Genomic DNA, 72,089 nt, shown 5'->3' with positions numbered 1-72,089 from the left:
TCCTGGATGATATTCCACATGGCAATTGTAGCCCTGCAGCTGCAGCATCCACTTTTCTATGCGTGGGGGCAGCTTGGAGGCGGTTCCAGCAAATAGTGATAGAAGCCGCTTATGGTCAGTAGCCACAATAAAAGGGTGTCCATATACATACAAATGGAAGTGGCAACTTCCCCAGTGAATGGCAATAGCTTCTTTTTCTATTTGGGAATATCGCTGCTTGGTGTCCATCAATGACCGACTGGCGAAAGCTACTGCGGTCCAGTCTTCCTCTGCCTTACCCCGCTGTAGTAAGACCCCTCCCAGACCCTTTGGTCCTGCATCGACTGCACCATGGTCAGCTTCCTAGGGTCAAAGAAAGCCAGGGATGTGTTGGCAGACAGGGCATCCTTCACCGCTTGGAATGTATTTCTTGCTTGTGGTCCCAGATCCAGGGGACAGAGTCTTTGGTAAGTTCACGGAGCGGCTGGGTGAGGGTGGTCAGGTCTCAGATAAGTCATCCACAATAGTTGACCATGCCCATAACCTTCATACTTCGGTGATGCTGGTGGGGGCAGGGGCCAACTTGATGTAACGAACCTTGTCCGGATCAGGATTCACATCTGAGGCTGAGAACACGTAGCTAAAGAATTGGATTTGTTAGCCAGGACTCTTACTTCCTGTTCCAGACCTTTTTGGACCAGAATTGAAACTCCTTTGATGGATGGTTCAGCCAGCGAGAAAAATGTATTGTGCTTGCATCAACTGCCGTATTTCCTTAAGGCGAATTATATCCATTTGGCAGATTTCTTCTATTGCGTTGTTGTCATTCAGGAGAGAATTTAAGCCATGTATCTTCCATAAGCACATTTGCAGATTGCGATTAAACGTTTGTTTAGTGACACCATGGGCATTAGTATTCCTTGGCGTGTCTCTTGGCTTAGATAGACTTCAGTGACAACTCTTAGTCAGCCAACAGACTTTTTTTTTTTTTAATATATTTTTTTTTATTTAACAGAAAGACAAGAGTAGGCAATACAAACATCAGGTGTTTCGCGATGAAAGACAGAATAAGGGCCAGGCGGGGGAAATAAACAAACAATAATCACTGTAGGAAGTAAAGGGCCCAGCACGGGTACAGAGAACGGAAGCAGGAAATGAGCAATCTGTGAATCAAGCAAAGCGATCCCACCCACACGACCCATCCATAATGACACAGGATAAATATTCAGCAAAAACACCCGGACAATAGAGGATCCGTGAAAGATATACAGCCCATCTCTCGTAAAAGGAAAAGGGAAAAGAAAAGGGGCCATAGAACATAAAAAAGGCAAAATAAAAAACCCCACCCCGAACCCCCCACCCTGCACCCCTGCAATGGCTACGGCCTAACCCCACTAGCAGCGTGCCTGTCGCCCCAGAACTGCCCCAAAGGAAGGGGAAAGAAAAGCGGAGGAGGAGAAAGCAAACATACTCCCGGTCTCCCGCACCCCCCGCCAACAGCGACCACCCGGATACATGTTAAAATCAATATTCTGCAAGTATACAAACCGGTAAAGGAAGGATAAACAACAGCCACCCAATTCCCATCACGTTACAGATACAACCCCAGAATCACGAAAAGCTCTTATATCGGAACCCAGCAATAAAGTTCAGCCCTGGCCAGTACGGTCCGTCAGAAGAGTCTTTGCCATTCGAGCCGCCATTTTGTTGGAAAAAGCAAAGCGTCCACAAAAGTTCTGTTCAGCACAAGCGGATCGAAGACAGGATAAAAGTTCACGGCTTGAGCTAGGAAAGGTGTCCAAAGACAGCGAATATCCAAAACCATCAACAAGGAACTCGTAGCCACATGGAAGACCGTCTGTAGATGTGTTAGGTGGCAGCAGGGTCAGGCCTAAGACGCTAGCGATAAGCACGGGCTGGCTAGCCGGTAATAGGGCACCGTCAGGAGTCATAAATTCCGGGGTACGCACAGGGACCTCGACCTCTGAGACACAATGCACCGCTGGTACCATCTTCAGCTGGAAACCAAATGAGGCGTCGTCCTCAGCTTCCAGGATACCGTCCACTTTCACCATCAGTGTCCGGAACACAGCGACTGTGTGCGAGCGGAGCGCCCCAATGGCGGCCACAACGGCCCGTAGAGATGGCGCGCCCTCCGTCCGCTCCATCCCCTCTCAGTAGGAGACAGAGCCGGACTCGAACCCCGGAGGCCGGCTGCTCCGGAGTCACGGGCTACGCAAATCCGATCACAAGTAACGGGCGCTCCTCGTCGTGCAGAACACACCAGTGCCGCCAGAGAGGACCCCAGCCCGTCGACCCCAAGGGGGCAACAAGGTCTCCGGGCACTGGGCCCCCACCACGGCAGTCGGCGTGACACGATGGCGTGTCCCGGGCGTGGGTCGTTCAAAGGTTCGACAGGAAAATCAACAATTCAGGCACTCTTCGGGAGACCGGGCTCAGTCCAGGTCTCACGGCCGATGTTGTTCAACTCTGACTCGGGTAGTCCAAAAATCGAGGCCCCGGCTTCCACACGGTGGTAGGTCGAGAAATGGAACACGGCGTATCTTCGTCAGCCGATAAGATAGAAATCTCGGGATTGTATCCTTGGAAGCTGTAGACCTTCATAAACAAGAAAATCAGGGGTAAGGTCAGGATGAAAGGCAGGATAAGCGAGCTGCTGGCGGAGGTCGGTGGAGCCGGGAGCTTATGCAGCCATCTTGGTTCGTAGCGTAGCTCCTCCCCCCCAACAGACTCTTTTGTTAGCTGCCTGTTCCACTGAAATTCTGACTGGCTCTACAACAGAGCGAGGATATTGGGATCCCTTGGAGCCGCAGAGTACAGAGTCACGCTGGTCATGAAACTGATTTCTTGCAAGCAACCAAGGATATTTTGGTATCAAAGATCTACTTATAGTTATTCCCCATTCTGCCAACATCTTGAATTGGGACTCCACTTGGCTGGCTATATCCTTGTTTATGAATCGTACTTTAAAGGTACTAACTGTAGCCCCGTTTGAAGAACACATTGTGCAGGTTCCTGAAACTGTATGTTATTATTGCTGAATGCCAATAAAAACAAAGTTAAACCTAAACTGTTCTTGTTGCCAGGAATCAATATAATATAAGTCAGATCTTTAGATTCTAGAGGCCCTAACTCAGGTTGGGCCAACAGTAGTATATGTAGATTGCTTCTGTTCAGAATGTCTTCCTGGCCAAGCGAGATATATTCTGGATGAAATATGAGCATCTCCTCCAGACTCTTTACTTCTGGATGGTCCAATACTGACTCAGGCAAAGCTTTTAGAAGGTCTGCCAAAGGGGTTCCTGACCTGGGGTTCAATCCCACGAAATATGTAGAAGTGGCAGCAACTGTGGCATACAAAGGTACATACGTGTGAGCAGTGGGATTCCATGGGAATATGTCTGACCTATCCAACCCTGCTAGCGTTGGGCGGGTTTTCAACTTGTTGGAAATTAGCGCCAAGTATGTAATCGATGTGTGCGGTCGGATAGTCGTTGCTAGTGAGGTGTTTACCAAGAGGCCTTGATTTCGAACATTTTGAGCCCCACAGCGTGAGTACGATGAAAGGCTGTTGCGAATGCCCTGAGGCATATTGTCCCCTCTCCGTAGTACTTAATTTTGAAGAAAACCCCTCATCATGTGTATAGGCAGCTCGGAATATAGGGGCAGATTTACAAGCCCCCTGAGCCACCACTACATCACTTTTCGTGACGTACTGGTGGCGCAGGGGACTCCTCCATATTTACAAGGAGAGGAAAAGCCACCCTGCGTGACTTTTCCTCTCCTTGTAAATATGGCCCCTTCACACGCATCACTGTGCGTGGAAGGGGCATTCCATGGGTGTTGCTGTGGGTGTTCCCACGCAACACCCAATGGAACAAGACACATCTCCAGATTTACAAGAAATCGTAAATCTGGAGATGCGTGTGAATGCTACGCCACCCTAGAGGTGGCGTAGCGAGGCGCAACGAGGAGAAATGTTTTAATTTCTCCTCGTTTTTTCCTCTTTCAATGCGTGCTGCATTCTACAGCACGCATTGAAAGTGGAAAAAGACTCTTGTGAGTGTTTTTGTGCAGGAAGGTGTCCCTTCCTGTACAAAAACAATCTCCCCACGACGCAGGCATCCTTGCACCATGGTGCAAGGGTGCCTGCACTGGCACATGGCAGCAGTTTGTTCGCCAGCGCAGGGGAGGCACAGAGATGCAACATATTCTTGTAAATATGTTGCATCTCTGTGCTTTCCAAACTAACACAGCACGGCGCAGCAAAATGACTTGCAGCACGAGGCTGCGTTACTTTGTTGTAAATCTGTCCGATAGTGTTTATATTGCCTTCTGCTTTTGTAACTAGATCAGTTGGATAAGCTATGGTAACCTCCATCTGGGCCGCCGTGTTCTTTGTTCCTTTTTAGACACTAGTGGAATAGGAGGCAACCAACGAGGAGATGTTATCTCTCTCATGAGCACTTTGTCGGGTATGGGTGACTGAAGGAACACACCAGTGGACTAGAAGTATTCCCCTGAATGAGAATGATTAGAAGAAGCCAAAAAGGGGTCAAGGAAAAACAATACCACAATACAAATATATATGAAGAATTCTTACAATTTATTGAAACATACAAATGTTAAAAGAGGATTGGTCCCAAAGATTGGAGTCCACTCAATAAAAATAAAACAATAAAAAGGAGTTTCAATTTCGGCCAGCAAGATTGAATCACAAAGACAGAAAAAACAGTAAGACATAAAATTTGTGCAATACTTATCGTATATTCGGACTCTATTGTATACACCTAAGCTATATGTACTATGATACAATATATCAGCGAAGATGTCGAGATCCTGAATTATACTGTGTGTAGCGTCGACGCGTTCCGGTGGTTTTCCAAATTACTGTCCACCTTTATCAAGACACCTTTTGGTTTCTGTCGTGGTGTAGGGGTCTATATAATTGCCCTAAAGGAGTGAACATACAATAAGGTTTGGTGAGTGCATAATCATAAACATTTATCATGCATAATACAATTAAATGCTTGGCTTTTAACAACTGTTGCAAAGCTATACATATAGATGATAGACTGTTATAGTAGCTTCTATGTAACCAGGTTTGCTGCTCTCGGTGGAACATTCTGAACTGAAACATTTTAAGCTGAAAGAACAAGGTGCATACAATTTGAAGAGCTTTTGCAAATGCTCTTGCCGTGTTTTGATCCGTAGATCTACCATCCTAATACATGCATGCATACGTTTGCAAAAATCAACTTAGTTCACAATTCCTTACAGGGTGGCTATTCACACTTTTTGACCGTCTGCTTTATTCTCAGATCCCTCTAGGGGATGGCCTGGTGTTTGATTGTTTGTAGTTTCTTTAGCCAGTTGTCTATAAGGGGGGGGGCTGTTTTACCTGGCCACTGAGCTAAAGAAATCTCTACCTCGATCTAGTTTGTTAGAGAGGTGGGAAGGAAGGTTTGTCACGATTTTTGACAGATGAAGGTATATACCAGATTGACGAGTCTGAAACACTCAGGTCTATTATCTCAATTATATATAACCAAAAGGGGGCAATTACCTTGAAGTCTGTATGTTTAAGTTGTATTTCTATATCATAAAATTTTTGAAAGCCAATTCTGTTGAGTTGTTTCTCTGGATAATATATCCAATATCATACTCCTGTAAATCACAAATATGTGACAAGCTTTACACTGATATAAGTAGTGGTTTTCAATCTCGTTTTTATAAAAGATTATATAGGTATTGTAGACAGAGGCTGGACATACCTGTAAGTAAGGTACCTAGGCATATGATGAGTTCAGAGTTGTTGTGCCTAAAATCTGTATTACTGGTCGTCTTTACATAGTTAAAATCCAGAGGCGCCTAAGTCTTGTCCTTGCAGAAATACAACTTAAACATACAGACTTCAAGGTAATTGCCCACTTTTGGATATATATAAGGAATTGTGAACTAAGTTGATTTTTGCAAACGTATGCATGCATGTATTAGGATGGTAGATCTACGGATCAAAACACGGCAAGAGCATTTGCAAAAGCTCTTCAAATTGTATGCACCTTGTTCTTTCAGCTTAAAATGTTTCAGTTCAGAATGTTCCACCGAGAGCAGCAAACCTGGTTACATAGAAGCTACTATAACAGTCTATCATCTATATGTATAGCTTAGCAACAGTTGTTAAAAGCCAAGCATTTAATTGTATTATGCATGATAAATGTTTATGATTATGCATTCACCAAACCTTATTGTATGTTCACTCCTTTAGGGCAATTATATAGACCCCTACACCACGACAGAAACCAAAAGGTGTCTTGATAAAGGTGGACAGTAATTTGGAAAACCATCGAAACGCGTCGACGCTACACACAGTATAATTCAGGATCTCGACATCTTCGCTGATATATTGTATCATAGTACATATAGCTTAGGTGTATACAATAGAGTCCGAATATACAATAAGTATTGCACACATTTTATGTCTTACTGTTTTTTCTGTCTTTGTGATTCAATCTTAATGGCCGAAATTGAAACTCCTTTTTATTGTTTTATTTTTGCTGAGTGGACTCCAATCTTTGGGACCACTCTCCTTTTAACATTTGTATGTTTCAATAATTTGTAAGAATTCTTCATATATATTTGTATTGTGGTATTGTTTTTCCTTGACCCCTTTTTGGCTTCTTCTAATCATTCTCATTCAGGGGAATACTTCTAGTTCACTGGTTAGACAACCCTATTTCCCTTGATGTTCAGTTAAGGGGTACCTCTCATATTTACCCTGACTGAAGGAACAGTCTTGATGTTAGGTTCTGCTTTTGTAGCTGGTTCTGCTGGTTGACTTAAGGTATCCACAGCCGGAACCCTCATAGACACCCTTTCTTTAGTGGCACTAGGGGCACATAAGCCAACCATAGTGGTCTTTCCACTGGTTTCTGAAGCACTTGTTGGACTAATGTGTAAAGGGGCTTGACAGGCTTCCAAAGGCAGCTGAGGATTGGTGTGTGGACTGCTGTCCTGTTCCCACGCGAGGCTCCTCGTGGGGGTTACTGTTTCTCCCTTTCGAAATATGGGATAGAGTTCTGCCTTTACTTTATGTTTTTGTTTCTTATTTAATGTTTCAAACATTTTCTGTTCTTTTTTGAAAGCTTATTTGGAGAGGCATCCACTCATGTGGGGTTGCACTATTTTAGACTAGCCGTGTCCACTGATCTAACTTCATGTGTGCTAATTGGAAAAATGTAATCTACTGCAGCGTTGACTGACTCTTCCTCTGTAACCAATTCTGGCATTGAATCTCAATGTATAGTGAGCAGTGCTGCATCAGAATGGGAAGGATTTCCTGAGGTAGCTCCTGGTTTATTGTTCTTGTGGCTTGCTTTGAACTCTGTAAGTAAATCTGACATGATTCACAGAAGAGCTGAGATTTTTTTGGTGGGAGTAAAGAGCAATAGCAAAGATCCGGTGGCTTGTCCACCTACTGCTGAGATTTCATTATGAGAGAATTTAGACTGTCTAATGGAGACTCGATTATCTGCCAACAATTGTAGTATCGATAGCTATGAGTCCAATTTGTCAGCATGCATCATGACCACCTGATTCACGCTTGTCAATGTGCTGTCTATGATTGCCTACCAGTTCGCTAGATGAACATCTGTAGTAGTCACATCCTTGGGTGACTTTAGACAATCCGTGTCCTGGTGGGGATCTTCCATATTGCATTTCTTAGACAGTAGGTGCCATATGTATCAAGCAAATTCGGATTCGCAAAGGCCGAAATTCGCAGAATTTCGGCCTTTGCAAATGCGAATTTGCTACATGGTATGTATTAAGCAAAATCTGGTGCAAAATAAGGAATCGCAAAATTTACGATTCCTTATTGTGCAATTGCATTTAAGGAATCGCAAATTACCACCAACTTCTAATTGGTGGTAAGTTGCGAATTCTTTGCAAAATGCACATTTTTGCATTTTTCAAAGTGCCATGTGACGCACATAGATGCCCTTGGAGCATCTATGTGCGCCACAAGTGCACCCATGCATATTGCGGGGGTGCAACAGGGTGTCCTTTGGGCACCCCTGCACCCTTGAAATTATTCTCAATTTGCGATTAGCAAATTGCGAATAATTTCCCATTCATTCCTATGGGCCTCCTGGCCCATAGAAATGAATGGGAAAGTATTCCTTAATTGCGATTCGCAATTTGCTAATCGTAATTAAGGAATTTTAAGAAATCACTAAAAAAATGTGATTTGGTACATACATACCCATTTACGATTCTCAAATAGCGATTTCTTAAAAATCGCTATTTGAGAATCGCAAATGGGTATCTTGATACATATGGCCCAAGGTCTTTCTTAAATTTGGATGCTTCACTATAAATAGAAGAGCTGAGGACCATCTGCCCCCTTCTGCTGGCTGGGTCACTAGGGTTTCATATCATGATCAATTTCAGTTCATTAAGTTCATTATTGGGTGGAAAGTCAAATGAATGTGTTGCCTTGAGAAGTTATTCATCCCTTATATAGAGTTCCTCTAACATTTCCGACTTCATGGGATGGACTCTATGTGAGCTAAGCGTGGAGAAAGGATTGCTTGGGACAGGCTTTATAATTTTATCTAGGGGCCCCATTGGGCATAATTGCTAGACTTGACTCTGAGTGGCAATGACGGTAACGGTTGACGTGATTGTGGTTTGTATTACCAGACATATTAGGCTCTGTCATAAGCGCAGTAGGATCCACAATACAGACGCACCCTGTTGAGGTACAGCCTTGGGCGGCTGTCCTAAGAACGCTGCAACTATTATGAATTCTGGGAACAGGGGTCAGGGCGGAATTGGAGACAAACCCTCCATCAACTGTCTTGTTGCCTGCGGGGTATGGGTGTTGCCAGTGCCTGATAAAACGGCACTTTGCTGCATTTCAATTCCACTGACCCATTGGCGTCCACCTCGACCATTACATGGTGTACAATTTTTTGGTTTCCGTCATGGGATTGAGATGAGTGGTACTCATCACCTTTCGGGTGGTACTCATCACCTTTCGGATGGGAATGTTCCACTGAAAGTTCCCGTCCCTTGCGTACACCGGATTTCACTCGACTAGGACTGTCAGGTGTTATGATCTGGATTTAAAAGTTTTGGAAGAGGGCAATTATTATCCCGATCTGACAATGTAGTCAATCTTGCTTTAATGTGTGTCCTGATTGCCACTGGTGGGGTCACCAGGGTCTCCAAAGTTTGAATTTTTTTAGGAATACTGGTTCTGGTCCCTGTTTTTGGGTAGGAAGTTCCCCTGGTTTTCTTTTGCTGGGGTTTGCCCTCACACCTGTTGGCCTTATTATTCTGGATGCAGGGAATTTGAGTAATAATGAGCTCCTTGTACGCATTGTATACGTCCACTTATGGCTCCAATATTCACTTAGGGGGAGTCGTTTCAGGATGCACAACGTGTTTGATGAAGTTTGTTGAGAACATTTCCTAATTCTTTGCACCTTGGTCAAAGTCCTTTCGTACTTGGCATTATGGGCCGTTGAGCAAGGAGTGGTGCGCTTCCCACACTGCACCAAACCGGGCTCCCAATACGGCAAGGAGAAAATGCTGTTGCCTGCTCTTTTACTATTTTCTTTATTGCCACTGAGCAGGAACAGCAAAGATCAGCTACATATGGCAGTACAGCTGATAGCACAGCAGTTGTGAAGTTGCTGTAAAGTGGTAGTAAGATGTCTATATGGCCGTGAGCAGACTGGGGGAAAAACACAGCGCAGCAGTGCTGAGGAAACGTACAATCCAGGGGTGAGCTTCTTGCCTCTCTTTGCCCCCAACTTGTACTTTGGATGGAAGATGGATTTATTTTCCCTTTTCCCTTGTGGAGTGTGCAGTATAAATGAAAATGTAATCTCCCGGTAGGAGACGTGCCACAAGCAAGCAAGGGAGCCAGGAGCGGGCTACAGGGAGCTCGGGTTGTGGTCCATCTGCCAAAATAAGCCGCGAAAGCCTTCTGCCTCAAAGTGGAGAATACCGCAGGCCTAGCCTTATCCGCTTCATCGTTGCTGCTCCTCCATCAGCCTTGCATGAAGGGTTTGGACTCCGTGCATATCCTTAGGTATTTTTAACCTAGGATCAGGACCTCAGGATTCGTCCTGTGCAAGAAATACATAAGAACTCCCAGTTTTGGTTGAGTCCACTGGAGTGGTACCAACTTACTCAAGTGTGGGAGGTTACCTATGATGAAGCATGCTATGATAAATTATGGGTGAGGAGATCTCTCAAATATCTCTATGTGAGCCTTTAGGTCAGGACAGTCTCCACCCCTCAGAGTAGTATTTTTTGATATGTATCTTTTCCAGTGCTCAACCTTGTGTGTTAGTATGTTGTAATCAGGAGGACGTACTAAGGTTTTCTACTCTTCACTTTCCTTGGGTGATTATATGGTGCACACCACTCCTCATGTGGGTGCATATCACTTCTCACGTCAGTCCATATCACTTCTGATGTGGTGTACATCACCTCTGGTGATGGTGCACGTCACTTTGAAGTAGGTGTACGTGACCTCTAATATGAACTTCATTGAATAAGACTGCCTTGCTCGCCCAAAATTCTGATTTCCTTTAATAGAATAGCATGATGGAGAGTCAGTCAAGACTGAGAAGAGAGGAGTAAAATGTTACCTGATTTCTCTCTGGTCTTCCCCAGACAGGGAGTGTAATATAAAATACATTTTCAGCAGAACCAGCTCAAGCTTTGCCAATGGGGAAGGACTTGTCTACCCAAACTTCAGCAGGATGAGCACTGATACCTTTAATAGTTACATTTGCAGCCTAGTGTCACCATATACAGGACAAGGAGTGAGAAGAGGGTTATCTTTCCCAAGTATGGCTTTTCTTTTCCTTTTCTGACAATTCTTTGCTTAGTCGGTGAATCTCTTCTCTGTGTCTGATGCACCTTAGCTGAATCTGACATCTTTTGCCTGTGCCTGGTATCTCTTTGCTGAATCTGACATTTCTTTTATGTGTCCAACTCATAGTTTGGAGTCATTTCACAGAGTATGTGAAAACCTTTGAATTCTACATTGTTTCATTGTGTCTGGTATCTCTTTGCAAATTCTGAAATATTTTCCATATCTCTCTTTGCTTGCTTCTGACATTGAACCCCTGATTTCGGTGTCCCTTTTCTTAGTCTGTGTTACTTTGGTTGGTCTCAATTGTCTTTGAAAAACATTGCATTTCTGTGATGATTTTGGTATCCGCTCCACGTCGGGCATGTGTGTGCTGATACTTACAACTCTTTCCTGTGTCTCACATCTCTTAATTGGGATTTTTTTCTTGTGTCTGACATCATTCTAGAGACTGACATGTCTTTCGTGTGTCTGAATGTGTGTTGAATCTGACAGCTCTTTCGTGTGCCTGTCATCTCCTTGCTGAATTTGGCATCTCTTTGCTGAATTTGGCATATCTTCCTTGAGTTTGACTTGTCATTCTTGTGTCTGACATCCCTTCCCCTTGTCCGAATGTATATGTTGAACCTGACACGCCGATCCTGTGTGTGACATCTCTTTCCTGTTTATGGCATCTCTTAATTGGGTCTAGGTTCTCTTTGAAGAATCCATCATCTCTTTCCTGTGTCTGGCATCTCTTTGCTGAATTTGATATCACTTTCTTGTGTCTGATATGTAATTCTTGTGAAAGCTTCTCTTTTATGTGTCTGAAAGTCTGTGTTTAATCTGATACCACTTTCCTATGTGTGATATTTCTTTCCTGTGTCTGGCATCTCTAAATTGGGTCTACGTTCTCTTTGTAGAAATTGGCATAACTTCCCTCTGTCACAAATCTCTTTGCTGAAATTGGCATTTCTTTTCTGTGCCTAACTTCTCATTCTTGTGAGCGATATCTCTTTCCCTTCTCTGAATGTCTATGGTAAGTCTGACATCTCTTTGCTGTGTCTGACATCTCTTAATTGGGGCTGGGTTCTCTTTGAAGAATCTGGCATCTCTTTCCTGTCTCTGACTTTTCTTTGATGAATTTGCCAACTCTTTACCATATTTGGCTTCTCATTCTTGTGACTGGCATTTGTTTCCTGTGTCTGAATATAAGTGTAGAATCTGGTATCTCTTTGCTGTGTGTGAGATCCCTTTCTTATGTCCGTCATCTTTTAATTCATTTTAAGAACTCTTTGCAGGATCCGACTTCTCTACACTGTGCCTGGTATCCCCTTAATGAGCAATGCGTCTCTTTCTTGTGACTGACATCCTTCTTTAGACTGCCATCTCTTTCCTCTTAATGTCTGTGTTGAATGTGGCATCTCTTTCCTGTGCCTGCCATCTCCTTGCTGAATTTGGTATCTCTTTCATGTGTCTGACTTCTCATTCTTGTGATTGGCATCTCTTTCCTGTGTCTGAATGTCTTTGTTGAATCTGACATATCCTTCCTATACCTGTCATCTACTTGCTGAATTTGGCATCTCTTTGCTGAATTTGACATCTCTTTCTTGTGTCTGACTTCTCATTCTTGTGATTGGCATCTCTTTCCTGTGTCTGAATGGCTGTGTTGAATCTGACATATCCTTCCTATACCTGTCATCTACTTGCTGAATTTGGCATCTCTTTGCTGAATTTGACATCTCTTTCTTGTGTCTGACTTCTCATTCTTGTGATTGGCATCTCTTTCCTGTGTCTAAATGGCTGTGTTGAATCTGACATATCCTTCCTATACCTGTCATCTACTTGCTGAATTTGGCATCTCTTTGCTGAATTTGACATCTCTTTCTTGTGTCTGACTTCTCCTTCTTGTGATTGGCATCTCTTTCCTGTGTCTGAATGGCTGTGTTGAATCTGACATATCCTTCCTATACCTGTCATCTACTTGCTGAATTTGGCATCTCTTTGCTGAATTTGCCATCTCTTTCTTGTGTCTGACTTCACATTCTTGTGATTGGCATCTCTTTCCTGTGTCTGAATGGCTGTGTTGAATCTGACATATCCTTCCTATACCTGTCATCTACTTGCTGAATTTGGCATCTCTTTGCTGAATTTGCCATCTCTTTCTTGTGTCTGACTTCTCATTCTTGTGATTGGCACCTCTTTCCTGTCTCTTAATGTCTGTGTTGAATGTGACATCTCATTCATGTGCTTGCATCTCCTTGCTGAATTTGGCATCTCTTTCTTGTGTCTGACTTCTCCTTCTTGTGACTGGCATCCCTTTCTTGTGTCTGGCATGTGTAAATTGGTTCTGGCTTTTCTTTGCTGAATCTGACATCTATTGTCTCTGCCTGGCATCCCTTTAATGAGCACTGCACTTTTTTACACAGCCTGGAAGTTCTTTGCTCTGTAAGGCTTCTCTTTGTGCATGCAGCACAGTGTTTGAGCTTTCTTAGCAGATGCTCACCTCCTGCTGTCAACAATAAAACACACTAACAATGCAGGGAAGGAGACAGGAGTGAAGTAATTGCCAGGTGTCTTTGATTTGAATAACTAACCGTGTATTATAGTGTGCTGAATTTTAATGAGAGAGTAGGACTGGCATTGCTCTTTTCTTGGGGGGAGGGAGGGATAGGTTTAGTAAGTAAGAAAAAGATTTCTCCTGGGATGGTTTACACCATACTAAATAAATCAGAGTTCTAGGTCTCAGTTCCTACAGCCTTACTTTAAGTTGTTTCACATCACCATATCATTCATCATACACTGGGACCCCAATAGACAAATATGTAAAACAATAGAAAAACATAACTCGTATGTAAAAAACACGTTCTGCTTTTAATAAAAATTGTACATTCAATGTAAATAAACACTAATTTAAAAATTCTCGTTAGAGATGAGTTATACAGTACATGAAATTTAAAAAACACAAAAATGTGTCAACATAGACGATCCTAAAGACTAGAGAGCAAACAAACAAAAAAGAGGTGCAAAATCATAAAAACATCCTAAATTGCGTTACTCCACATGGAACTCAATGTCATTTTCAAATTGTTACATCCAAGGAACCACACGGGTGCCACATTAATGAGATTATTAATGGACACTTGCAGAAAATGACATTGAGTTCCATGTGGAGTAACGCACTTTAGGATGTTTTTATGATTTTGCACCTCTTTTTTGTTTGTTTGCTCTACAGTCTTTAGGATCGTCTATGTTGACACATTTTTGTAACCCAATGACGATTTAGCCCTTGTTCGATTAATTCAAGCAATCCATCCATCACTTTTTTTTATTCTTTAGCATGCCACCCTAAGCAGGAATGGTATGCCCAGTCATGGCTCCCGTGCACATCGTGTCACTGGAATGAAGCCAGACCTGGCTGGTGAGCCCTACTTAGGGCAAAACTGGCTCTGGATGGCTTGTGTTTCGGTTCGGGGAGAACCTGGCCTGGCTGTTCAGGCTGGACTGTTCCAATTATTCCTAAATATGAGAAAGGTGGGAAGGTGTGAAAATTCGGTAAGCCTATTTTTGATTCCCAGACCAGTTTTTTAGGAGCTTTTCAGCCATTTAGGCAGAGGTGCCACAGATGGCTTTGAAGATGGTGTCACTGATTTTGTTAGAGGTTCAGGCCTGTAAGGGCAGCATACATAAATACAGTCCTCCAAGTCTGAAGAGCAAACTTTATAAAGTACTGAAAATAGTAAGAACTTCACCACCAACAACAACACTCACAGAGGTAGGGCTCTGTTTAGAGTTTAGTTTCAATACCTATTGTGAATATTGAAGGGTACCGCCAACCCACTGCAGGGTCAACAGGTCATCTTTTGCTATCTAAAGGATTGCAAGTTGATTATAGTTCAAGAAACAAAATCAGTTATAATGATGAAAAATGACCAGGAAATCAAGGTCAAATGACAAGGAAGTTGTTTATATTTCTTCTGAATATTGCACAGAAAAGCCAGAACAACTATGTAAATTAATAGAAATGTAGGACTTTGTAAAACGTTCTACAAACACGAATATAAATGTATTACATTAACAATCCTTCCTTTTTCTTGCTGTACAAACAAGAAATAAGTACTGTGTCAATGTCACAAATCATAGACACTGGCCCCTATTCACAAACTTCATTTTGTATCATAATAGTATTGCTAACATACTACAAAATGGAATTCACATATCTACCTGTGCAAGTCTCCATCCCACTGATCTTTCATGTACAGAGGACCCTGCCCCAACTGCAGGGATCTCCACACACATAAATAAGTGTTTTAATAGTAAATGTGGGAGGGACAGAGAAGAGTGGCTGGAAAATGTGGAAAATGTACGATGAAACAAGAGTGGCTAAGAGGGACTAAGGATGGGCTTACTAAGGGCTAAAGAGGGGTTTAGGGACAGACATGCCCCCAAACATAAAAGAGCATGCCCATTGCTATTCAGAAACTGCCCTTCCAAAGTTACTACAACCAAAAAAAAGAACCAAAATAACTGTAAAGGTACTCTAGCTCGATTAGGTCCAGCACCACACATGGCCAACCACTGGCATTGCAATACCTTCCAGAAGGAATAATGTCAGATGGGACTTAACCTAAAACCCCATAGGAACTAATTTTAAATTAAATTACATTATTTAAACTATTTAAAAACATAAATACAATTAATTTAATGTCCTCTTTATAAATAAAACATATTTATTGTTTTCTTTTAAAATATTTTACTAAGCTTTTTTAATTTAAAAAATAATGTAACTACTTTTTGTTATAAAAAATAATGAAATTATATACATCACTTTCAATAGTTTTATTACATAATAATAAATATATTTTTACTTTAGGTGGGAATTTCTTTCTAATTTAATCTCCAGAACATGATATTATTTTAATGTAATACTCATTCATTCATTTCTTTTATTTCTGTTCATAGAAAACAATGAAAGGTAACAATATAAAATACCAAATACATATATGTACATATGAAAATATTGTAGGTTAAGAAGTGATAAGAGCATATTGCAGCCCTTTTGGCAAAAGTATAAACAATTAAAGTATTTAAACTGTCCATAAAGACCTTTCTCCCACTATATGGCTGTGAGAAATGTACCAATTGAAAATGACAACTGGTCCACTCGTGTCTGTAATACATATTCTCATTGCTATAATGCGGTCATTGAAGCCCATCATTCAGCATAGCAGTATGATCCAGCGTTTCTGCTGCTTTGTGTATGTTATACAAAAGAATAAAATATATTCAATGGACTCAATGGCCTTACATCCCATTGGACATATATTTAATGTGCCTGGCCCCTTCTTCCAACGACAGGTGAAGGAAGCTATTGCTAGTGTGCCCACTCTAAACTTAATAAAAAGTTTGAAACCATATCTAAATACGGTTCAAACTCAAAACTACATTTGAATAAGAGAAAGCCATCGGTCAGGCTGCCCAAGTTGGCCACGGTAGATTTTTGAGGACAGCGTATAGGCAAAGCATGCAGGGTGCATTCATTATTTATATTATTTATTTTAGCCATTATCAAGTGCATCTGGATGAAACTATGTTAAACAACAAGGGTAACATCAGGATAGGATGAGAGTTCATAGTTAAAAGAAAAGCTTAAATGGAAAAGGTCTAGCATTGGTGTTGAGGCTTGTAAAGTCCACATTTGTAAAGCGCACAATCACCCATAAGGGTCTCTAGGCGCTGGGGGGCCGTCTGGAAGATTAAGCGAGCTATTGCCCAGAGTCACATGGTGCTGGGGCTGACCTGCCACCGGAGCCGGGGATCGAACCGTGGTCCCCAGATTCCAGCGTCAGTCGCCCTGGCCGCGGCGCCACACCTCTGTAGATCATATCCAATTGCTATCTCTACTTTAGGAATTATCTTAAGAGACTGACCTTGAGATGGTTCATGAAAGTGGTGATTACTGTATGTTTGGTGGAGAAGTGTGGCTCAATGGTTAGAGCGGCAGACCCTGATGCAGAAGTCTGGCCCGCAACCAGGGTTCAATTCCCGCCTCGGTGGGTCTTGGGCTCAATTTCCTCGGACCTGATAATTCTCGCCTCCAGCCTATTCTAAACATGAGTCCCACTCTGCAACTCTGGGCAATAGCTTGCTTAATCTCCACAATGGCCCCAACAACGCTAGGATGCCTGGCTTCACCTTGGGGGTGCCCAGGAGTGGGCACTTCACAGGGAAAGGCCAGGAAGGGTTCCTCAGCAGTATTCGTACAAGCGCAGAGAGGCCTCCAGGTAGTCGTGCGCTATACAAGTACCTCTACATTTACATTTTGTTTAGGTCCAACTGAAGGGAATGCTGACGAGCAGCCCCAGAGAAAGACTGCTTTCTCGCACTTAAGGTTTTTAATGTGGAGTCATGAATCTCAGGTTCTCAGGCCTCTCAAACTGCCAGAGACGGTACATACATTAGCAAGAAGGCAAAAACGACTTTGTTTTTGTAAATGGTCTTATGGACAAGCAAGCGGATCTTGAATTGCATGCCAGCCATTATCGAGAGTCAGTGTAGGGCACAGGGTATGTGGATGATGTATCTATTAGTGGAGTGTACCAAGCTGGTCATCATATGAAGGACTGTGTTGTATTGGGTGATGGAGGTTTTGGGCATGCATGCCAGTATGGTCTTTCTAAAGTCCATTGTGGGTATGACTAGTGAGTTTAAAACGATTAGGTGAGATGAGATGCCAAGTTTTTATTTTTTTGGGGGGAGGTGTTATGAAAATAAAAGTTTCAATCTTGGTCTCCTTATTGATGTATGTATTAAGTATGAGAGATGAGCCCAGTTTGAACCCCAATGATTTAATAGAGGGGGTGTATGGGAGACAGAAAGAATTGCCCTAAATTCAACAAGTTAGGTCATGCGTTCTGTGGAAGAAGGTTGAAAGAAGAAGGGTTTTAGTTTCGTGTGTGTTTAAAAGAAGGAAATTCTCAATCATCCAAGTGTGGATTTAGGTAGGGCAACCTCTTCAAATAGCAATCGCTTCCATTGTTGAGGTGTTTTGGTGGAATTGGGTGTCAGAAACTTATTGGTGCACTGTGACACCTAAGGTTTCCAGAATCAGCAGCAGGCTCTCCATGTAAAGACCGAATAATATAGTGGCCATGGCTAGGCTGTGAGGGTTCCAAAGATCATTGTAAGTGTGGCCAAGACTTAGAGCTCGGTTCACAAAGGTAAACTTACACTTTTGCGTACATTTACTCTTTTTCAGTCACTATTAAATTGTTTGTTCGTGAATACCAAAAAAGACTAAACTTACACAAAAGTGTTTGTCTTTGTGAATTGGGCCCCTAGTCTCCGATCTTAATCATTAGAAGACTGTGCGGGGATCTGCAAAAATTCTGTCTCTCATTCTGCTGCCCATGCAGGGTTCCAGTGTCATGAGTAGCCTGCTCAGTCGATCATGTGAAAAGTGGCGATCAGTTCTAACAGTGCAATAGAGCAGGCTTTGCCTTTATTAACAACATAGGGCTAGATGTAGGTAAATCTTATTTACCGATTCATAAATACCGAATTTTACCGATTCGGTATTTATGAATCGGTAAATAAGATGTAGGTAAAAATTCGGTAATTTTTACCGAATCGGTAGGATTCGGTATTTACCGATTCGGTAATTACCGAATCGGTATTTGCCATTGATTCCTATGGGCCTTGAAGCCCATAGGAATCAATAGCAAATACTGATTCGGTAATTACCGAATCTGTAAAAATACCGAATTGCCAAGGGGGACAGGGTGTCACTTTGACACCCTGTTACACCCCTGTTTCTGGCTTGTGTGCCATGTGGCACACATACATGCCCTAAGGGCATGTATGTGTGCCACATGGCACAGGTGTGCATGCACAGATGTGCATGTACACAGGAATTCGTTATTTACCACCCAATGGTATTAGGTGGTAAATAACGAATTCTAAAGGCCCTGTAGCACTGTTTAAAGTGCTACCTACATAAGAAATTACATATTCGGTAATTTTACCGATCAGTAATTTTACCGAATCTGTAAAATTACCGGTTCTGTAAAATTACCGAATCTCTATGATTTTGCAACCCCTACATGCCAATGTCCAAATACCGGTCGGAAACGGCCGAAAATCGGTATTTTCGGCCGTTTCCGACCGCTTTTTGGACACCTACATCTAGCCCATGGTGTTTATAGTTGTGTAATTTCAGTGGAACGGCTTCTTTTCTAATCCATCTTGAATGCCAACGTATAGTTTACCAGCAAGCCCTCCTTGGAGAGGACAGCGCTTAGTGAGTTGGGAAAAGTTTTTCAATATTTTTTCCAAGCTGGGGGGAGGTTGTAAATTGGGTGATAGTTTTCTGGTTGTGAGTGATCAAGATTTACTTCCCATAGTATGGGGTGATCAGACTAGTTGTAAGAGGACTTGTGAATGTGCTATGGTTGAAACAAGCCTAGCTAGTTACATTTGTTGTTTCACTAAATCAATTAGTTAAGACATGATTATAATCAAAGGCATGTAAAAGGCCTATAAATAGCTAATGGTAGTAGAGCCTAATGTTATTTCAAGAATGTACAACTAAGGGCCTGAATGACATGAAGCAAGGAAAATGTGGTTTGTTTGCACACCATAAACGTTTATGATGATATTACACATTAAGTAAAATAGTCAAAGCATTTAATTACAGTCATGGTAAGCTTCCAGGCAGAGGGCTTTTAGCAATTTAGGCTGCAATCAGGAGTAAAATATTTGGCATGTCAGATCTATAGCACAGCATCAATTCTTCTTAGATCAGTGTTAGATCAGTGTTAGTCTGAAGTTCATGTACAGAGGGAACAAAATACATTTAAGAGGGTTGACAGACTGGTTACAAGAGAGAGAAAAAGCATTAACCATGGTGACTGGTCTCCCAATTTACAATGACATGCATCAATCATAGTATTTCTGAAAGACAATTTTGCAAAAAAAGATAAGAGAGGGAAGGCCCCAAGTCAGAATTTTAAAATTCCAGGACTACTGAGATTCTGCCACAATTGCATCGAGGTAGGGTTAAAAGTCTCTTATGGTTTTTAGACCTAGTTGATCTCTCAACAAGGAACCTTCACTGGTGTTAGAAGCAGATTCATAGAGTATCATCTCATAGCAGTTTGCCTTCATCACTGTAATACTTGTTGTACTTAATGGTTGTAGATTGTCCCACACATCACTGATGCCTATTTCTTGTACAGTGTTTTTTACATGATAAATTCATGGACTCTTCCCCAAGTAATCCATGTTGATGAGTTCTTGGAGCACTTTTAAGTAAATCTCAGCATTGGGAGGTTTCAAAAAACAATAAGAGCCTCAACTCCATCACTTCTTCTAAAGGTTTGAGCCCGAGCTCCAGCCTTAAGGATGTCAATGGTCTTCCCTGTTACAAAATCATTATGTTTTTCAGAAACTAGTTCTCAATTTTCTGTAACTCTGGCATATTTTTAAGACCCCCAATTTCTGCACCATAGATCTTTTCTGTGAGCACCTTAAATGTTGTACTTCTAAGTTGTTTTTAATTGAATCATTACCTATGACCCTCTTGCAGGGTAGGACTGCTTCCATCATCTCCTTCATCAGATATGCTGTCTTCTCTTTATGGTGAGTTCAGGAAAGTCTAATATCAAATCTAGTTCCTAGGTAGTTCTCCTAAATCAAAAGTGGACTTTAACTCAATTAAGGAGAGGAATAAGGTAGCTTTCTTGATTTCATAATATTTTCTGCAAATTAGTTATATCTCATGGCTTCCTTTATAGTACTTAGGCCACCTCCAAACCGATTTGTGCTCTAGAAAGTATATTTTTATTTACAATCCAATCTTGAAGTTGGTTTAGCAATAGCTTGCTGTAGATTTTCCTGACTAAGTCTAGGAATGAGATCGGAGGATGATTTGACAGATCCGAATTATTACCTTTCTTGTGTATCGGAACAGTGATATCCAGTCATCTTGAATTAGGGACTTGCCAACATTTGTAGACAGAGTTAGGTCAGTTAATGAAAGGGTATGAAAGTTCCACGTTTTTGTGAAATGCATTTCATACATTTTGCTTAATCGTAAAAAGAAAATATAGTCAAAATGAAAATTTATACATATACATTGTATGCATGCAGACAAATAAAACAAACGTGTCAGAAAAAAGGAATCAAAAGCATATGCAATGATCAAAGGGGTTTGGGTAAAGCCCTAGACATGTTTGATATACAATAAAGTCTGATGTGTAGAATTTGGCATTAACCAAATAGGAGAAGTGAACATAAACATTAGATTTGTGGGCTAAGACAAGGTAAAGAAAAAGGTCAGGGGGAGGAGTGGGGTCTTGGGTAAGTAACAAAGTGCCCTGCCGCATTAATGTAATTAGGTCTATGTGCAGTGGTGACCATCTCAGGGTATGTATTTCCTCGGGATGGCAATGGGCTTCCAAATCATGCAGATAGAGGAGGCCTCGATCACTGGGTTCATCCACACCCAGTGGTACAATCCTGTAGTCTTGGTGTGCAGGTTGACATTGAGCTGTTCTTCAAACTTCAAATAATGATGTTTCCAAATCAGTTTTCCACCAGTCACTTCTGTCAGATGTGCTCTCCCATTCATGCAATGCTTTCATAAACAACATCACTTAGTTCACCTCCTCCTTGAATATTGGAGCCCTCTTTCCCCAACAAATCAATATACAAACTCCAGAAAGCCCCTAACAATGCTGCTCTTCCTTCTTTTGGCTTGAAATGGATGACCATATCACGCCTGCTTTGAAATCTCTCCCCTTACTCCTAGTACAGAAACAGCAAGTTGCAAATCTATCTTTAATCCACAGTCTTACAGGTCCTTCTACTGGGTAGACCTTCCCACTAAGCCAAGGCAAGGACGTATTCATAAAGGAATCGTAATAAAATTGCTAATGCCTGTAGTTTGCAATATCATATCAATAGTGATAATTCTGGGTGGTAGAAGAAAGTACAGAGCTGACGCCCTCTGAATTGCGTTTACCTTTGGTATACTGATTTCCTGATGATCCACAGGAGATGAAAGGTTGCATGAGGTTCCATACACTGTTATGCCAGTTCAAGGAGCTCTTTCAAAGCACCTCTATTCTAACTTTTGATATGAACTGCTCTTCAAGTAATTAAACATTCCTCGAGCTCTCATAATGCACCTCAGGCTGACTGATATATAATGTAACAAAAGCGTCCGACAGTGGATCCCTACAATCGACAGCACCTGAATCGCTATCACTCCATTATTCTAACCTCATCTATCCTCATAAGGACATGTGTGCACACCGTATCACACCCACTGTCACAATGTTATTCCTAACGGAACTCTATGATTTTTTAACAAAAGCACAGGTACACCACTTCTCAATATACAAGAAAAAACAATTATACAATCTATTCCCGAACAACAATGTTATTCCAAAGTTTCCTTTATTCCAATATTACAAAAATGGTTTTCTAAAAGCAAAGTCATAAGTATCAGTTGTTGAAAGTGGCACAGCCAACGCGTTTCGTCCTTGAAGCGGATTTCTTCAGGGCTGTAGATGCCAAAACACATAAATATACATATAAATACACATAACTTGACATAATTACAAAACACATTAATTCATTATATACAAACAAATAAAACAAATATTAAAAAACCATTACAGACTCTCTTTATGAACCAAGACAAACATTCAAAGCACATATGATATGTACTGAAGCAAAGGACTGTTAAAGACAGACTTCTTATAGAATAATAAAGTATGAATACAATTTCCAAACCTAAGATCAATATCACAATTGAACTAGTCATGGGGTCTATAGGGCCTATATACAAGTGAATCAATATTATGACATGAAGGAGACTAAGAAAGCGAGTGGAAGTGACTGATATCTCACTCGGGATACACCCATAGCTCCCACTATGCCAGTGTCACTAGTTCAAAAATATTGAGGGGTAAGAGGAGGTGGTGAGGGTGAAGGGGCTTCACAAGAAGAAAACCAAACTAAATGAGGACACAGGTGCTACCTAAAAAGTGTTTAAGCACACTTTTCTTTGGAGCTTATGCCGAAGGAAGAATATGGCAGTCAGCTCCTGTGCCCCTCTGAAGTGCAGCGCCCTGGGCGTGGGCCCAGCTCACCCGTGCTAAAGGCCGGCCCTGCTTGCACCCTGCACTGATATCAAGTAGGGAGTCATTCGCACATGGTGCATCTTTATACTGGCCTGGCCCGATGCACTGATATCCATAAAATGAAACAAGTGGAGGGTTTTTATATATTCTGACTTTAGAAATCTACAGGTATCGCACCAGAGAGACATAAAGAGCTCATACAATGCATCTCTAGACTGCTCTGCACCATGCACTGACATCCCGGTAAATATAAATGTAGTAAGAAAGATCTGGGCTTACAATCATGTATGCTATGTGTCCAGCACCAACAGCTCCATAACATTTCCAAAGTTAAACAAGCATTGGCAAGGCCAATAGCTCCTGCCATTGGGTCCTTATAGGTATTTCGGCCAAGACCTTTGGCTTTGCTAATGTCTTTAAGCTATGTTGTAGAGCATTGTGGTTGCTGTGCAGCATATTGAAAAGTTATAATAAAAAACTTTTGTAAGCAATTTTGTTACCTTATATATAACCAAGAAGACATTATGTACAACTGAAGGACCCTATTAAAAAAATTATTAACATAGAAAATGTCTTCTAGTTTTTAGGTCTCGCCTGAGCCAGGGCATGCGCTGCTCTGGGTGAGGCATTTAGTAGGTGCTCTGAGAAATGCTACTTTGCCGGCGATCAGCTCGCTAGAACACGCACAAGAGCCCGCACGTCATGCACAGCTGTGGCAGCTTCTTTGATGAAGCGCTCGTGAATGCTTTCCCTATCCCCAGCTGGCATGCAGCTTCTTTGATCTGTTTGGATTTCAGCTCTCAGCTAACTCGCCGACGCGAGTAAGTAGCAGAAGACGTGTCCGCGAGTCAGCTGAGAGCTGAAACCCAAACTGATCAAAGAAGCTGCATGTCTGGTCTTTTGCTTTTGTCTTGCGGCCACGTTTGAAGCATATTTGCGGCCGCGTCTTTGTTTATTAATTTGCTGCCGCGTCTAGGGTATACTCGCGGCAGCGTTTGAAGAATACTCGTGGCCGCGTCTAATGTACACCCGCGGCCGCGTTTGATGTTTAATTTGTTTAACTTGTGCTCTAGAAAGTATATTTTTATTTACAATCCAATCTTGAAGTTGGTTTAGCAATAGCTTGCTGTAGATTTTCCTGACCCAGTCTAGGAATGAGGTTGGAGGATGATTTGACAGATCCGAAAAATTACATTTCTTGTGTATCGGAACAGTGATATCCAGTCATCTTGAATTAGGGACTTACCTACATTTGTAGACAGAGTTAGGTCAGTTAATGAAAGGGTATGAAAGTTCCAGGTTTTTGTGGAATGCATTTCATACATTTTGCCTAATCGTAAAAAGAAAATATAGTCAAAATGAAAATGTATACATATACATTGTATGCATGCAGACAAATAAAACAAACGTGTCAGAAAAAAGGAATCAAAAGCATATGCAATGATCGAAGGGGTTTGGGTAAAGCCCTAGACATGTTTGATATACAATAAAGTCTGACGTGTAGAATTTGGCATTAACCAAATAGAAGTAGTGAACATAAACATTAAATATATGGGCTAAGACAAGGTAAAGAAAAAGGTCAGGGGGAGGAGTGGGGTCTTGGGTAAGTAACAAAGTGCCCTGCCGCATTATTGTAATTAGGTCTATGTGCAGTGGTGACCATCTCAGGGTATGTATTTCCTCAGGAGGGCAATGGGCTTCCAAATCATGCAGAGAGAAGAGGCCTCAATCACTGGGTTCATCCACACCCAGTGGTACAATCCTGTAGTCTTGGTGTGCAGTTTGACATTGAGCTGTTCTTCAAACTTCAAATAATGATGTTTCCAAATCATGGACTTTAACAGGTAAGTAAACATATAAATAAATAAAACGAATTTCGTTGCGCGCACTGCATCACATTTGGTGATGCAGTGCACACAACGAAATTCGTTTTATTTATTTATATGTTTACTTACCTGTTAAAGTCCGTAATCCATACATTACAACCCGCCACCCTGTGCGTCCCCCGCCCTACGTCTCCGCCCTGCCGTTACACCTACCACCGGCCGTGGCTGGACCTTCCCACTAAGCCAAGGCAAGGACGTATTCATAAAGGAATCGTAATAAAATTGCTAATGCCTGTAGTTTGCAATATCATATCAATAGTGATAATTCTGGGTGTTAGAAGAAACTACAGAGCTGACGCCCTCTGAATTGCGTTTACCTTTGGTATACTGATTTCCTGATCATCCACAGGAGATGAAAGGTTGCATGAGGTTCCATACACTGTTATGCCAGTTCAAGGAGCTCTTTCAAAGCACCTCTATTCTACCTTTTGATATTAACGGATCTTCAAGTAATTAAACATTCCTCGAGCTCTCATAATGCACCTCAGGCTGACTGATATATCATGTAACAAAAGCGCCCGACAGTGGATCCCTACAATCGACAGCACCTGAATCGCTATCACTCCATTATTCTGACCTCATCTATCCTCATAAGGACATGTGTGCACACCGTATCACACCCACTGTCACAATGTTATTCCTAACGAAACTCTACGATTTTTTAACAAAAGCACAGGTACACCACTTCTCAGTATACAAGAAAAAACAATTATACAATCTATTCCCGAACAACAATGTTATTCCAAAGTTTCCTTTATTCCAATATTACAAAAAGGGTTTTATAAAAGCAAAGTCATAAGTATCACTTGTTGAAAGTGGCACAGCCGACGCGTTTCGTCCTTGAAGCGGATTTCTTCAGGGCTGTAGATGCCAAAACACATAAATATACATATAAATACACATAACTGGACATAATTACAAAACACATTATTCATTATGTACAAACAAATAAAACAAATATTAAAAAACAATTACAGACTCTCTTTATGAACCAAGACAAACCTTCAAAGCACATATGATATGTACTGAAGCAAAGGACTGTTAAAGACAGACAGACTTCTTATAGAATAATAAAGTATGAATACAATTCCCAAACCTAAGATCAATATCACATTTGAACTAGTCATGGGGTTTATAGGGCCTATATACAAGTGAATCAATATTATGACATGAAGGAGACAAAGAAAGCGAGTGGAAGTGACTGATATCTCACTCGAGATACACCCATAGCTCCCACTATGCCAGTGTCACTAGTTCAAAACTTTGAGGGGTAAGAGGAGGTGGTGAGGGTGAAGGGGCTTCACAAGAAGAAAACCAAACTAAATGAGGACACAGGTGCTACCTAAAAAGTGTTCAAGCACACTTTTCTTTGGAGCTTATGCCGAAGGAAGAATATGGCAGTCAGCTCCTGTGCCCCTCTGAAGTGCAGCTCCCTGGGCGTGGGCCCAGCTCACCCGTGCTAAAGGCCGGCCCTGCTTGCACCCTGCACTGATATCAAGTAGGGAGTCATTCGCACATGGTGCATCTTTTTTTTTTTTTTTTCCTCATCTCCACCATGGCTTAATCTGTCAAACCCATGGACAGGGAAGAAGGGACTGTGGGCAGTTGACATGCTGTCTCAGTCCAAGACTGGTTGGGGTGTAATTGATGTACGGATCCGTCAAAACCCTACAGCAAAATCGTTTTCCCATCCATTCCTTACCCCTTGTATACTGTTTGACAGAAATTACCATTAACCACTTTCCATCATTGCTGTTACCACCAATTCGCCTAAAAGAAAAGACGATGATGTTATAGCAAAAAGAGTGAATCATGGCTTCGTAATCATTGGAACTGGGGGAAAAAAAAAACAACAACAAAAAACCCAGCTTAAGTTATTGGGACCAATCGAGTTTCCGCCAAAAAGCTCTTTTGTCTGGTTTTCCAGCCCTGAGAGATCCATTTTTGATATTTGTAACATGGAAGAGCACCAGTCGTGTAACGACGGAGGAGAAGCCTCTTTCCATCGCTTACAGATTTCTCGTCGGGCCATAGAGTAGAACAGAAGGTTGTTAGTTAGGCTTCGCTTTTTGTCAACTACTCCAAATATTACTAGCCGGAGATCTATAATCACGGTGGAGCCTATTGAAGATGTTAGTTTATTGCCTATTGATTGCCAATAAGATGTTAAATGTGGGCAATCGTAAAACATGTGTGCGTCCGAGGCCGCCACTAGGCCGCAACGGGCACATGCCACTGGTTCACCTGTTGAAAATTTAGACAATCTCTGAGGGGAGTAATAAGCCCTGTGAAGGGTATACAGATGGTTTCTACGAAGCCAAGCAGGTTTGACAATATCCCAGAGAACATTACAGGAGGCTAGCCATAATTCATGCAAATTTATAGAAGGCAACTGGGAACCCCACAGCTGGTCTGGAAGATGGAATTCCCCATCGATCTCCTCTAAAATTAGGTTGTAGAAAAAGGAAACCTCCTTGGGTGCAGGTGTCTTGTCAAGTAAAGAAGATTCCAGTTGACTACTTCCTCCAAGGGGCGATTGGGGGCGACGAGAAGCCCCAGTTGTTTGTGCTTGTGCCCAACTTGAAATCTGTAAAAAAATTTAATCTAGAAAAATTAGGGCCCACCTTACTCACTAAATGTTCCCAGGAGAGCATATCTCCTTCCAAAAACAGATCACCCCATGTAGAGATTCCAGCGTCTTTTAATGGACTTATCAGTACGTCATTGGCCCAACCTGGAGGAGCAGGGAGATCCCATATAGGAGATCTATTTGAATAATAACCTATTTTAGTGATGACTCTGAGATTGTACCAAGTTCTTGCTAGGCCCTGCAGCACCTTCAGTTTGATCTTCTTGAAAAATTTGGGGTCTCCAAACTTAAAAAGAAACCCCAACTGCCCTAGACCTTCATACAGTAGTAATGTTGTAAATATCAACCCGATGCCTCGTTCTAGTGGAGTTTTAAGTAGCATTTGGGCGTGTGTCATCTGAAAGGCCCAAGCATAGATCTGGAGGTCTGGACCAGCCAAACCACCCTTCTCCCTGCGGCGCCTCAATTTCCTCCAAGCTATTCTTGCACTCTTGTTCTTCCAGACAAATGAGGTGATGTCACTCTGCATCTTTGCAATTAATGAGAGGGAGAGGAGTTGGCCTAACGGCTAGGGCGCTCGACCTCGGACCTGGGGATCTGGGTTCGAGTCTCGGTAACGACGCCAAAAACCTCCTGTGATTCTGGGCAAATCACTTAATCTCCCCGTGCCTAAAAATGAAAGTGTGTCCTCATGTAACGTAACGTAACTAGAAAAATATGTAAAGCGCTCTGATACCTGATTCGGTTCGAGTCTAGTTCGCACTATATAAAACTCTGCAAAAAAAAAAAAATGATGTATCAAAATATAGTGGTACACTATTAAAAATAAAAGTCAACTTAGGTAAAATGGACATCTTAACTAAATTTGACCGACCCAGGAGCGTTATTGGAAGATGTCCCCAAGAACCCATTAATTTCCTACATTCTTTAGCAACTAAGTTAAAGTTAGTAGAGGCAATCAAGTTGATATCCTTGACAATTCTTATACCTAGATATTTCATGTTACCACTGGGTTGGACCGGAAGCCCCGTTACTACGCTGTTCCACACCATAACCTCGGTCTTGGTGGCATTTACTTCATAGCCAGAGATGGTACCAAATTGTCGTGCTAAATTTATGACTGTCGGAAACGCAGTGCTGATATCTGAAGTTATAATCATGATATCGTCAGCGTACAGGGACACTTTTTTTCCCAATCTCTATATCTGAAAGGTATGATGTTATTATCCTTCAGAATTTTTTGAGCAAATGGCTCAATATAGAGATCGAAAAGCAGGGGCGATAGCGGGCAACCCTGTCGTGTGCCCCTTGTGATGGTAAATGATTCCGACAATCCTCCATTAACCAAGACCGAAGCAGATGGATTATGGTATAACAGTTCCACCGCTCTGCGAAAAGCCCGACCTACACCGAATTTTTCCAAGGCCCCCGACAGGTACAACCAGTTGACCCTCTCGAAGGCCTAGGTAGCATCCAGCGTGAGAATAGCTAGGGGTAACGAGGAGCTAGTTGCCATGTCGATCGCTCCTATTAGGTCGTACGTTACTTCAAAGAGCTGGCGACCTTTAACAAAGCCCTTTTGGTTGGAATGTAGTACTGAGGGAGCAACCTGCCCCAACCTCTTAGCTAAGAGTGACGTGAAGATCTTATAATCGGCGTTAAGTATTGAAATAGGGCGGTACGAGCCGCAGTCGGTGGAAGCCTTGCCTGGTTTCAGAATGAGTGTGATCGATGCTTTACTCCACGATGTGGGCGGTAAATCACCCTCCATCAAAACTTGATTAAATAACGCAGCAGGAAAAGGAGCAATGTCAGCCGCAAGATGTTTATATATCTCGGCGGGCAAGCCATCTGGCCCCGCCGCCTTTCCGCATTTGCTGTTAAGTATAGCAGATGATACCTCTTCTACCGTTATTGCCTGATCTAAAAAGGCACTTTGTTCTGAGGAAAGTGTTGGCAGTGAAATGTCCCTAAGCCAATTCTTTACATTTTCAGAGGAGATGTTGTTGTCCTCCTGGTAAATAGTCTGGAAAAAGTCTTTAAAGGCTGATCTAATTTCTAAGTCCGAGGATACTGTACCAGAACTAGTAATTATAGACCCTATATTGTTACGGGTCTGATCAGTTCTAGACTTTGTATGTATATATGTATCTATGTATGTATTTCGACTTATATAGCGCACGAATCACCCAGAGGTCTCAAGGCGCTTGCTTAGGGAACCCGTCCTGGTATTCCCCTGTGAGATACCCCGGCAGGGTATCCACAAGGTGAAAGCCAGGCATCCCGCCGCGAGGGGCCGTAGTGGAGATTAAGCAAGCTATTGCCCAGAGTCGCAGAGTGTGACCCCGTGAGTCGAGTAGGCACCGGAGCGAGAATTGTCGAGTCCGTGGAATTTTGAGCCCGAGACCCGCCGAGGCGGGGAACCGAACCCTGGTCCACGGCCGATCTCAGCTTCCGGGTCTGCCGCCTCTAACCACTGAGCCACGCTTCTCCGCGTTCAGGCTAGTAATTTACCCGCCCCTTCTCCAAATTCAAAATGGGCTAATTTACTAGCTTCCCACCTTTGCAAGTTGCGCTGGTTAAGTACTGAAGCTAGTTGCCCTTTGAGCTTCAACAACTCCTCCTGTTTACTCAGTATAACGGACTCGAAAGCATTATTGAGATTTTCTAACTCAGTTTGGGCTGTCAATAGGTTAGCCTCTATCGATGTGACCTCTTGGGTGTACTGTCTCTTTCGAAACGTGGTTTTGTTCTTAATAACCCCTCTCAGAGAACATTTAAAAGTGTCCCATACTGTACTAGAGCTCGCAGAACCGATGTTAACTTAAAAAAATTCTTGCGTTTCTGCTCTAATATACTCCAAATCATCTGGAGATGTGAGGAGAGACCTATCGATAGACCATGACCTGATCGGGGGTTGAATCATTACTTCAAGATCTAAAAGTACCGCCGAGTGGTCCGACAGATGAGATGGAAAGTAGGTAATGCTCTTAGCTGAATTAATCAGAACTCTGCTTACTAAGAAGAAATCGATCCTGGATCTATGGCGATATTTGTAATTTCGGAAGGAAAAACCAATTTTCGGTCCCGACCTTACTCTCCAAATGTCAATAATTCCATATTGATACATGGCTTTAGGTAAAAAATCTCTGGATTTAGACAGAGTAAGTTGTCGTCTAGAAGTAGTCTTGTCCAACAAGGGGTCGAGCACGATATTAAAATCTCCCGCTATTATCATTGGTTCTGGAAAGTGCAAGAGCTCAGAGAATAGCGAGGCCAGGGCAGAGGGGTCATCTCGGTTAGGCCCATAGTACCCAACTATCGTGAGGCGTGAACCGCCTATCACGACAGTCGCGATAGCCCACCTACCCGAGGAATCAACTTTCTGCTCTAAGAGTCTGGTAGTAATTGTTTTTTTTAAAAGGATGGTAACCCCTCTAGTATTAACTGTTTGAGAAGTGGTAACGGACAGATCGATCCACCTGTTTTTATTTACCAAATCAAGTACTTCAGCTTCAACTAAATGTGTCTCCTGAAGTATAATGACCTGCGCATCAAAATCACGTATATATTGTAAAATCGTTTTTGATTTAGGTTTGGTGCGCAGGCCATTAACATTCCAGGAGAGAATCTTAATGGTACTCATAATTAATATACCTAGTGAGGCTAGACCCTACTAACTTGCACCCCTTGGCATATCTCCAAGATGCAAAATCTGTCTATTTTTTACAAATAAAATGATCAACAGCCAATTTAGAGATGGGAAACTTTTTATACTTATTTACCCTAACCCTCACCCCCGTGAAACCCATCCCCCCTTCCCTGAGGAACCCTTGTTTGACCAACCAGATCAGGTCCAGTTTATGGTACCCCTAAGCCATTCTAAGCTCACACGAAGCTTTATTAACTGTGGTGTTGAGGACTGGGTAAATCTGTCTAAAGTTTACCCTATTATGGCCACACTCAAAATCACAAGCATGTTTTCTCAGGGTAGGAAATGCTCATATTTTTTTTTTCCTTCCCTTTTTTATCTTTATATGTGACCATATTCTTTTTTCCATTTTCTCCTCTTTCTTCTTTCTTATTTATCCTATTTTTCTTAACTTTTTGTTTTTGTTCCGAAAAAAAAAAGCTGGGAAGGTCAAAATCAACTTGAGGTTATAATGTATATATATATATATACATAAACTCTATGAAACTCTATAAACAGCAATAGTGGGGAACCCCCAATCTCTCTAAACCTAACCTACCCTCAACTCTTAGTAGTGGCTATATTCAACAATAGCTCATCAGCTGCCTGGACTGTACGAACATTGAATATTTTGTTATTGAACATGATCTTCAATGCTGCAGGAAAACTCAGCTGTACGGATGCTCCCAGGTTCCTAAAGGCCTCCATTCTCCTACCCAGTTCCCACTGCCTATCCAGTGTTGCCCTTGAAAGATCAGATCGTATTTGAAAAGTGAAATCCCCTCCAGTCAGGGATTTTTGTTTGAGGGCTAAGTTGAGAATGTGATCCTTCAATAGGAAAGTGTGAAAGTTGACCAATATCTTCCGGGGCTTCGTCCGCTGCAGGTTTCGCCTGAAGGGATCCCTATGGATCCGCTGAATATCTACATTCAGTTCCTCCTCTGTGTGCATTAGATTGAGAGATTTTTTAAGGAGTTGGATGGTGTACGACTTAATGTCAGCTCCTTCACTTCCTTCAGGTACATTGAGAATGCGGATGTTGCAACGCCTCGCATTATTTTCCAGGACCTCCATTCTATCAGCTAGTGCGGTGTCCTCTCTTTTGAGTTTCGCTATATCCTCTTTAGCCCTTTCCAATTCTAGAGACATTGCGGCTGTTGTTTCTTCCAACACCCCAGTTCTTGAAAAAAGCCCGTCTATTTTGCTATCTAACGATTCGCAGTATGTCCTGATCTCTCTCTGGATTTTAGATGACTCCTCAAATCCCCGTTTGATGTCAGCCGATAAATTAGAAAACATAGTCAATACTGAGGAGAGTGAGGGATCTGGGGGTATATTAGTAGCAGTAGCACTGGCTGGTAGTCCAATAAATATATCAGAACTAGGGGGAGGGCTGTGGGCAGGTTGTAACTGAATATTCTGGTTCGCGTTTAAGAGGGACTCGAGTTGTTGTTGTTTACCTAACTCAACTGGCTTGAGACATATGTCCACCTCCGAGCCCGTATGCTTACCAGGGAAACTACTGACTTCTGCTTCAGTGATACTAGTTGATACTGCCGGTATTGTGACAGGCTTGTTAAGAGTTAAAGAACTGCTAAGATTGTTGCTATTCTTAGCGCGCTGCTCCATTGATGCTTCTGAAGAAAGGATAGCTGAACCAACATCTGTCAGTATAGTATCAGTAGATAGACACCCCTTCTCGCCAGGTTGACTCTCATTGCGTACCTCCTCTTCCCTATTTTGTAAACAAGAGTCTGAAGAAGGCACACAACCAGATGTAACTATGCCAGGAGTTGTATCTGAGGATATACAGACTACAGGGGGACTGCTCTGCGCCAGATTCAAAACCTGAGGAATGGCCTTGAAGTAAGATCGCAATGAAGGCGTTATCTTAGAGCCTGAATCTAGAACTGGTTTAACTGCCTTGGGTTTGGATTTCTTTGCTCGTTTGGGTTTGACCTCTGAGGAAAGGTAGTAAGAGGTTTTAGATGGCGTTTTACTGGTGCTACTGGTACTATTGCTGTCGTTGGCAATATTAGACCTAATTAGCCTAATTGATTCGGGTCCCACGGCAATAGTATCCTGGTCCTCCTGTCTAGTTTCCAGGGCTGAGGGACCACACGATTCCCCTTTCCCCCAATTGGTCTTTCCTCCCGCTTTATGACGTGAGTTTTGACTTTTAGTGGCCCTTTTCCCCCTACAACCCTTATTAATAGTTGCCAGACTCAATTTTTGGGGAAACTCAGGTTGGTTTATATTGTAGCTTCTATGGGAATATGAGTTTTTAACCAAGCTACCCCTCTGCTTTACACTGGAGCCTGCACCCAGTTTCAACCCTTCATCCTGACCCTCTTCGAGTATCTCTTCTGGTACCTTCAGAGATTTAATGCCAACTGTCCTTCCCCCTCCTTGTCTCCCCTTCACTTGTTAGTTGCTGATTCAGGTATGTCGATTTCCACCGCTGCTATTGTTGCCGTTGCTGTAGTGGACGTCAAAGCAAATGCAGTTGTACCGGCAATATCTTCTGATGCCGCCTCGCCCCCCTTCCTGGCTGCAGCCTCAGGGCGAAGGTCTCTGCAAAGGGAGCGCAACTGCCTCCCACGCCAAAGCTCCAGGGCGGCTCGGTGCCACTTCCACAGTACCGCCGGCGTCCGTATCCGTATCCGTATCTGCAACGACAGCTGAGCCACCAGCGAAGTATACGGGAGAACTCGAGCGGACGCCGAATCTGCCTGGAACACGCCCCTCCGAACGCTCATGGAGAGCGAGAGGAGACCGGGTCAGACGGTCGGAGCCAAACTCTTCGTTTCGGAAGAAAACAAGGTTTTTTCCTTATCGAAAGCTTATTGAAAGCTACTAGAGCTATTAGAGTTGCTGATATCTAGAAAGAGCCCTCATATCGCGAAAACTTTAAGTGCTTCGCTTCGCTAGAGCCTAGAGCGGAGTACCGCGGCAGCTAGCCTACTGTCGCCATGTTCCAGACATGGTGCATCTTTATACTGGCCTGGCCCGATGCACTGATATTCATAAAATGAAGCAAGTGGAGGGTTTCTATATATTCTGACTTTAGAAATCTACAGGTATCGCACCAGAGAGACATAAAGAGCTCATACAATGCATCTCTAGACTGCTCTGCACCATGCACTGACATCCCGGTAAATATACATGTAGTAAGAAAGATCTGGGCTTACAATCATGTATGCTATGTGTCCAGCAACAACAGCTCCATAACATTTCCAAAGTTAAACAAGCATTGGCAAGACCAATAGCTCTCGCCATTGGGTCCATATAGGCATTTCGGCCAAGACCTTTCGCTTTGCTAATGTCTTTAAGCTATGTTGTAGAGCACTGTGGTTGCTGTGCAGCATATTGAAAAGTTATAATAAAAAACTTTTATAAGCATTTTTGTTACCTTATATACAACCAAGAAGACATTATGTACAACTGAAGGACCCTATTAAAAAAATTATTAACATAAATAATGTCTTCTAGTTTTTAGGTCTCGCCTGAGCCAGTGCATGCGCTGCTCTGGGTGAGGCATTTAGTAGGTGCTCTGAGAAATGCTACTTTGTCGGCGATCAGCTCGCTAGAACGCGCACAAGAACCCGCACGTCATGCACAGCTGTCGCAGCTTCTTTGATGAAGCGCTCGTGAATGCTTTCCCCTACCCCCAGCTGGCATGCAGCTTCTTTGATCTGTTTGGATTTCAGCTCTCAGCTGACTCGCCGACGCGAGTAAGTAGCAAAAGACGTGGCCGCGAGTCAGCTGAGAGCTGAAACCCAAACAGATCAAAGAAGCTGCATGTCTGGTCTTTTGCTTTTGTCTCGCGGCCGCGAGTCAGCTGAGAGCTAAAACCCAAACAGATCAAAGAAGCTGCAAGTCTGGTCTTTTGCTTTTGTCTCGCGGCCGCGTTTGAAGCATATTTGCGGCCAGGTCTTTGTTTATTAATTCGCTGTCGCGTCTGGGGTATACTCGCGGCAGCGTTTGAAGAATACTCGTGGCCGCGTCTAATGTACACCCGCAGCCGCGTTTGATGTTTAATTGCGGCCACGTTTAATGTTCAGTCTCGCGGCCGCATCTATTGTTTATTTACTCGCGTTTGCATTTATTCCGCACGTCGGCATCATCTGATATATTTTCTCGCTCCCACTGTACATTGAAATCTTTATTCTCGAACTTTGCTGCTGCTCATTTCTTGCACTCTGTGTCTTTCGAAAGTACAGCGTGTGTTGACTTCTCTTTAGTTAAGAGAATTTGTTTGTTTGGACTTGATATTTACAATTGCTTCCTTTTTGTGCCAAGAATTTACAAAGACAGAGGATTACTAGATGGCCCCTTGAACATGCCAAGTGTTTTGGAAAAGAAGAACCACTCTATGAAATAGGGAACAATTTCAGATAGCTCGAAATCGAAAAACGTGCCTGGTTTGACTTTTGTACCCATCGCATCTTTCTGGACAACAAGAAATGCCGTACATGATTGAGTTTGCGATAGGAACATTGATGTCAATGAGCACCTGTTACAAGACTTTGAAGAGAAACTGCCACGTCGGTTGAGACTGAAAGTTTGACATAAGATGCATGCGGCACAGCTAGCTTTCAGCTGATCCCATGTGCCTCTCTGTCCTGTTCTCCTTCTTTGCGCCCCTCTCTCTCCCCACCCACAACCCGCCCCTAGCATTCAGTTGATCCCATGTACCTCTCTGACCTGTTCTACGTCTTTGCGCCCCTCCCTCTACCCACCCACAACCCACCCTTTACCTTCTTTAGTCCTCCAGCCTGTCTCTTTTCCTTCCCCTTTCTCTTCTTCGCTTCTGTCCATCTGTCTCCTCGTTCCCCTTCCACAGTTCCTGTGACACTCGCGCTCTCCTTTCTCCTGCACCTTGGCTCCTCCCTTCTATGCCTCCCCTTCGGCTTCTCCCGTCTTTCCCTCCTATGCCCTCCTTGTTCCCAGTTCCAGCACAGCCAGACCTTGCCCTTGCGCCCCCGTGTTTCACTCGCAACATTCCCTGTTAGTTCTTCTCGCGCTCCCTGTCTGCCGCCGTCCAGCTTTCTTACTTTCAGTCGCTCATGCCTCACAGCATAATTCGTGGACGTGCACGTCGCCACTGTGCTGCATCTGTCCCGGATGTGCGAGGGTAGCACAAGGTATATTATCGAGGACTGCTTCCGGGCCACCCTCCTTGCCACCCCCTTCAATAGAGCTGACAGGAGCTGTCCTAAACTCTAATTGTGCATAATGTTTATATTAAGGAGCAGATTCACCACAAAAGTAATAATTATTTAAGCGATGGAACACATATACACAATCTTTCAAAGTACTTTATTCGGTTTACAATTTTAGAAACCATAAAAGTTATATATTCCAAAATACAATACAAACACATAATAAAACACATAAAGAATTGTTGCCCAACAGCGAGTCGTAAACAGGGAATTAACTTCTTCCTTATGGTGATGTGGATGGCATCTTTAAAAACGTTATCATATTAAAAAGAACAATAAAACACGATATGCAGTTAAAAATCTAGGCTTTTTCTACATTTCATTGCACATTTTAGAAAACCGGCCACAAAGGGGATACAATTGAGGTTCAACAGCTGCAAATAAAAAAGAGCTGGACGTACTTGCTTAAAATTTAACTTTTTTAAAATAGGTTTTAAATAACGGGATCTGGGCATTTCATAATATTTACAGAGGAATATAAAGTGGAGCAAATCCTGAGGAGACTTATTGTCGCAGCCACAGGATGCTAGCACTTTACCTTTGTGACTTCCCCTTGGTACTGCTAGTAACAGATGAAAAAGGTTCAATCTAAACCTGGTAAGTAAGAATCGCTCAGAAGCAGATATTGGCAGGGACAAATACGGTTCCATATTTGGGGAGGTTTTAAGCACCAGGTGTAACCGGACACTGGGCTTCAACAGTTCTTTCTCCTCCCTGAACATAGTTTTGTTGAGAATAAAAGAATATTTAATGAGCGTTATATCCTTTCTAGTTATACCTTCAGGTTTTGTGAATAATTCCAGACGTCCCAGGTTGCTAAAACAAGTCATTAAGTACTTAATCCAGGGAATTTTGGTTCTATGATCTAGATTTAAAATGTCCCTCATGACGTTATGTGTAAGACCTAGGTGCTTGTTGAGCCAACATTGAAGCCAAAAAGTCAGCGGGTGTAAAGCCAGGGTATCACTTATGTAGGGCAAACCAGTTTCTTCGTGGACTGACAAATTCGCTGTCCCCTTTGGGACGCTCAGTAATTGTTTTAAAAAGTTATTTTCAGTCACCTGGAGGCCTACAAGACCGGAGTATCCCCAAACATCGCTGCCGTAGTTGGCTATAGATAAACTTTTGGCTCGATATATTTTTAACAACGCTGCCACTGGTCGATTGCCCATTTTAGAGGCAAATCCAAAAAGTGCAGCATTTGCCCTGGTAAATTCGCCCCTTTTTTTTATTTAAAAGTGCTGCCCAGTTAAGCCGGTGATCTAGGAGAACACCCAAATAGGAGAAAGTTGAACAGTTAGGCACTCTCGTTCCATTCACCATAAAGGTGTACTTCTTGTTGGAACTAGGCCCCACCTGCATCACATAGGATTTGGTGTTATTTATGGTCAGATCTTGCTTGGTCATAAATCCATTGAAGGCGTCAAGTAGGGTTTGTAAACCATTAGGGGTGCGGGCGAGGAGGAATGGGTCGTCCACATAAAGCAGAATGGGCAGACCTCTCCGTCCCACATGAGGGTAATCAGCCCCTGTGTCCAGCAATACTCCTTCTAGATTGTTGATATACAGATTAAAAAGAAAGGGCGCTAAAATGCACCCTTGTCGTACCCCCCTTTCTGTATTAAAATTCCTGGATACCTTCAGGTCTATTGTGTATCTGATATTGGCTTTGGTATCTCTGTGGAGGTCCCTTAGGAAGTCCACCAGGGATCGCTCCACCCCCAAGGCCTCCATGGACTGCCACAGCTTTCCTCGGTTGACGAAGTCAAAAGCCGAGGAAAGGTCCATGAAGGCCATGTAGATCGTCCCAGGGCGGGTGATGGTGTATTTACCTAAGATCAGATATAGGTTAAGACACTGGGCCATTGTCGAGTGGCCTGGGCATAACCCATACTGAATGTCTGAGATTATCTTATGCTCCTCAGCCCAGGTACTCAGTCTCTTTAAAATGGCTCCCCCTATAACCTTTACTACTGAATCAATGAGGGAAATTGGCCTGTAATTCATCACACAATTGCGATCCCCTTTCTTGTAAACTAGTGCTATTGTGGAAACTCCCCAGGATATAGGGCATCCTTCCTTGGCCGCTGCGTTTCCCACTGCGGTCAAGATCAGGTCCCAGGAGGGATTAGATTTAAAAAGGTCCGGAGGAATACCATCCGGGCCAGGGGCCTTTTTATTTGTGAGTTGATTTATAGCCACCTCTATTTCTTTCAAAGAAAACATCACAACTTCATTCCCTGGATTCTTGACGGGTGTCACTGGCAGGATAGACGTGTTCTTAAATATGGAAGCAAAATGGGACACCCATTCTTCCTCTGATATGTTGGAGCCCACCACTTTAACCCCTTCCGCATAAAAATGTGATTGATTGATGGTACTCCAAAATCTACAGCTACTAGATAGGGTCTGAGGGTCTAAAAGCTCCCTCCATAATGCTTCTTTTATTTCGATTTTACGTTTAACCAGTGCGTTTTTATACGTTTTCCGCAAGATTCTAATCCGGGAGTTATCCCTGGGCATGATTTTTAAACCTGCCTTTAATTCTCTTGCTGCTTTTGAGCATAAGTGGCAAAACCATCTTGGATCTTTAGGTTGGCCAGGTCTACCTGGGGCTGATAGCAGACCTTCTACTTTAATGGCAATGCCCTCAAAGGATTTTAATATTCCTGGAGCCATGGAATCTACGTTGAGGCAGCAGGAGAATTCTGCCGCACAGGTAGCCTTTAATGTGTCATGGAAAAGGGACGGGATTGTTTGGCTCCATTTAATCCGTCGCCCTCCGTTGATTGGTTTTAAGGTGTCGCCTCTTAGTGTTTTTCCCTTTTTTTCCAAATACTTCCTCCCATTGTCACACATACAGGGTTATGATCGCTCTGTGCGGTAGGAATTATAGAAAAACACTGTAGGAGGGGTACTATGGACCTAGACAAGAGAATGTGGTTGATAAACGAACCACAGCCTCTACCTTTAAACGTTGGGTAACTTTGTTTGCTAAGCGGTGGAACAAAACTTAGCGCAGAAAATAAGTCCCACTCGTTGAGCATCTCATTAAGGGCGTCACCTTGTCTTGTGTGCTCAAAATGAAGTCCCGTTATCATTGGGCAACCCAAAGACCCCATAGTGTTCAGCTTGGGGTCACCACAGGGGTGTACATTAAAATCTCCTACAATAAGCAGGTTATTAATTTGGGAGCCGCAGTCCTGTTTTATAAAAGTATTCAACTTAGTGATCCCACAGCTCTCACATTTATGGGTAGCATTGTAAAAATGTATCACGAGGAGGGTACTGTCTTTTTGTCCCAGGGAAATGACCTGAATATTTCTATTATCGGAAGGGATAGCCCTGATGCTACATCTAAGTGCCAGTGATACAAAAATTGCCAAGCCACCCCTAGCCCTTCCGCTGGTGGCATTGATCGCTGGGACAAAGAAGGCTTTAAAACCCTCCAGTGCAAAGTTACTGTTGGTAAGCCAGGTCTCTTGTAAACATATTACCGATGCCCATCAGATGTAGGGGGGGCTTGGTGATCTGATTTGTCTCCCACTGGTATGGGCTCCAACCCTGAGCTCTTGACCTGAAGAAAATTAATTTTCGGTGAAGTGTTTCTTGCACCGGGAGTGGGGATTACATTTGTGCAGCACAGTCAATCACAATCATTAAGGTCAGAGAGTGCTGCAAATCTGTTTGACCCCTCGAGGGGTGGGAGAAACCCATATCCAGCCCTAAATGGTACGCTTGATTGTCTCGCCCATAATCGACCCGATCCCTGTTGTATTCTGTGGTGAGGTATCCTATCATGTTGCCACCCGTTCCGTGTGTCAAGTCGTGCTCGGTTCGGTGCCCCATAGAAAAAACCTAGGGGTAAAATCTCGATGTCCGAGCCCATGTGCCCCCCACCACACACTACTTCGCTCAATATCCTTTCTACTGGAGCTGGGCTGTTGAAGTTAATCACAATACAATCTCCGTTTATAGATTTTCTTGACCTTCCCAACCAGGACACCAGTCGGGCCATTATAACGCTATGCCCTACCATATTACCTTCTGTGGTGTTGCAGGACAGCCAGTGAACAACCTTGTTTTTTTATTGGCTATAGTCCTCTTTTACTCTCTCGTTGAGGGGGGGTACATTGCCTAACAGTAGCACCAGCGGGGTAGATTGGGGGGGTAGTTCAATAACTGGGAGAATGGGTGTGAAATTAGTGGATTTGTCCCGATTACTTACCCTCTCTATCTGTACGGGTGAGAGAGTAGGGAGGGGAGTATTCTGTCTAAGGTTTTTACCACTTTCCTCTATGGTAACTTGTTGGCCTAAACCCCTGATGGGTTGAGGGTACCTCCCTTCGTCTCATACCCCTTATTTCTTAAAAACCTTGACTCGTTGACTACGCTGGTTGAAGTCAGACCAGGAACAGAGGGGGGATTATTCGCCTGTTTATTTAGGTCAGTAGAGGTACCCCCAATCTGTAGACTGGGAGTTAAATTCGCCAACATGAGGGTGTTTTCTGCGGTTACCTTATAAAGATTTTCCATTTTCTCATTAATTATCTTAAGTCTCTCAATAAGTGGAAGCATGAAGGATTTAAGCAACTGTTCCACTTGTGATACAGTGCAAACAGCGTCAGCTGTAGCAAGAGTGAGAGACTGAGGGTTGGTGCTTAATATAGGTTTTAATGAAACAGGCATACTTGTGGCAAGTGTATTAGATGTTGTCGTTATTTTAGAGGTAGTGGTCTTGACCGATTTATTTGTTGTTTTAGGTACCTTTGTTTTTCTACCTGATTGACGGCCCCCTCCCATCTTTCTTTTGCCCGTTTGTTTGGGACCAATAGCTGGATTTTTTGGTGTAACAGCAGCCTGAGCATTCTTGATGGTTAACACAATAGAATGGACGTCCTCTGAAGAAAAGCTACTACAAGATGAAATATTCTCTGAGGGGATGGGGGTACACCCATCTGGACCTTTACTTGAGGATCTTGAGCTGGTCACACTAAAGGGTCGATTCCGATCCGGTAAAAAGCGCTCCGAATTGCCGTTCGGAGCATTTTTCCCGTACGAATCGTACCCTGCAACGTCCCCCGTACGTACGACGAAGTATGATTTGTACCAGGAGCCGTACTCCGTACGAATCGTACAGGGACCGTAGAAATCAAAACCACATACAAATCTCCCTCGGAACCCGCTGTACGCAACATCTGTACGGTTCGCGGACACTTTTTCCGAACCGGCAAGTACGATTCGTGTTGGGTACGCACCGTATGACCCTTTTTCTACGGGAGCTGAAAACAGCCGTAAAAGCAGAGTTCCCCCAGAAACAGGTACGGAACTCCCCCCCCAGGTACGGTGCGTTCACCCCATGATCGCAGGGGTACTGTGCATACCCCTGCGATCACTGGGTGTACGCACCGCACCCCACGATCTTGGGGTGTACGCACCGTACATCATGTACGCTGGGTGTACGGTGCGTACCCCATGTCCGCTGGGTGTACAGTGCTTACCCCCATGATCGCAGGGGTACGGTGCATATCCCTGCGATCATGGGTGGGTACGCACCGTACGGTGTGTATGTGTATGTGCGCTTTTCCATACGAATCGCCCTTACCTGACGTTGACCGTACAAATCGCGTCCTGATACCCCGGTCCGGATCGTACTCGTCGAGTCGTACGGTGTGTGTACGAGTCGTACGGAGACGGCTCCGGATGCGAATCGTACGGACAAGAATTTTACCGGATCGGAATCGGCCCCTTGGTCTTCGGTTGTCAATATGATCTGGTGAAACAGCGTTCCGTATATCGCCCAGGGAGGATCGCTTATAGCCCATAAGTTCCAAGGATAGCCGTTTCTCTGTAAGGGCTATTTCTCGCTCTAGCACGCCGGCAGCTCTGGTGATAAAATTGTCCAGAGTCCCAGTAATACTACCCCCCTTTATACTTGTTGCAGTCTTTCTCCCCTTCCCTGAGTAATGGTCCATTTTGGGTAGAATGTCAGTGAGGGGGGCTAACTGGTCTGAATTAAGTTACACACTGGGACGCACTAATAAATTATATCAGGCAAAGATGATCGTCCCAAACCCTCTCGTATAGTCTTACCGGCTAAAGATGCACGTTGGGGGGGTAGCCCGGCCCGGCCTCGTCTGGCCCCGGACGGCCACAGACGGCCCGGGCTTAGCCCGGCAGAATCCGCGCGCGACCTCGCGGGGCGAGGGACCAGGCGGGGCTTTATGCGCCTCCTGGCGCGTGTTGCAGATGCGTCCTTGCCCCAAGAGATCCTGGGTCTTGTAGTCGCCAACGGGACCGGCGGAGCCAAGCCCGGGCCGGTCGGTCAACAGGAGCGGTGAAACAGGGGGCGGAGCCAAGCCCGGCCACAGGAGGAAAGCGGGAGAACCAGAGGTCTTTATACAACCCCCCACAGCGTAACTCTACCAACAGGGACTCGGCCCCAGGCGGGGCTTTATGCGCCTCCTGGCGCGTGTTGCAGATGCGTCCTTGCCCCAAGGGATCCTGGGTCTTGTAGTCACCAACGGGACCGGCGGAGCCAAGCCCGGCCGGTCGGTCAACAGGAGCGGTGAAACAGGGGGCGGAGCCAAGCCCGGCCACAGGAGGAAAGCGGGAGAACCAGAAGTCTTTACACAGCCCCACACAGCGTAACTCTACCAACAGGGACTCGGCCCCAGGCGAGGCTTTATGCGCCACCTGGCGCGTGTTGCAGATGCGTCCTTGCCCCAAGGGATCCTAGGTCTTGTAGTCACCAACGGGACCGGTGGAGCCAAGCCCGGCCGGTCGGTCAACAGAAGCGGTGAAAGAGGGGGCGGAGCCAAGCCCGGTCACAGGAGGAAAGCGGGAGAACCAGAAGTCTTTACACAGCCCCACACAGCGTAACTCTACCAATAGGGACTCGGCCCCAGGCGGGGCTTTATGCGCCTCCTGACGCGTGTTGCAGATGCGTCCTTGCCCCAAGGGATCCTGGGTCTTGTATTCACCAACGGGACCGGCGGAGCCAAGCCCGGCCGGTCGGTCAACAGGAGCGGTGAAACAGGGGGCGGAGCCAAGCCCGGCCACAGGAGGAAAACGGGAGAACCAGAAGTCTTTACACAGCCCCACACAGCGTAACTCTACCAACAGGGACTCGGCCCCAGGCGGGGCTTTATGCGGCTCCTGGCGCGTGTTGCAGATGCGTCCTTGCCCCAAGGGATCCTGGGGTCTTGTAGTCACCAACGGGACCGGCGGAGCCAAGCCCGGTCGGTCGGTCAACAGGAGCGGTGAAACAATGGGCGGAGCCAAGCCCGGCCACAGGATGAAAGCGGGAGAACCAAAAGTCTTTACACAGCCCCACACAGCGTAACTCTACCAACAGGGACTCGGCCCCAGGCGGGGCTTTATGCGCCTCCTGGCACGTGTTGCAGATGCGTCCTTGCCCCAAGGGATCCTGGGTCTTGTAGTCACCAACTGGACCGGCGGAGCCAAGCCCGGCCGTTCAGTCAACAGGAGCGGTGAAACAGGGGGCGGAGCCAAGCCCGGCCACAGGAGGAAAGCGGGAGAACCAGAAGTCTTTACACAGCCCCACACAGCGTAACTCTACCAACAGGGACTCGGCCCCAGGCGGGGCTTTATGCGCCTCCTGGCGCGTGTTGCAGATGCGTCTTTGCCCCAAGGGATCCTGGGTCTTGTAGTCACCAACGGGACCCACGGAGCCAAGCCCGGCCGGTCGGTCAACAGGAGCGGTGAAACAGGGGGCAGAGCCAAGCCCGGCCACAGGAGGAAAGCGGGAGAACCAGAAGTCTTTACACAGCCCCACACAGCGTAACTCTACCAACAGGGACTCGGCCCCAGGCGGGTCTTTATGCTCCTCCTGGCGTGTGTTGCAGATGCGTCCTTGTCCCAAGGGATCCTGGGTCTTGCAGTCACCAATGGGACCGGCGGAGCCAAGCCCGGCCGGTCGGTCAACAGGAGCCAAGCCCGGCCACAGGAGGAAAGCGGGAGAACCAGAAGTCTTTACACAGCCCCACACAGCGTAACTCTACCCATATACACAATCAGGGTCGGACTTTCCTAGCGATAGGCTACTGCAATTATGCGATTCTGCTGTGCTGCGTTTTTCGCAGAAGTATGGATTTGCCGTATTTGCCACACAAGCCTTCATTTGCTGCATAATCTGTAGATGTTAACAAAATAGGATTTTGTTTCTTGCTCAAATATATGAAAAGTTACTCAAAATATTGTGTTTTGTGTTCCCATGCAGCAAAAGGCCAGTTGCAAAATTAGACCAGTTATCTTTCAGTTGGTTATTGCTATATTTGATTGTGAAACTGGTACTAATGAGTTGAAACCTATGCCCAGACAGTGTTACCATGAGTAACAAGTATTGGCATAGCCAATAGGTCTTGTCTTTGGGACCGTATAAATGTTTAGCCATGCAACAATTGTTGTTGCACCAAGGATATTGTGCTGCATACCTAAATACTTATAAAGTCCCTAAAGCGAGACCTATTGGCTATTCCAATGCTTGTTTTGTCCTGGCAATGATGGCAACGTCTTCCTGCCTGTTCTAACACTTGTTTGTTATAGCTTTTTTTTGTTATGGGGGGAGGACATAAACAGCGGGAGGGTGGAAGTTGGAAATAGTACTTGAATACAACACTAGCAGCGGATGGACACTAGGGGAGAATCAACTGATGCCTAATTTCGAGGGCAGACTGAGGTAGTGCTGAGTGATGCTGAGGTGGTGGTGTGCTAGTGCAGAGGTGATGCTGAATGATATTGAGCTGGTGCTGATTGATGCTGAGGGGGTACTGAGGTGATGGTGTGCTGGTGTGCTGGTGCGATGGTGATACTCTGGTGACGCTCAGTGATACTGATGTGGTACCGCATGATGGTGAGGTGGTGCTGAAGATGCTGTGGTGCTGAGTCATGCTGTGGTGGGGGTGCTACACTGGTGCTCAGGTGGTGCTGAGTGATGCTGAGTTGGTGCTGTGCTACGGTGATGCTGCGCTGATGCTAAGCTGCTGCACTGATGCTGAAGTTGTGCTGCACTTGTGCTGAATTGCTGCTGAGGATAGGGCTGAGCTGGTGCTGAGGTGGGGCAGTGCTGGTGCTGAGATGGGCCTGTGCTGGTGCTGGTGCATTGACGCGGAGCTGGTGCAGTGTGCTGATGCTGAGGTGGTGCTGTGCTGATGTTGAGGGAGTGCTGCAATGGTGCTGAGGTGGTGCTGTGCTGGTGCTGAGGTGGTGCTGCACTTGTTCTGAATTGCTGCTGAGGATAGGGCTGAGCTGGTGCTGAGGTGGGGATGCGCTGATGTGGAAGAAGTGCTGCATTGGTGCTGATTTTGTGCTGAGGTGGGGTTGCGCTGGTGCTGAGGTGGGGCTGTGTTGGTGCTGAGATGGGCCTGTGCTGGTGGTGGTGCACTGACGCGGAGGTGGTGCTGTGTGCTGATGCTGAGATGGTGCTGTGCTGATGTTGAGAGGGTGCTGCAATGGTGCTGAGGTGGTGCTGTGCTGGTGCTGAGGTGGTGCCGCGCTGATGCTGAGTTTGTGCCCGCTGGTGGTGGTGCACTGATGAGAAGGTTGTACCATGCTGATGCTATTGTGCAGATGCTGAGGTGGTGCTGTGGTGGTGCTAAGGTGATGCTGTGCTGATGCTGAGTTGATGCTGAGGTGATGCTGAGTGAAGCTGAGGTGGGGATGAGGGGGTGCTCAGTGTTGCTGTGGTGGTGCTGAGTTATGCTGAGGAGGTGGTGCTGCGCTAATGCCCAGGTGGTGCTGAGCTGATGCTCAAATGATGCTGAGTGATGCTGACTTGGTACTGTGCTGAGTGGATACTCTGCTGATACTGCGACGGTGCTGCGCTGATGCTGAAAATGGTGCTACATTGGTGCTGAGTTGCTGCTGAGGTGGGTCAGTGCTGGTGCTGAGGTGAGGTTTTGCTGGTGGTGGTGCACTGATGCGTAGGTGGCACTGTGCTGATGCTGAGATGATGCTGTGCTGATGTTGAGGTGTTGCTGTGCTGATGTTGAGGTGTTGCTGTGCTGGTGCTGAGGCGGTGCTGCCCTGATGCGGAGTTGATGGTGCACTGATGGTGGTGCACTGATGGGGCGCTTATGGACCCTCACAATAAACAAGTTTTATACAGGAAAGCAACATTTAAAAAAATAATGAAAAACACATCGTCGCACCAGCATTGGCACAGGGCCTGACAGGTACAGTAAATAGGTCCGGGCGCCAAAATAAAAGTGCACCCCATTAGTGAATTAGATAGATACAAAAGTAGCCACTGCTTGCAAATAGGGGCAGTTTTGAACGAAGTGCTGTATAAGTTGTTTGCAAAGTATGGAACACTTCATTGATTTGAGCTTGCTGCAGGCATTGTTTGCTTTTTGTCTGGGAGATCAACAGTAAAACCCTCAGTATATGATAAAACATTTCCACAAATAAGCAAATATATGGCCCACACACTGACCTGTCAGGCCAGTCCTTTTGGCACTGCCTGATTGTATTTAAGCCAGTCCGACTCTGGTTGGCTCTAAAGAGGACTATTTTGAAGGATGCACATCAAAATGTTATCAAGTACATTGGAAGAAAAATGTATATAGAAATTTAACAGACAAACTGATGAAGATCGGCTCAAATAAAACTCCACTATGTATGTATGTGAATATACTTTTTTTTATTATTGAATATTTTTTGTCTGATGAGCCAGATAAAGAGGTCTCAAAGCAAGCTCTTAAAAATGTCTATTTCTAGATGGCTTCCCACTCTGCCTTGCATATTCGAATGGCGGGGATGCTTACTTACATGCACGATAACAGATGCTGGAGGCAGAGAATGAATCAAAGTCTGGAAACTATTTTTGGGTAAAATAAAACTTAAAGTTGCTCATCTACAAAGCAAAAAGAACATATGATGGATGGAATGCTGAACAATGCAAATATTCACTCCTAGTTACAGATCTGGTTTCAATCCATCATTTTTTTGGCCACCATGGCACACCAGTTTGGACTCGGCTATATGCAAATCAGTCTTGATCCTGCTCCTCAGGGGAACAGTCCAGCACAAACTGTCAGCCCAGGTCCTCCCCGACACGGACAAAAGAATCCTGGGACCGGTTGCCAGGAGCATTGGAGGGTGGACGCCCCCAGTTTCCACTGGCCAAGAGGTCTTCTCTATGCCTTTCCCTCCCTTTCCCATTCTCAGCAGGGTTTTGGCAAAAATCAAGAGGGAAAGGATGGTGGTGCTGTTGATAGTACTGTTTTGGAGTCTTCAAACGTGATACCCCCTACTGCACAGTTTGGTCATTGCTCCTCCTTGGAAGTTTCCAATGTCCCCTTCTGCACTCAGGTTTCCTCATCTTTCCCATAATTCAATCAGACAGCTGGCATTGGGGGGTTGGAAATTGAAAGGAGGAGGCAAGTCATTAAGGATTGCTTTTTAGAGGTGGCTTTTTCAATTCAGAATTCTAGAAAGGTCTGCACCCTTTGTGTTTATGAAAGACACTGGAGGAATTTCTTTGTCTGATGTTCATTGAGGAGGTTTCTCCCAGACTCTTGTGAGGGTGCTTCTATTCAAGAGTTCCTAAGGAGTGTATTTTTAAAGGGTATTTCAGTCTCTACTCTCTGTAGCCAGTGGGCCGCCATCAAGGCTATCTCCTCCCCTTTGAGTCCTTGGCCCCTCTCCTTCTTTGGGGTTTCTACCTTAAAAGACTGGTAGTTTCCTTTCCTGCTCCCCATGGGATCTCCCACTGGTCCTTAATGCTTTACAGAAGTCCCCATTGGAGCCTCTGCCTTCAGCAGCTCTACAGATTTTGACCCTTAAGGTGAGTTTCCTGATAATAATAACCTCAGGGAGGTGTTTAGGGGAGATAGGGAAATTACCTTCTCACCTTTCTTACTAGGTTTTTCCAGACAAGGTGGCACTTCGCCAGGAACCAGCTTTCCTTCCCATAGTTCCCTCTCCTTCTGGATCAAGATATTGTTTTTCCTGCTTTATTTCCTTCACCCTCTACGGAGGAAGAGGTTCTACTGCAGTTTCTTGATTTGACAAGGGCTCTTGTTGATAATCTGGAGAGAACTGCCTCAAATCACCAGGTGGATTTTCTTTTTATCACTTCTGAGGTAGCCAGGCAGGGTCATAGCTCTATGACTGCGACATTTGTTGTTGGGTTAGGTTTGCCATTTCCTTTGCCTATTTCCATTCATGGCTGGGATTCTCTTCCTTCCTGTGATTCAGAGGGACTCAACCATGGTTGTTGCTTCCTCATGGGTACCCTAAGTTTAAGGGCACCTCATTGAGAGATTGTTTTATGGCAGCAACATGGTGTTCCCCTCATGCCTTCATTTCCCATTATAAACTGAGGATAGGGGAGGTCTTTACAGAAGACTTTGGCTAGTTCAATGATTAGTACTGAATCAAAAATAAAACTTTCTTGGCATTTTGATGGGTGTTTATTTTTTGATTTTGCTTTGGTATACGCTCGAAGGTGACTGTGATGTAGAAGATGGAGGAGGAAGGTAAAGACCAGTATTCTTCATAACTCTGAGTCATTGTCTTCCTCGTCAGAGTCCTGCATCCCTTCCGCGCACCCTTGTGAGTTGGTTGATGAACAAAAACGAAAACGGTGCGGGACTTGGAAGCCACTGGGCATGTTAACCGCCTCGCTGCGGCGGCTTTTCCCGCTGTACGCGGTCATTTTTAAAATACCGCGTTACATGACGAGCTCAGCTCGTCATGAGCGCACGGCAGGTTACGCTCATGACGAGCTGAGCTCGTCATCAGCCTGGAAGAGGTTAATAGGTCTCCTTCGTTTTTTTCTCATTTTATGTTTTTCTTGTAGGTCTTTATGATCTCTTGAGTAATACAGAATGTGGTATGGGTTTGTCCCACCCTTACAGGTCAGATGACAAGTACTTCCTGGCAGATCACCATGTTGTGTGGGGGATTTTTTTCTATGGGTGAATGCTGTGCCCTGAACGCATAGTGCTCAAAGGTGGCTGTGGATCGGAAGACTATGACTCAGAGTAATGAAGATTACTGGTAAGGAGAAACAGCCATTGCAATGCATTTAGAATACAGCACTTTCAACGCGACTACAGTTACAACGCATAGCCTTTACGACACGTGGTTTTACAATGTGTACGCCTTCCCACGCATGCCTTTACAATGAATTACATTGTAAAGGTATGAAAGTTAAAGATATATGCATGGTGAATGCAGTAAAGGCATATGCGTAATAAAGCTAATCAGTGTCTTTTCCTCATTCAGCCACAACAAAAGCCGAAGATAAAGAAATCTTCTGAAGCTGGAAGAAACCGGCAAAGGGATGGAAGTCAATCTTTGGAGCCGCCATTGGCTTCGTTTTTTTCCGCCTCCATTTAAAAAAATTAAAATAAAAAAGACCTACGTGTCAGGAGTGATCAAGTGGAACTGGTACGCTCTCGTCCCCCCAATTCCTGCCATTGACTAACATGGGGCTGAATACACACAAGAGCGTTTTAAGGCTCTGGGCCGGGACTGGGATTGGGAGTAGATTTTAGGGCTCAGGGCTGAGGCTGAGGGGAGGTTTAAGGGGTGATGCGGCGCCGGGTCCAGCTTCAGGACTCAGGGTGGATTTTTTTAGGGAGGGTTGCACCAGGGCGGTTTTAGGGCTCAGGGCTGGGATTTTAAATCTGCATAGGGATATAAACTCTGGAGTGTGGAGTTCAAGAATAACATGTAAGGGACCTTCGAGCCCCATGTTCTCCCTCGTTCAAGCTTGGTGAAGGAAAAATATGACTTCAAGAAGTGGTTATTACCTTCTCTTTCCTCCCCTTGATTAGTTACCCTGTGAAATGGATTGAAAGAAGAAAGAAACATTTGTTGGAAATGTCCTCTCTCTCTGGCATAGTCTGTCTGAACTTCAGCCTCGGGATGGAAGGGGGCGGGAGGGGAGTCGGTGGTCCGTGGACCTCCATGTCTTCCCTCGTTCAAACTTGCTGACGGAAAACCATGACTTCAGCAAGTGGTTATTACCTTGTCTTTCCTCCCCTTCCTTCCTTCCGCTGTGAAATTGATTCAAAAAGAAAGCAACACTTTTGTTAAAATGTCGTCTTTCTCTGGCATTTTTTTCTAAACTGCAGCCTCAGGACGGAAGGGTTAAATAAATGGCAAAAAGACGGTTCTAAATATGGGAAAATAACTAAATAAAGCACAATATAGTGCCCACAAATTGACCAGATTGGTTACAGTCACACGCAAACACATTAGCGCCACTTTACAGAGTGGGCCAGTTTAAGCGCTACTTTCGTTGTCACCTCTTTCCTGGAACAGCAGCTTTGAAAGTGAAAGCCTGCATGGCGTGCTAAATATAAGGAAAGCACGTCACGCATGCAGTAGTGAAAAACCCATTGAAGAAAATAGTGCTTACAGACAAATTCAAACATAACCTGTCACAACAGAAGTAAATGGGCCAGTCACCTTGGGAGGTTTCAAAAGAAGACGAGGCGGTACTAAGGCGGGAGTAACAAGGCAATGAAGGAATCAGAAGGCAGCATTTACGAAGTACAATGACGCAATCCAATAAAAAATATGGGCGGAGAGTGAGCGGAGCTTCACATTCCTAAGTCAATACTACATGCCTAGAAGAGCAGCGCATGTGCGCTGCCCAGGCTCAACCTAAAAAGGATAATATGTGTGATTACCTATCTGTCCAATTAGATATGAAGTGATTTGGGAAAATCCAATGTCATGATGGATTGTAGGACATTGAACCTATCCAGCAGGCCATTATGAGGATGTGTGATGTCAGCCACAAGAGATACCCTGAGCAAATACCTCCTATTCTGACATCCGAGACGCATTGGTTGGTGATCTGCGCAGCCGCGCAGAGGAGACACTCGCTCTTTCAAGGAGACGCTGGGAGCTGGGAGCTGAAACTGCAGCCGCCGCCGCCGGTAAAACGCCGGTAAAACGTCCGAGCCGCAAACCACCCACCTCGGAGCTCGATCTGATTAAACCGAGCGGCAGCAGAAGACAAGGTCGCGGCCTTTAAAAGGAATCCAAAGGGAGGCCGGCGGCAGGCATCAGGCGGCAGGGGGTTGCGGACGGCGATTCTTCCCAGTACCCAGGACCTACAAAAGCGAACAGCGAACATTTACAGTCGAGTTAACCGCAAGGTGAGGTTGACACCGCCCCTGGCCCCCGGCCCCCGGTCCCCGGCCTCGAGCGGACAGTGAGAGTGAGAGAGGCAGAGGGGTAGAGAGGGGTTGACTGAGGCACGAGCACGAGCGCGGCTGCAGTTAGAGGCTGCTGCAGAGTAAGAGCCCGGGGGACTGTCAAGGCAGAAACCGACCAGGTCTGTTCTTGCTCGTGACAACCCCTGAGTGCTCCGCTTGTGTTCTGCCCCTGATCCCCCTCCCCCCTGCTCCCTTGTGTGCCTTGGGAGCCCCCAGGGTGCATATTATTAGTTAATTTAGCCACCAACAAGTCTTGGTGTGTTGGAGTTTTGAGAGGAGTGGAGCCGCAGAGCTGCTGAGCCACAGTCACACCTGCACCCGCTGCAGCAGTCATAGTGGTGAAAGAGCGGTGCCAGAGAGAGCTGCAGCAGTGGCAGGGTACGCCTGAATGAAGATTGTGGGGACGACAGGTGGCAGATGAATAGGTGAAACACAACCTTGTCTCCAAAAGGTCCCCAATAAGGGTCTAGGATAAACGTCAAGACAAGACAAAGACAAAGTTACTGATAAAGTTACTGATAAGCCAGGCAACACAAGGCTTAGTAACGTTGGGTTTCATCATGAGGTCTGGCAAAGTGAGGAAGACACCGGCGGACAAGATTCCAGCCTCTCGAAGTGCTCTTAAACGGAAAAGATTGGAAAAGTTGAACTCCACCAAAGCAAATAGTTCTAAACAGAACCCACTTATCTCACCAATTGCCTCCCTCTTTGAAAAGTCAATTCAAAATAAAAACTAGCCTAGTACGCGATTCCAGTTTTTGAAAAATCCGGGGGGTGTTTTGTTCTCATCAACGGAAGGAGTCCTGGGCCTATCAACACCTATAGTGCCAACAATGGAGATTAGCCCAGGGGGGCCAGCGGCGGCTATGTCAATCAAAGCCGTTTTGACACAAGACACAATAACCATCCTTGGTGATACGGATGAACCCTTTAAAAATATTAGTCTAATGGAGAGTCCAGGACACACTGAAAAAACTAAAAGCCTCTGTGGGAGAAACCGTGAAGTCTTAACAGCAGCATTGGTACAAACTACCCCAATGCCATCACTAAATCTGCAGTCTCCAAACTGTTAATAACAACTTATCCAAGCCAAGTATTACCAGCCACAAAAGAGTCTGCAAATACGGTGGAATTAAAAAACACGGATTTGATGGAGTTGGCATGCGACAAAAGCAAATGTGAGAATGAGTCGGCCAAATGCCTCTCGGAGAAAGGGGAGTTAGAGGAGGTTGGAGTTATTGAGAGAGATAATGAGAATAAGCACTTGTCTAGTGAGTATCCTACTGAACACTTACAGAAATTAATGGGCCATGGGGGGGCCCCATTGACAATAATCAATACCAATAATAAGGACCCAATAAAAGAGGAATCCATGACTAAAACACAAATGGATATGGCCTTTGTGAATCTCGTTGCCCCTCTTCTAAAAGCCTTGCAAACATCGGCAAAAACAATGATAATGCAATCTGATAAGTTGGATATCCAAATCGACTTAATGAATATTATAGCGTCAAATATAGCAGGGATAAATACAAAGTTGGACAACCTGAATAACTTGATTAAAAGAGCACAAGCCCATACATACCAGTCACAATCCTCCTGCCCTTGTGGCCCTGTTTTGGACAAATTGAGCTCTCTCCCTATCATCCTCGAACAGATTTTAACCTTAAACCAAAGCTTGATTAATGCAGATCAGACGCTGGACAGTGCAAGCAGCTCTAAACTTGATGAAAACTTACCGATCGATGAAAAACCCTCAAACATGATGAGCCCCAATGTGGACAAAAAGGCCATGGTCAGGATCAAAATTAACGAAGTAGCAAATAAAACGGTTTTGTTAGACTCTAGTAATAACGAGATCACAAAGCCAAGGTTATCCAAGAGACAAAGGAAAAAAGAGAGGAAAGCTCAAAACAAGAAAAGTGAGGTGGTTTCAAACAAGGGATATGGAGTGTATCCTATTTCGCGAACTTGAACCAAGGTCTATCAAAAATTGTTGACAAAAGTGGAAGTAACATGGATACTTCAGTAAGTGAAGATACGAATACTAAAGGTAACTTAGTGTCCGAAAAAGCGTGTAAAAACCTTGAGCAACCAGTCACTGTTACCAAATCTCTGCAAGATAAAAAAATACAGCATAATAAGATGGATGGTACAAATCAATCGCGCACCGCAGATCCAGACATACAGTGCAATATTATGGGTACTAAGTGTATGCAGCCTGAAGTAAAGTATAAGATCAAGCCCATTGAAGCCATTGCCCACGGCACAGATAAGGGAGAAGAGGAAGGATGCCAACAACTTAATGGCAACTCCGTGAAATTTATACCAGCTAAGTTACAGGTTGATGGTCACTCAACAGACAAAATTACTCCTCTAGAAGGTACAAATAAACTCGCACAAATGTCAGTGGATAGTGACGAATGTCAAAGGGCAATTCCAGCTTCCTCCATACAATCAATAGAGCTTGCGACTGTAACTAGAGAGGATCGATTGATCCATGAGCGCCAAAGACTGAATGCGGAGCATAGTGCCCTGACCGAGAAAACATGGAAATTCTGTGTAAAGAATCCAGAGAGTACTCAGGTAAATATGGAATCAGGCATCCCTAAGCAGTCAGTCAATCACAAAGCTGGATTGGAGCTGCACAAAATAATCTGGACACCAGAGTATAAGTCTCAGGGGGCACATGACATATTAAATAGGAGCAACATTTTGAAGCTATTGACGGAATTTGAAGACCTAAAGGTTATTTGTACAGACGATCTTGAGCGGGTTGAATTTCTTAAAGGCACGACTGATGCTTCAGCAAAACAAACCTTGACAACTTGGAAATCAACACAAATAGCAGAAGCAATTATGGGGAAGGTCGATATCTTTCAATCATGGGGCATCCAGATATCGCATCAAATTTCCCCACGCTACCCTGCTCCATTGAAGAGGCAGGGTGGAGTTCAACATTCCCTGAAAATGGACGATGTATCTTTAAATAAAATAAAAAAAACAGTATATTCAATATTATTTAATGCTAAGGGTAGGAGTGAACCCATGCCAGAACATGAAGAAATAAAACGGGGAAATGGGGAATCAGACAATTCCACAGCTAATTGGAAATGGCTCCCTGGTATGTTAAATGAAAAAAAGGAAGGTCTGACCAATTGAATGGAAACTGGAACAAGACACCAAAAAGGATATACATGTGGTATCCTGGAATATTGCTGGTGCAAAACGTTTACTGGAGGGAGGCTTTCCATTGGATGAATGGCAAGGTTGTGATATAATTGCTCTACAAGAAACCTGGCTACGAGAAGAAATTGCCCTTGCCGGGTTCATACACCATAGTGTAGCAGCGGAAAAATTTAAGATCTATGGCTGGGCCATAGGTGGACTTTCAGTATACGTGTCTTCATCCCTAAAGATTAATTCAGAACAATTACAGTCACCAGATTCTAGTATTCAGCTAATCAAACTAACAGATCACAATAAAACCAATCCAATAGTTCTTGTAAATTATTACACACAACCGAAAATTAGGAAAAAAAAGTTAAAGAACGAGATATTGTGCAAAGGCATCACGAACTTACGCTCGATTGAACCATTAGCTGATATATTAATCACTGGTGACTTTAATTCCAACCTGATCCTAACTCCGGTAGAGGATGATAAACTAACAATTGATAATGCATACTGGGGTGTTTCCGAACAGATACAAAGTAGTGTAGGAACACGAAAGGACAAACAGGCAATCCAATTAGTGACCGAGTTAGAGTTCCTTGGGCTGCGTGTACTGAACGGGAGGTTCCCGGAAGATCAACCCCCCAGCAAAACATACATTGGTCCTTTCTCACAATCCACCTTGGACTTTACAATGGTTAGTCTTTCAATCTTTCCTTTGGTAACTAGCTTTCAAATCGAGTGTACAGTGCTGAGTGACCATGCAATGCAACACATCATATTTAACCTCAACAAGGAAAGATTGCAATCATCATATATATTGAATGGTCAGTTAAATTCTGTTAACTTGAAACGTATTAATTGGTCCAACACAAATGAACAAGAGTGGGATTCAACAATGAAGGAAACATTGATAACGATTGGGAATGTCCCAAATGCGATCCAAGGATGGTCTCTTTTTCTGTTAAAATTTAAAAAAAAATGAAGTTGCCTGTCATAAAATCCAGCAATGAAGGTCCACGGAGTAAGCTCCCGAAAGAGCTACAAGATCTTAGAAGACAACTCCGAAAAGCCCAAAAGAAGTTAAAGTCGTCAGACCATGGTACAAACCAATGGGCCAGCTTCCGTGCTCAGCCAAAGGAATATAAAAATATGATCTGGAAACTTAAAAGGTCAACAAATGATAGTTTTTGGTCAAAAATAATTTATAGTTCAAAATTACAGAACACAAATACATTTTGGCAAACTATAAATCAATTAACAAGACCCCGTAACGTCTTAACTTCAAATGTGCAGGAATCAGAGTGGGCATCGTTCCCTGCTTCAAAATTTACAGACACCACGTTAAAAAGCTACTGTAGTGACCTTTGTCCAAAAAGTCTAAAAACAATATGCCCCGCAGAATATCAAGTGAGCCAATCGAGGACCAATAAAAACGGTAATGAACTGAGTACAGACTTTCAGATCAATCTATACACAGCGGAAGAGATAATTAAAATTATTAAAAGAGCAAAATCAAATGGGGCGCCAGGCCCGAATGGCATTCCACAAGCTGTGTACAAATATTCACCGGAATTTTGGGGGCCTTGCCTGGCCGAACTGTACTCAGATGTCCAAAATTTAAACCAAGTCCCAGAAAGCTGGCAAGGATCAATATTCATGCCAATTTATAAAGGTGGTGAAAGATCCAAACCGAAGAACTATCGTCTAATAGCATTGCAGGATGTTGAGGCAAAATATTTTGCAACACTACTTCTAAACGATTTGGTTACCTGGTCGAATGAAAAAGAGCTGATCCCCATTAATCAAACGGGGTTCAGGAAGGGGATTGGAACTATTGCCAACATCCTATCCATCACCATGATTGCGGAGAAGTGTATGAGTAAAAAGCAGGATCTAAACATGTGTTACGTCGATCTTCAGGCGGCGTTTGACAGTGTCGATCGTAATTTATTGTGGACGAAACTGAGAGCATGGGCCATTCCGGAAAGTATTTTAAGGGGTTTGCTCCTATTTTATTCGGATACATGGTCGCAAGTGAAAATAGGTGATGGCACCCGGCTATCGAGAAAAGTCCCTACAACGATTGGTCTCAAACAGGGATGTGTTCTCGCGCCTCATTTATTTAATCTCTTCATCTCGGATCTATCAGGGCTATTGAATAGTTGCAATGCTCATCCGCCGAAACTAGGTGATTTACAGTTCAACCATCTGGCCTATGCCGATGACATAGTGCTTATGAGTTTAACGAAGCTGGGTCTAACCAGATTAGTAAACGAACTTTCGGTTTACCTGCTGGCAAATAAACTGGCCTTAAACATCGCAAAAACAAAAACTATGCTGATAACCAATCGACGCGGATCACATCACGCTATTTGGTTAAAAGGAAAACCATTAGAGAAAGTTTCAGCATACAAATACTTGGGCTTCTACCTTGACGATAAGCTTAATTTAAAAGAACAGAAGAAATATCTGACTCAAAGAGCGGGAGCCTTGATATTTGGTTTAAGTATGTTGACAAAAAAACTGGAAGGTCCATCACTCAAACCCTTATTAACTGTGATGGCCAACAAAGTTCTCCCAACCCTGACCTATGCAAGTGTGGCAATGCATGGAACGGATGCGGACCTATTGAATAGTTTAACAACCAAAATTTATAAAAAGGTTTTACGATTACCCAGCATGACATCACCAGCGCAAATGCGACTCGAATTTGGATTGCCTTTCCAGGATTTCACCGTCAGCTACGTGCTAGCTCCAGACCTCTCCCTGCTCCCTGAGGCTGCAGTTCTACCGGTACCTTTCGCGACACCCGCTTCGCGGGTGCCGCTCATCTGCTCCCTGAGGCTGCTCCCTCCTGGTGTGAGCGGCTCCGCAGTCGGCGGAGAGCACACTCGCTCCCAGTAGAGGTCGGCCCAGGTCGAGCTCTTCAGTGAGACTTCAGCGCGTGGAGCCTACCGGGGGACTGCGAGGACCAGCATCCTTCAGTCCACACAGCTGGTGCCTCTTCCCCCGGCGGCCATGCCCCCAGCCTCCTTGTACTTTACAGGCCAAATTACTTCCGCGACGCGGGGCGCGCGCGGGGCGAAGCTCGGGGCGAAGCCCCGGCAAAGGGCGGGCCCTCCGAGGCCCTCCGAGACCGAGTGAGGCCGGGCAGGGCCGCCTCTCTTTCACTTGTGATTAGTGCTCCCTCTGGATTCCCTCATGGCTGAGACTTTGGCGCACCCATCTGCTGATAAGGTAGGGAGTACTATTAATGGTCCCCTTGATAACTATTTTACTAAACATGTAACTGATATTGATAGGGAAAAAAGTCTAGCAGAGCGTAGGGCAGAGCGTCGTCGTTCTGTTGAAAGCGTGAAGAACAAGGCCTCTGCCGACCTTCTTTTGGAGACCTCCATCCTTACTATCAGTTGTACTCCAACTACTGACGACCCTTCTATTCTGGAAAGCTTTCCACTCTTGCTGAGAGACTGTACGCCAACACCTTTGAGTCAGGTATTCGAGTTAGCAAATCCTAGTAATCCTCCCATTCCTTTATCCCCTGATGCAGCGTTATCTACCAGAACTCCAGTTCAGGCCAAACATGTCCAAACTAAATCAAGGAAACATGTGGAGGTAACCATCCATCGCCCACCACCTGCCAAGAGAAGACGGAAGGGGGGATATGATAAAACCAAAGATCAACCACGCGGACTTTGGAAAAACTTCCAAGCGAACCATCAGGTCGGACCCGGCTCCAGTGGCAATTGATGTCGACCCTCCCAAACCGGTTACTCCAAATCCTTGGGCACAAGTACAATAACCAATCAGTGCAATTGGCACAAACGACATTCCTCCCGATCCCTCTCTAACCACTGACCTAAAGTCTGCCTCCTTGGACAGTATGGAACATCTTATTAGGTCGTTTATCCTACCGATTATAGAGAGGCTGAGGAGGGTTGAGAAAAAGCTCGAGGTGCTTGAAGCTCGGACCACAGGGGGACCGTCAGGAGGTGCTCCTACACCATCATGTGGGGTAACCTCTTGTGAGCCGAGTACTTCTAAAGGTGCCCCCCTAGTTACACAAACTAAGAACCCTATACATCACAAAGCACCCACTACCAACGAGGTTCCTACTTCAGCTCCAAAGGTATCCAGCTCAACACAGGCTGGTCTTATTAAAGCCCCCGTTGGGAATCTCCACCAGAACACAAGGGCTCCCTTCAGATCTACAAGACCGCCCCAGAGAGCCCAACAAACCGAATTGCCTCCGGAAGCGGCCCCATACGTGGTTGTCTTGACGGGAGTGCCCACCCTACCCGACAACAAGAGGGAGGGGCACTTCCAGCTCAAAAACAAAATCATGCACTGGCTAGCCCAGCACCGACCACTTACGCACAACATCAATGGGGAGATTGTGTATGTAAGACGACTTTCATGGTTGGGTAGCAGGGCTAAGGACATTGATGGTGATCTTGTTGTTATTAATTTTAGGGACCCCCGTGCAGTTAATTACATTCTAAACTGGTCCCAGGGTGGGGGTAGTAATTCTGTCACTCCTCGCCCCCTGACCTATTTCTATCCAAGATCTCCGTTGCTCCCTCACACATACACTGGTGGACAGTTACCTATTCACAGCGTATCCCAACTGCCCTATAACCCTGCCTACCTGCCTCAAATTCCACATCTTTACCATGTTGCTGACCCATTGGGGTGGAACACAATACCGGCTCGCCCAAGAAGTGACCGCAATAGCAGAATGGACTATTTGAGACCATTTACACCCCTAGAGATTACTAACAGGTTTGATGTCTTTTCGGGATTGGACACCTGTGATTGAAGTTTACAGCATGACCAGTACACAGGTGCCCAAATAAAACTACTGTCCACTGATATGCAAGGTGGGAGAATCAATCCCAAGAATCCACCCCACGATTTGTCACCCACTACTGTGCCCCCTCCTCCTATTCACCCCCCGGTTTTAACTGGGTGTACCCCAAGTCTGTCTATTCTCTCATGGAACATAGCGGGCCTACAAAACAAACTAGATACCCAGGATTGGGTGTCCTTCATTGACACCCAAGAGGTTTGCATGTTCCAGGAGACATGGGCTCGGGAGGATAAATGGCATCTGGGATACGCGAGCTTTACCATTCCAGCTAAATGGGAGGGGAGAGGACGACCGTCTGGGGGGCTCTGCATTTGGGTGGCATCGCATCTGGGCTGCAAGGCTAGAGCCCTCAACACCAATTCACTGGATGTCCAGTGTGTATTACTAGAATGGCCAAACCACTCAAAACTTGCACTGATTAATGTCTATTCCAGACCGGTGGGACCTACAAAACCATCTCCCACATTCGAGGAACTTTCTGCATTCCTCCCACACCTCCCAAAGGGTGTTATGATCGTGGTAGGGGGCGACTTCAACTGCCAGTTTGAGCCGCTTACTCTGACAATGGAGGGAGCACTCGGGGAAGAGGATGATCAGTGGGGCATTCCTCAATTGGAGGGCCCCCCAGCCAAATCATGGTCGCCCCTAGCGACACAAATTTTGGCATTTACCCTTAGTAATTCCTTGAGGGCCTGTAATGGTAGATGCGGGAAGGATATTCCCTCCAAACCGACCTTTAATAGGGTTGGTCACGAGTCACATCTGGATTACGTCCTGGTCCTGGTCCAGACCCTGGACTGGAGCAGGGTCTTGACCTTTGACGTGGTACCTAGAAGTGAGAGTGACCATAATGCTTTGATCCTATCCCTGGCTCTGCCATCTGAACTCAAGATTGACCAGTCGGATCAATCGATACTAAAGGATAACTTAATCCTAACAAATGATAGGCGCAGAGTCCGATGGACTAAACTCTTAGACAATCCTGCCCATATCCCAGAGCTCTACGAGAGAATACTCCCCACATTAGAATCCGTGGAGACAATTATAAATCATTCCCACTCCGAAGATTTGTTCAGGAAGCTGGGTAAACTCCATAAGGATTTGGTGGGAACCCTTGCGGATCTCTTGAACCCAGTGGTGAGGAAAGGGCCTAACAGGGCACAAAGGCAGTCTTGGTACAATCCAGCTTGTAGGGAGGCAAAGGGCAAACTGATTGAGGCGCTGAAGCACCCAAGGGACCCAGGGATAATTAGGTTAAGGAGGGCCGGTCTAAAGCAAGCCATTCATAATGCGAAGGTGGCTTGGGACCACACAAATTGGGAAAGCATGTTGTCCTCTCTTAAGACAAAAGACACCCGCAAATTTTGGCAAACTGTGAAAACAGGCTCATCAGTGCCGACTCAAGCAATTGAGGCCAACATTGCGGCCGCGGTTTGGGAGGACCACTTTCGTTGCCTCTATGAAGAGGCGGCCTTGGGTCCGCCGGAGCACCATTTGTGCGTTCCAATGGGACATTCTTTGCTGTTGGGTTCCCCAAATGTCCGTCACTCAAGTATGGAATAAGCTGACCCCTTGCAGTTCTCTTTGGGTGATATTATTGCGGTAATAGCAAAACAGCCATCAGGGAAAGCCCCGGGATTAGATCAAATTCCGTGCGACTTATTTAAACATCAACCCACGATCTGGGCTCCATACTTGCTAATTAGTTTTAATGCAATTCTTGCAGGAATGGCGGTCCCTAGTACTTGGCTGGGAGCAGAGATTGTCCCAATCTTCAAGAAGGGCTCTCCTCTGCTCCCAGCCAACTACAGGCCAATCAGCCTGATTGATGTCTCGCAAAAGCTTTTTGCGAGGCTGATTCTTGACCGCCTTCAGGACTGGATGACTGATCATTCAGTGTTGAGTACATTCCAGGCGGGTTTCAGGAGTAAGGTCTCGACCACGGATCTACTTTTTAGGCTGGCCCTTATTTTTTGGAAGACGGTGAGGCTGGAGGGGGGCACGCTATATACCGTCTTTGTCGACCTTAGAGCGGCATTCGATCTTGTTCCACGAAGCAAACTGTGGACGGTACTTGCCAAACTTGGGCTCCCCCAACCTCTTTTAGATATTATTATCCGTCTACATACTGAAAATTTTGCGCAGGTAAGATGCCGGAGATTGGGACGTCTCTCTAACAGATTCCCCGTTGACAGAGGGGTAAGGCAGGGCTGCGTCCTAGCGCCGACTCTGTTTTGCCTCTTTGTCAATGGGGTAATCGATTTTTTAAATACCATTGACAACACAGATGCACCGCGGCTGGGTGGCACTAGGGTGCCCGCGATTATGTTCGCGGACGACACCTTACTGCTCTCAAAATCCCCTATGGGGATTCAACGAGTTTTGGCAGGGTTTGAGGCATTTTGTCAAGAACATGGACTTGAAATAAATGCCTCAAAAACTAAGTATATGATCTTTAACCCACCCAAAAAGACACGCCCTAACCCACTTATAGGTGTTAACCAACTAGAAAGAGTCTACACCTTTGAGTATTTGGCTGTGACTATCAATGATAAATTTGATTGGGGTGATCATCAGGCCAAGTCACATCTTAGATTGGCTCAATTATCCGGGGGTATCATTAGGCTGGCAAATTCCAACTTATCAACCATCAGGCCGATAGCCCCTCCCCTGGAGATTTATAGACTCCAGGCCAGAGGAGCGATTCTCCATGGTAGCGAAATGTGGGGGTATGCTTGCAAAAAAGATCTAGTCACCCTAGAAAATAAATTTCTTAGGCAGCTATTAAAACTACCGACAAGCACTCCACTCCTGCCGCTCAGGTTGGATCTGGGCCTAAAACCCCTGGACCAAGTGGTGGGTGTGAAACCTTTAACATTCTGGAGAAGACTATGGACAACCCCGGAGCTAGCTAACTATAGGCAGGAACTGCAGGGAATTCTTGCATTACCGGATGCAGAAAATATCCCATGGTTCAAATACATTAAAACTGAATTTGACCGATTGGGCTTTTCGTCCCTGTGGAACGATCCTTTAGTCGCCTGCCAGAGCATGCCCCGCAAACATCTTGTGGCCACGTTCTATGCATGCAATTTGGCATCCCACATCCAGGGTACACGCCCAGACTCACTGGTAGATACATTTCTTGTGGTAAAGGATTCTTACAAGTTCGAGCCAGTTCTGGATGATATCTTCCCAAATCTGGCCCGGAAGCTGTTCCTCCAATGGCGATATAGTATTCTGCCGTTAAGAGCATTTACGAGTAAATGGAAACAATCGAACCCGGAGAATTGCCCGGGCTGCAATTGTAGGCTGGAAGACGAACTCCATCTAGTCTTCTTTTGTCCCGCCTACTCTGCTGCTAGAAGAATCTGGGTAGTCCCCCTATGTAAGAATCTAGGGTTTCGTAGATGCTCTGAGGCTTTTCGAATCCTCAAAACCGATTTGTCTAAGGTGACTGTGTTTGTAATGGCGAAGTTTTTAGAGGCAGCCTGGCACAAGAGACTACGCCTAATCGCTAGGATACCCTGATTCCTTGCCTGTTTGTGTCCCATTTATCCTGCAAATCATGAAATTGTATGCAAAAGTTATTTTTACCATGTTTTTAATATCTTTTAGCTTAATTTTGGATTGACTGGTTGTATATTGTTAGCATTTATTATGAGCCTGATTTCGTACTGCTTCTTTGACTATGTAATGGATTTTGTATTTTATGGGTTCTCAGGGGCCTGGAGGTATGATGGTTCTTTTTGTATCAATTTTATTGTATCTTTTATGGCAGAATTGCCGAAATAAAGATTATCGAATCGAATCGATTAAAAAATGAAGCCCTGGGCAGACTATACTCATACATTAAGATGTGGTATCAGATAAAGCAAAAAGCAGTTAATAGCAATCTCAATACCTATTTATGGCAAGAACTTCAATCCCAAAAAAAATCCAAAGCCAATCAATTCCTTACGTATGCTTTGGAGGCCACAAGCTCAAAAACTCTATGGGATACAAATTTGTCATTTGCTTTATTAAAACAGATTTTAAATAAAGCAGCTAAACTTCATTCACTTGTTTTGGATAAAGAAATTTTTTCTCATCGTTCGCACTCTTGGACTGTAATAAATGGCTGTAAGACACTGACACCGGCACTGTACTTGGAAACAACTTACTCCATTTTTATTAAAAGAAAGCTGATGTCATTGAGATTTGGTAACTTTCCAACATTAGCTGATGAACCAGCCTGGAAACAGCAGGTAGCTGTCTCATGTCGTTTGTGTGGCAGCTCCAAAGAAGATCTTATACACATAATTTGCCATTGTAAGACGCTGTCTAAGGAACGGACAAATTATTTAAAGAATAGTTTTCGGATTAAGAGGTTGCGAACATGTAGATCTGCTATTATTGGATGCCTAGACACAACTGCTCCTCGGTTACATTGTAAGCTGGTGAAGTTCTTGCAGGCATTTGAGAAACGCATTAAACAACATGAAGATATCTAATGCTAACGATTTGAACTATTGCACAATGATGTAAATATTGAGAAATCTTTGAGTTTTACTTTTTGCCTTATAATAGACGTTTTATTGCTAATTTTAACGTAATTTTAAAAAACAAAACAAAACATTGTTTTTTATATAATGGATGTGTTTTACCTACTAAATTGTTATGGTTTTAATTAACTGAACAATAAAGTTTAAATTTCAAATTTCACCTCCTATTCTGACATTTTAACTTGCAGGGGAGGCATAACATACAGCATCAGTATTTAGCACTGCAAATTCTGCATGATTTGCCTTTTACGGGCCCTCCCCAATAAATTTGGAAGGTTTGACCTGCGCCCGCTTATCAGGGGAAAACTTCAATTATTATTATCACACAACTCATAATTCCGATCCTTGAGCAAACACTGGAATTCAGCCCTAAACTTCTAATCAGGCCCACAGTATGATAGATCATCGCTTCATAGTCAATACTGTTCCCCAGTGAACAGAAATCTAAAGATGTCAAAGTGCTATAGTGACATTAAGCTGTTATTGGAATACATTACACTCTAAAATATGCCCTGTTCACAGAGCACACTTTGACAAGATGCAAAAAGGGAGGTATTAACACGCTCGTCACCAGTGCTTTAAATGGGCCGGTACTTTCAGGTACAGAGAACCGGCACTTTTTTATTTTAAGAGGGAGACTCCTGGGACTTCTCAAGAGAAATGTAATATTTTTCATTGGAAAGTACCAGCACTTCTCAGAAACAAGCAGGTACTCTGGTGCAGAGTACTCCACTTCTATTTTTCCATTTCAAGCACTGTTGGTCACTACCCCTCTTGCGTAAGCGTGCTGTGCAACTCACCCAACATGATGCCCACCTTTAAACCAGTCATGTTATTTTTTACAGAAACTGCAGGAGGTTTCAACTTGTTCAGTTATGATCGCCTTTTTTAAACATTCACTGAGACTGAGAAAATGTTTTTCTTTTAGATTTATGCTTGTAGGTTTTATCTGATGTATTATAGTTTGTCTTTTCTGTAATTTAATTCATTTGAAATTTATGTAATTTTTCATTGTTTTGTATCTTTTATGGTTGTAAAAACTGAACAAAGAAGGTTGATTGATTGATGCCTACCTGGGGCAAAACACTGACGCCAACATATTGATGGTAATTAAGAACAAATCGGGGTCATCTACATGATGAATCATGAGGTGTTACACAGGTATTTCTGAGCTGTCTGTATCACCTATGACTTTTAGACATTTTTATACATTTTTATTAGGGGAAATATGCTGATAAAATGCACCACTTTTGGAAAGGGTCAGGATTGGTCGGTGCATCATAAGAATTCTGAATTATTTAATCAGCACCCTTTTAGAGCCTATGACTTTTCAACATATGTATGTGAAAACATGTTTTAAAATGTACTATTTGACCACATTTTTAGGTCGGAGTCTACCAGACAACGCAGCTGTCTGGTTTGCTAACATCTTGGTGGCTTTGTGGTTTGTAACTAACATTTTCCTGCTTTCTATGTACTGACTGTACTTGTTTTAGGCGGCCTACCTCAAGTTTATCCTCCCCTTGCCTAAATCCTATTTACTGTATTCTTTCTCCAATCCGGGATTTCTGTAAACAGGCCTTTAAATCTTGTTCTTTTCTTGTCACATTTTCTGTGCATTCAAAGACAGAGGTCAAATGCAGGCTCTGTCTTCCAGGGAGCTTGGTGTTTACTTTTCTTTTGATGACTTCAAAATGAGAGCATTTATATGACAATCATGCTGGCTACTGGGGGGTGCTCGTTACCATGTTATTTCTTTTCTGAATCAAAATTTAAAAAGCAAATAAGAAGCACATTTTTGAAGTGTGGTGGAAACAAATATTTTTATACTATCAAAACAAATCAATACACCTACATGGGCTGTGGCGGTCCCTAAGCTGTTGCTCTACTGTGTGGAGACCTCTAACGCCGAGCCCCCTGGTGCAGGCCTGATCTGGGCGCCTGAGTACTGGCCATATTTGACAAAGCTGGCACACCTTGCCTGGTGATAGCAGGATCCTACAGGTGGCCCGGGGGGGGGGGGGTAGGGCAGCGACAACTCCCTACTGCTGAGGGTTGTGGTGTAAGGTGGCGGGCCCTGGAATTGAGTGGCTGGACTGCCCCGCCGGAGCCTGACCGGGAATTCCACCGTAGAGGGGTCTACACACGCATTGAAGGAGCCGGAGGGGAGTGGAGTGGGCACTGGTTGCCGGGGCGCATAGACTGTTGGTGAGTGTCCCAAAGTGCCGCCCAAGATGACGAGAGGTGGGAGCGGAGGGGGCACCACGAAACATGGGCCAATTGATAAATATAGGGAGCCGAATGGAGGGGCCGGGGCGGCTGGGGGCCCTCCAAACCCGGGGCCAGATAATGCAACACTGTTGGCAGCTATAACCCAGTCCTGGGATATGTTAGACGCATAAATTGGGGCTGTGGGAGCGGATGTCACCCTACTGCGTCAAGATTTGCGCAGCGCTGTCGCCCGCATCACAAAGGCGATACAAGGATCTCGGGAGTGGAGGACGATGTAGCGACCCTGAAGCGCAAAGTTGCCAACATGGAGAGTGTCCAGAAGAATCTAGCACTCCGGGCAGAGGACGCGGAAGGGCGGGCCCGACGGAATAACTTGCGCTTTGTTGGGCTCCCGGAGGGCTGCGAGAAGGGCAACATGGAAAAATTCTTGTCTCAATGGTTGACGAGTTGGCTTCCCCGGGACTCCCTATCAAACTGTTTTGTGATAGAACGGGCACACAGGGCTCTTGTTCAGAAACCGCCAGTTGGGTCCCGCCCCCGCCCGGTCTTTGCCAAACTATTGAACTATCATGATCGTGACACCATTCTACAACAGGCACAGGCGAAAGAACCTCTCCACTATGAGAACCAGCGGATCCTTATTTTCCCTGACTACACAAAGATGGTGCAACAACAACGGCAATCATTTATGGCAGGCAAAGGCGCGTCTGCGGGACCTCAAGCTCCCATATGCTCTGCTTTATCCGGCTCATCTGAGGGTGGTGTTCCAGTCTCGCACCCACTTCTTCGATACTCCGGAGGAGGTCTTCCAGTGGACCGACGAGACAGTGAAAGTGAGGGTGAATACCCCGCCAGGCATTGACTCTGATGCTTCGCAGAGTGGAGCACAGTCCCAGACAACCCGAGGGTCATGGAGCAGGGGGAACTGGGTTCCAGGTCCAGAAGACGCTCCAACTCAGGGGGGGCGGAGGGGGGCTCGAGGGGTGCTTCTGATCCTCCCATAATAGATCCGTGACTACGGGTCCCAAAGGTAAGGGGACCATAGTTATGACTGAGGATTACAGTGCACCCATCATTTCTGCAGGGCCGGAGTAGGGTTGCTCTAGTGGAGAGCACGGACTAAAAGGACTCTGAATGTATGATGCGGGTATTATTCTAGTATTAGCGGGGTGGGGGGATGTAGGAGGGTGGGTTCTTCCCCTAGTTCTGGTCTTGTTGGGGGGGAGGCTGGTCTATGGGTAGTTTGGGGGGGATCCATTGGTGGGGTCGGGCTCAGGCCCTATGTTGTGGGCCGAGGGCTACCTACACCGCGATAGGTACTCCAGTGTTCATGAGGTATGGGGATGGGAACCGGGAGTTGGGGGGGCAGTTTTTTGTTTCACAAAGAGGGTCAGTTGGGGTAAGGTCACACGACAATGAAGACATCTCCATGTTATATGTGCATGCATCTAAGGGGCCTGACACAGAGGCACTTCCTCTCATGGTTTACCAATGGCGAGCGCAGAGGCTAGAGTGATTGGTCCCGGAGCATCCCTTCGAATCCTTAGCTGGAATGTGCGGGGAATGTTGGATCAAATTAAGAGGGGCGCTGTACTGCGACAGGCCAAAAGAGAGCGCGCTGATGTACTACTCTTACAAGAAACACATTTACTGGGTAACAAAGCACTTTGCCTGCAGCGTTTTGGCTACCAGCAGGTTTATCATGCAGGCTTTGTTAGAGGCTCCCGAGGGGTGGCCATATTAGTGCACTGCAGAATCTCCTATGTCAATGCCACTCAATGGATCGATCCACAGGGCAGGTACATATTCATCAGGGGTAGAATTGGGGAGGTGACCCTGTATTAGGTAGTGTTTATGCTTCACCTCCTCTGCAGTGGTCCTTGGTCGAGAGGCTCTTTGAGCTCTGGGCTGACATTCCTGAGACACTAGCGGTAGTGGGGGGGGATTGGAACTATGTCATGGATGGGTTGGTGGATAGATGTAGGCCCGGAGGTAGGCGGGCACCAGCAGCATCTACTAAGTTGGGGGACATGGTTAAGAACTTAGATTGGATGGACACATGGCGGTATCTACACGCACTTAGGCGGGAATACACGTATGTCTCTGCTGTTCATAATTCCTTCTCCAGATTGGACTATATCTTTGTCCCAAGAGCGGTTATTGGTAGGGTAGGATCGGCGGCTATTTTGCCGCGGGGGCTATCGGACCACTCCCCTGTAAGTATCGAGCTATTGCTGGGTAAGGGGCAGCAGCCATTTCGGTGGCGCCTGTCCACGTGGCACCTTCACAACGAAGACTACCAGAAACACATGAGGGAGGCCATTGCCCACTTCTTGGTAGAGAATGTAGGATCGGTCGCAGCTACCGGGACGGTGTGGGAGGCCCTGAAGCCCACGCTGAGGGGAGTGGATATTGCGTGGTGCGCGGCTGCGTGTCGGCAGCGCAAAGCAGACTTAATACGTGCCGCGGCGGACATAGAGACTCTGTAGCGTCGTTGTAGCATAGGTGGAGAAAGTCAGATGGTGGGGAAACTCCTCTTGGCACAGCAATCTTATTCGTCCCTGCTCTTAGAGGAGTCACGCTAGGCGTGGCTAGCGACGCGCAGCAGAATCTGTCAGTGGGGGGATAAATCGGGAATGATGCTGCACCAACTTTGCCAGGGCACGTTCCAGGCTCAGACGTTGCCGGGGCTCCTGGATGCTGCTGGAGATCCGGTCGTAGATCCAAAGGTGCTGGCGGAAAGTTTTGCGTCATATTACGCGAACCAATACGCCCCGACTGAATGCCTCCCAGCGGATATGGTAGACAAGTTCATAGCGGACCTACTATCACGGGCAGTGTCGGACGAGGTGCGTTAGGGCCTCGAGCTCCCATTGACGGCGGAAGAGCTGGGGAGGGCCCTGGGAGAACTTAATACTGGAAAGGCTCTGGGGCCTAATGGGTTTCCAAGCGAGTTCTACAGGAAATATCACCTCCAACTCGGCACACCCTACAGGGCGGCATTGGAAGAAGCACGGGAACGAGGCTGTCTCCCCGCAGACTGGAGACATGCGGAAGTGGTAGTGTTTCAGAAGCCGGGCAGGCCTCCGGAGCAACATGCTTCATACAGGCCCATATCTCTACTAAATTTTGAGGCAAAAATTCTAGTCAAGGCGTTGGCTAATCGTCTCCTGCCCCACATTGCGGGACTTGTCCATCCAGATCAGGCCGGGTTCATGCCCCATAGGGCTACAAGACATAACATTTGTAGGGCCCATGTAGCAGTAGTGGAAGTTCAAGACACCGGGGTGCAGGCGGCACTTTTCCTAGCTGACATAGATAGGGCCTTCGACTCATTGAGTTGGGTCTACCTGTTTGCGTTGCTGCCCTGGCTTAACCTAGGGCCTCGTTTCCTGTCCTATCTGAGACTATTGTACACGGACTTAATGGCCTCGGTTAGAGTGGCAGGTGCCATATCATCCAAATTTGCAATCGGGCGAGGCACCAGGCAGGGTTGCCCTCTCTCGCCATACCTCTTCGCCCTAACCATGGAACCACTTGCGGCTTGGGTGCGTATGGACGCACAGCTTAGCGGTTTTGAGTGGGAAATGGGTCAGTCAGATAGAATTGCCCTATATGCGGACAATGTCTTATTCTTTCTTACCAACCTTAATAGATCGGGGCCACGTATACTTGAGATAATGCAGATCTTTGGCGAAACCTCGGGCTTGTATCTGAACCCCCGTAAATCAACTTTGTGGGTGCTCGGAGCGCAATCTAGAGTGGGGGAATGGGCATCCATGCTACAGGTAGGAGTCGGAGGCATTAAAAATCTAGGAGTGTTTATTTCAGAGGTCCTGGCAATCTCCTTGGAGCGCAACTTGGTGCCGGTTTGGGATCGAGTCCGGACCGAAATGAAGACGTGGTCCCGTATGCCCCTTACTATATATGGCAGATCGGCCATTTTTAAAATGGTGGCCCTCCGCCGGTTGCTCTATCAGCTACAGAATCATCCCTATCCGATATCACCCCAGTGGTCCGCCTAGTAAATTCAGCACTGGGACAATTTCTTTGGGCCGGAGGTGCGGTGAGGGTGGCACTGCGGACGTGTTTCCTCTCAATGTATTGTGGTGGTTTAGCGACCTCAGATATCCTCTCCTATTACCAGGCCTCCCACCTCCTGGTCCTGAATGAGTAGTGGTACGGGGATAGGGGGGACCCAGCATATGCACTGGAACGACACCTTATGGGCTCTAACTCCCTCCATGGGATACTGTACGCAGCAAGGCTTCGAATGAGGCTGCCGCCGGCTACTCAACTGGTATTCCAGATTTGGAGGCGGGCATCGCCTGGGATGGTGGGGCACGCTGACCGAGGAAACCCCACTGTGGAATAACGGACGCCTTCCAGCTCTGGAGACCCTTCGGGGCTTCAGGGGCTGGGATAATATAGGGATTTCAAGGCTGGGGGATGTTATGTCGGGAATGACACTTAAATCCTTCCAGGACCTCCGCACAGAGTATGACATGTCCCGGTCCCAGTTTTTTCAATATCTGCAATTCCGCCATGCCATTACACCGAGTTTGGAGAGTCTGGATTCCCTCCCAGAATTTAGTCCATTGAAAGCCAAGGTCTTCATGGAGGACTTAGGAGATAAAAAGATATCTTGCATCTATCAGACACTGGTCACACACTGCTCCACATCATTGCAGAATCTCAGAGAGTCATGTGAAAGGGATGTGGGGGTACTGGAGGAAGAGGATTGGCGGGAGGCATTAGAGGCCCCTAGAAGTGCAGCAATAGTGGCTTATCCAATTCAAATACTTACACAGAATCTACTATACTAGGGAGAGATTGTGGCGAGCAGGCCTCATTGCATCCCCAGATTGTCTTAGATGTGAGAGGGAGGAAGGGACATTGATTCACACGGTGTGGAGTTGTAGCTCGCTGGCCAGATTCTGGAAAGGGGTGTTGGATTGTTTGTCCGAGGTTCTAGGGTGGGAACTCCCACGCACAGCGCGACTAGGTTTGCTACATGTGATGGACGAGGTGGGGGTGAACAGGTATAAGAGGCATCTATTGTTACTAGGCCTGACCCTCGCCAAAAGGGATATAGCCAAAGCATGGAAGGACCCCCGAGCTCCCTGTGTTCCGGTATGGGAGAAGGGGCTCGATTTTTGTATGGGGCTGGAGCAGCCGATCTTTGTGGCCCAGGGCTGCCCGCGCAAGCACTATAGAATATGGAAGAGGTGGGCCGATTATAGGGGCCTGTGGCTGGAGCCTCCGGTGGAGCGAGAGGCTACTATGGAGATTGTATAAAGAGGCACGATGGAAGGTGCATGTTAATTCTAGACCAAGCACTGATTTGCAAGGTAGGGGAGACGGTGTTGTGTGTCCAGGGGGGGGTGGATCCGGGGGGGGAGAGGGGGGAGGGGGGGAGGGAGGGGGGTGAAGTTGACATTGTTAAGTTTGATATTATAATCTGACAAAAATGATGCCATGATTGCTACTTCATAGATGCTATGTAATGATTGACAGCTCACTCCGGAGTGCGGGGTACTGTGCTATGTGTGCAATCTATCAAATAAAATCTGTTTAAAAAAAAAAGAAATCATCAATACACTAGGTGATGACATTTCCACACATTTTCCTTTGTGCACTGTATAATTC

Source organism: Lissotriton helveticus, chromosome 7, assembly GCF_964261635.1.
Source record: "Lissotriton helveticus chromosome 7, aLisHel1.1, whole genome shotgun sequence".
Classification (NCBI taxonomy): domain Eukaryota; kingdom Metazoa; phylum Chordata; class Amphibia; order Caudata; family Salamandridae; genus Lissotriton; species Lissotriton helveticus.
This window is presented reverse-complemented; position numbering follows the sequence as displayed.